The sequence below is a fragment of the Cryptomeria japonica genome, chromosome 5 (assembly GCF_030272615.1).
Source record: "Cryptomeria japonica chromosome 5, Sugi_1.0, whole genome shotgun sequence".
NCBI lineage: Eukaryota > Viridiplantae > Streptophyta > Pinopsida > Cupressales > Cupressaceae > Cryptomeria > Cryptomeria japonica.
Genome location: NC_081409.1, coordinates 883,575,784 through 883,647,872, shown reverse-complemented (window position 1 = coordinate 883,647,872; position 72,089 = coordinate 883,575,784). Strand labels below are relative to the sequence as shown.

The 72,089-nt window shown below is 36.0% G+C and overlaps 1 protein-coding gene across 1 annotated transcript; it reads left to right on the top strand.

Moving 5' to 3' along the window:
* Positions 1-18,308: 18,308 nt before the first annotated feature.
* Positions 18,309-71,068, top strand: LOC131059273 (polyubiquitin 11-like). Its single transcript, XM_059221189.1, has 3 exons — positions 18,309-18,874; positions 70,396-70,580; positions 70,616-71,068. Exons 1-3 carry the CDS (start codon positions 18,364-18,366, stop codon positions 71,066-71,068), a joined length of 1,149 nt encoding a protein of 382 aa, XP_059077172.1. The 5' UTR covers positions 18,309-18,363.
* Positions 71,069-72,089: the final 1,021 nt, after the last annotated feature.

Below are 72,089 nucleotides of genomic sequence, written 5' to 3'. Positions count from 1 at the left end.
TATTTCTTAAAACAAACAAATCAATATAAATATCTAGAATTGACTAACATTCTCTAGACATAATATGTTGCTTAATGTGTGTCATTTAAAACTGGCCGTTTAAACTTCTAACCTAACACGCTATCCAATTATGGTCGGATTTGATAGAATAGATCGAAACCTTGTTGGGGATTTGATAGAATTGACCGGGACCTTGTTCACTATCCAATATATGCCAAGGCCACCCACAGCCCCGTCGCCACAATGGAAGAGGCCAAACCACAATTTACAAAACATGATGAAGTTTTCCACTTCTTCTAAACTGAGCTTCATTTCATGTAATAAGACAATATCTGCCACGATATCTGCCGGCACGTTAGGGATAAACGGCTATTCGAACATTTTGTCGTACAAAGGAAGGCACGTTAATTACAACATTCTACAGACAAATAGGGCGGCATGAGCTCTGTGTTTGGCGTGCAAACCAGAGAAATTGATGTTATTTAAGCGTGCAGTCTCTTCAGTATTTGGTAGAACTTAGAGATGGGGAAGCAAGCAGTAAGTGTTAAGTTTTTTGTAAGGTTTTTCATAACCCTAATTATAATTGCAACGTTTACAGCAAAGGAGACAGTTGCCCAGGATGCGTGCCAATATTATCACTGTCAAACGGACTCGGACTGTCACAAAGCAGGACTAGGAGGAAGTGTTTGCTGTAATGCTGGCCTTAGTTGGTGCGGGGTTGGTTATGGCTTCTGCGGTGACACCACTGGTGCCTGTTATTAAACCAATGTTATAAGCTAGCACGATCAATCTTAGCTCTCTTTATCTTCTTCTTTTCTATGTTTGCAGGGTATAATTGTATTACAAGACTATTTGGCAGTTTTCTTGTATGACAGGATCCATGAGTACCAAAGTTATCTATAATCAATGCTTTTGAGTAAGCCCTGGTTTAGCATATATTCTAAATAAAGAGCATTTGATATTTATTTGTTTATTGGTTCGATTTTAATATTTATGGGTATTACTTTCAATGCTTGAATTTGATTCGTTACCGTGCTCATTAAGCAACGTTTCTCTGCACTTTTCTTATTCTTATGATAAAAATCTTTAATGTAAGTTAAGGTTTTCATAAATAAGTATGTAAAAGAATTCAGGTTGTTGTAGAGTAGATTTTATATTGAAGACTATTTCACAAGTTGAGATATATGTGGCACCTTTGAATGGGAGGGAATGGTTGCAAGCTAAGACATTTTATCTTAATCGCAGGGCATTTGTAGCACCCAAATTAGGTCAATAGGAAACAAACCGTTTATTTAATCATTTAGGCTTTATTCATTTAATATACCATGAAAGAATATCTTATAAGAACAATAATTTTGTTTGGTAAGAACTTAAGTTCATGCCTATTTGTGTGTCATTGGTGTCCTTAAATCTATATTATCATTGAGCTCAATGATCATAACTAAGCTTGAATGTGTTCAAATCTTAACTATATCTTTAGAGCCATGACTAGGAAATGAGATGTCAATTTCAATTGGGTTCAACTATTACACATCATCTTTAGAAGGATATGTTATAATGCGAAATAATTACAAGAGGGTACGTGCACACACCATTCAATAAATTTTTATAATAATGAATAGTCAAGATCAAAGCATTGATGTTCATGTGGTGGGTGAATGCAATATTTTTTCAACCATGATTCTTATTTATTCATTTCTGTCACTTAAGGTCTAGCACTTGACATTCTTTGATTTAGACTATATACTTAAATAGACCGGATTCATTGACTGACCCTGGACCAAAGGGTTCTCAAACTTTAATTTTTTTGACACTTTAAAAGCAAGGATGTATCTAGAAAAGATTATAGTTAGGTTTGGGGTTTTAGAGAGAGCCAATAACATTAAACTTGAATATAACTTGTATTAGATTTTACATGTCAGTTGCAAGGTATGAGTGGATCCATGGATACCAAATTTATAGTCAATGCTTTTGAGTGAACCCAAGTTTAATGTGTATTATAAGTAAAGATCTTTTGACATTATTTTATTCTTTCTTTATAGAGCTTTTATCTATCTTTATATAAGGTAAAAAAGAGATAAGATTATTGTAGAGTAAATTCTATATCAAAGATTATTTTTCAAGTTGATTTGCGTTGAGATATATGTGGCACCATCGAATAAGAGGGAATGGTGGTGAGGTTAGACATGTCAGCATAATCTCAAGGTGTTTGTAGCACCCAATTTAGGAAAAAAGAAAACAAACCATTTATTTCATCAATTAGGTTGTATTAATTTTATATAAAATATAAGAATTTTGTATTATAAGATCAATAATTTTTCTTTCTAAGTCAACCTAAGTTTTTCCTTACTTTTATATCACTAGGATCCTCAAATATGTCTTATCATTGAGCTAAATGATCATAACTACACTTCAATGTGTTCAAATCTTAACTCTATCACTAGATCCATGACAAGGAAATGAGATATCAATATCAATTTGGTACAATTATTATGCATCATCTTTAGAGGGAGATGATGCAATACTAAATAACCTACTAGAGGGTAGGTCCACACACCATTCAGGAAATTCATACAACAATAAATAGTCCCAATCCTAGCACTGATGATCATGTGGTGAGGTGAAAGTAATATTTTTCTAAACACATGGTTTTAATTTGGCTATTTATCATTTGGGTCACTCTAGGTATAACACTTGGCATTCTCTAATTTAGACTATATACTTAACTAATTTAGGTAGCAACACTACACTTAAAGAAAACTTGTATCAGATGTTACATATCATATGTAAAATCTTGTTTATATGAGAAAATTGTTATGCACTTAAGATGTCAATAGCCACAAAGAGAATAGAAAATATAAGTCTCCTTATGATAATAGATATATATTGAGTTTAAATTTAAATTAATAGATAAAAGGCTTTCAATTTTTTTTAATTCATGAACATGTGTCATATAGATCTTTAATCTAGCATATTAATAACCATGAATACATCAATTATGTTGATGACCAATATTTTACCTAAGACTTTAATGGATGTAAGACTTATTACTCCCAATTAATATAGGGCTCTTGGATCTTTATTTATCAAGTTAACTTCCTTGAGGGAATCTAAATGTGATAAATTAGTTAGGAATTGTCTTGTATGACTCTTGGTCCATATGTGAAGGTAGAAATTTTCAACTTGCATGATTCCATACTAAAAATGAAGATGTCAACCTAGGGATGAATCTAATAAATAAGAGGAATTAAATCATCTTGCAAAAATAATGTTCTAGCATTATCCTTGAAATTAAATTGTTAGCATACATGAGCCTATTATATAGATTATACATATTTAAATAGATTTTAAACTCTATGTTTGATGCAAGATCTAGTAAATACCCTTTCTACAAGGGACATACATTATAGAAAAGATAAGTTCATAAATATATTATTTTTTTAATATAACTCAATGGTTCATTAATAAATTTTGATTGATTTGATAAAATTTTTACAAGATAATTTAATTGGTGTAGTACAAGTTAATTTATAAATGAATGCACTAATTCTTCACCAAGAAGATATTAAGACCTTAGAGCTAAGATTGGCTTCATTGATATTTTATCAAAGTTCGTTAAGGGGTAGTGAAATAGTATCTTATATATACATTAGCATAAAATTTATTTTGACATAGGTGATTAGTGATTGCCACAATCCCTAGTAGGATTCAATCTCTGAAATGACTATTGTATGCTGAAAAGTGTGGAATCTGCAAAAGAGAATCAAACAACTTCAAAAACACACATGAAACATTATGTTAGAGTTAGAAATCAGAATAGAAACTAAGCCTAGTTAGCTTCAAAATAAAGAACCCCAAGCACGTCTCATGTTCCTCTATCTCCAAGGATATTCAAGATTCAAGGTAGCTCTCACTTGGAAGAGCACCTGATCTTTTAGATGTCAACCTAAAGAACGAGATTGAAGGATATTCCAAGATCAAAATGAATGCAACTAAGATCCTAGATAGATGATCAAATGATATGAAAAGATGAAATGCAAGATGGAAAGCAACATATGAGAGTAAGATTGATTCCAAATTGAAATCTTAGTTGTGATAATTAAACTAACATGGATATTTCTATGAAATTTATATACAATGGATATGAATTAAGCTAGCATGAAAATGGGATTAGGATAATACTATCCACATGATGAAAGCTAAACTAGCATGCAACTAAGATGATCTAAGTGCTTGAAGATGACAAATTGAGCTCCTTGATAACCTGCAAAATGACTATAAGTTTGATGCTAAAGATTATGGATCCCCAAAGAGTGAAGGAAGGGGCTCTATTTATAGGAAAAATAGAGAAATGGATGGTTGATATTGAGCAATCTCAACAAGGGCTAGGATGGAAAGTTATCAATCCATGACGTGAATTCAATCCAATCCCAAGTTGACAAATGTCATCTTGAGATGGCTTGAGAGGATGTTAAGAAATTATTAGATGCTAAGTAAGCATTAGGGATGACATCATTGGATAATGCTATTATCCAAGGGAGCATGCTATTGTCCAAGAGGTAAACTCTTGTGCAAAGTTGAAGGATGGTCAAAGGGACAACCATCATGGGCTAGGATAATATCTTGTAAGAGGCATTAAATGCCTTTTGAAGACTTTGGAGGGTTAACTTGTTGGAAGGTAGATAACCTCCAAGGATTTTGTAAGAGGCTTACAAGTTTGGAAGACTCAACAAGTTAACTTGTTGAAAAAGGTTAAGTCTTCAACACATTTTGAAGACTTTCCCCAAATTTGGAGAAGTGACTCCCTCAATTTTAGGGATGTGACATGATTAGAGTATTTTAGGCTAGTTAAGGAGGGATTAAAGGGGTTATAGAAGAATATTAGCATGCTAATGGAAAATGTAGGAGAATGCAATTGGAGGGAAATAGGCATTTTTAGATAAAATAAAAGATTTATTTTAGCCAAAAGGGGTGCAACTTGCATTTGTAGGATTTTACAAGTGGGGAGACTATCCACAAATAAATAATGATTTATTTAAATGAAAAGGGATTTTTTAATCAAATTTAAATTCAATTAAAAGGGAAAAAAGGAGGTTTTAATTAAATAAATAAGATTTATTCAATTAAATGGCTAAAGGGTACTTAATCAAACCTTAGTTTAATTAATAGGCTAGGCTAGAAGAAAAGGGTTTTAATCAAATCTTTAATTTGATTAATATGCTGATTGGAAGAATAGGGATATTAATTAAACCTTAGTCTAATTAATAGGTGAATAAATGATGATTAAATGAATAAATCAGTTGTGCAAGTTTTAGGTGTCTACAACTACAATACTATTATATACTATTTTCAATCAACTAGACTAATAATGGTTCAAAAATTATTATAACCATAAATTAGGATAGTTCATATAATCATAGAAGTCTATTATTTATGAAAATACTTACTATTTCTATCTTGAAGTAAAAAGAATTTGAATATTAATTAAAGTCACTATTTACAAAAACAAAAAGGATAGCCTAATTATACATATTGACATCACATGAAGGTATACTTGTATAGAATATGAAAAAGTTAGAGAGGAATTTCTATCAACATAGGAAGGAGATGATCTAATTAGATTGAAGTGGGATAGGTTGAACCATTACATAGCCACTAAAGTGAACAAACCCATGGTCTCATGAGGAGTGAAAGCCCTAAACTAGAGTGTCGACTACCAAAAAATAATAAAACCCAACAAACACCCATAGGATGGAGATGTTGAAAAGGTAATTCAACATCATATTTATGAATATCGACATCACTAGTGAAGTAAGTAGTAGACTACATGTAATGATAATAAATTACAAGGTCTATGACAGATAAAAAATCACACACATTATGAAATAACACCTCCATCCATATGATAAAATAATATTAAAATATAAAGGGTAATAGAATCATAAGTTATGAAATATAGAAACATATCAAATATTTATAACATATACACATGGATAGAAGGTGAGGTAAACGTAATACAAGTATACATAATAAAATGTGTGTTAGTGATGGTAAACAAGATAGGGTGAGTAGGGAGAAACAAAATTAAAAGACCTAATTAAAATGTAAGTGAACGATGAAATCAAACTTATATTAGATCATTAAATCATAAGAGGAATAAGGTTAAATCCCTAATGTCAAACACTAGAGGTGTAAGAGAATATAGGTTAGAAAAATATAAGGCAAAATAATCTCTTTTGAAACTTAATACAAGATAATCAATTAAAATGAGAACATTTCAACATGACTTAACCTAATTTAATTAAATTGGTGGGGAGGAAGAGCTAATTTGAATAATTAAATTGGTGGGGTAGAAGAGCTAATTAGAATAATTAAATTTTAAATACAAGATAAAATGAAAAGAGGATTAAGATGAAAATCTCTAGGATTAAAATGTGGGAAAATGTTATAGCGCTGATATAGATCTCATTCTACTTCAATTGGAAATAGATCCTTAATGCTTGAAAAATATATTAGGATCATAATTCTACCCACATGTTCAAGAATTCGATATGTGGCTTCAAGTCACCCATGCTCACACATATTTGTTTGTGACTCATAAATCTAATATGAGAAATTATGCAATTCTTAGGTTTTTTTTTTTAATATCATACCTTGCATTTAGTACTAAGGACTAACACTATTTGATTTTACCTTGTGACATCTTGAATTTGCAAGTGTCCTATTCTTAATGTAAACCCCATTGATTAGACCATTCACTCATGCAAATGTTTTACAAAATTATATTTCTTTTAGTACTTCAACATAAAAGATTGCTTGAATATTAAATCTGTATTATCATTGAGCTCAATTAGCATAACATTAAAGCCATGCTTATGAAATCTTAATTTTATCACTAGAGCCATGTTTAGGAAATGAGATATCGATTTTAATTGGGTTGAAGTATTACACAACATTAAAGATGTTATAATGATAAAAAACAATATTTTTTAACAATAAATAGTCGAGATCAAGGCATTCATGATCATGTGGTGGGGGAAAATTTATATTTTTGCAAACACATCATGGTTTATATTTGACCATTTATCGTTGGGGCCACTCAAGGTCAAACTCTTGACATTCTCTACTCTAGAATATATACTTACCCACAATTTCAAGAGCTCACTGACTAGGATTCATTCACTAACTTGAGTCCCATGGGACCACAAACTTGATATTTCTTGGTATTCCAGGTGCAAAGAAATATTTAGAAAATCTTTTATTTAGGTTTGGGGTTTGAGAGATACTAAACAACACAAAACATACGCATAAATTGTATCAATGTTATATATCATGTAACATGTAGTTTATCTATGAACATAGTTATGCACTTACCAAATCAATAGCCACAAGGATTGCAGAAAATGTGAATATCCTTATGGTAATTAATATATATCATGTGTTTATATATAAATTAATAGATGAATAAATTCAAAAATTATTCTTGATTCATGTGGTTTATTGTAGAATATTAACAATCAATGAACTTTATGGTAAATATTTTACCTAATACCTTCATAGATGTAAGAATCTTTGTATATCCCACTTAATTTATGGCTCTTGTGTCTATGATAATCATGTTAACTTCTTTGAAGGACATTATAAATGTGATAAGTTAGCTAGGAATCATCGAACACAACTTTTGGTCCAAACATGGATGTATAAAGGTTTAACTGACATGATATCATAATAAAAATGAATATGTTAACCTATGGATGACTCTAATAAATTAATGATAATAAATCACCTCAGTTTGAAAAATCTATTTTCTAGGATTACCCTTGCATTTAAATGGCTAGGACATATGACACTATTATATAGAATTTACAAAGATAAATAGATTTTAAACTCTATCTTTGAAGTGTCATCTAATGAATCCTCTTTGTACAAGGGACATGTGTTGTAGGAAACATATTGTGTTAAGTACAATTTAGTTTTTGGCATGGGGATTACTTTTTGTAGGAAAGAATCTTATTATTTGATCTCAATTATTGACTTGTTAACATATTATCTTTGTTGGAGATATGTTATCCATATAACATAACTTGATTATTCATTAATGTATTTGGATGCATTTGCTTACAATATGATTTCATTAGTCTTAGAATTCAATCTATATAAGAATGTATTAATTATTTGGCAAGAATATATTAGGACCTCAAAGATAAGATTCTATTTGTTGACATTAATCAAAATGACTTATGAAAAAGTAAAATAGTCTCTTATATATAATTCAACATATAGTTTTACTTTACATAGGTAATTACGGATTGCCATCATCCATAGTAGAATTCAATCTCTATAAATGACTATAATACTATTATAGACTATATTCAATCAATTAAGCTAATAACAGTTCAAGGTTTCCTCATAACCACACATTGGGATAGTTTATATAATCATAAAATTCAACTATTTAGAATATCTTATTCTCTCTCTATCTTGAATTAAAATTAATTTTTAATAGTTTCCTTTATCCTTTGATGTATCAACCTCTCTTATTACACTATCCTTAAGAGTTAATGATTGTCTAACTTGTTAGCTAGTCCCTTTATTTTTAGATATGTTAAGACACAAAATTTTATTGTACACATATAATATGAAAGTAATAACTACCCAACCCAATCATTTAGAAAGTAATTAATTACATATGATTGGTGTGAATTAGGTTTCTAGTTATTGAGCTTTTCAATCTAGACTAGTTATTTTTACTTAGGGCATTTAAATTTTGTGTATCATCTCATACGCTTGAGATATATGTATTCATTTTGATTTTTGCTATGCCTTACCTTTTTTCTAAAATATATTCCCTAATTATATGTGATTTTATCGTCATTTTATTCTTGAACTGATAATAAAAATAATTTATAATGACTTATCATATAATCCAAATAATGAATTAACCTACCTTACTTTCTATTAATAAACAATAAACAAACTAAATAAAAAGAATTATAATAATATTTATGGAATTAAACTAACAAATATAAAATTAACTCCATAATGCCTCATAAAAGTTAAAAGAATAATGAGTCCTAATCACTAATCTATGCATTAGACACAATCACTAATCTATGCATTAGACAAATTTTCATCCCAACTACACACAACTATATATTGATCATGAAGCAGAGCCTTATAGTCAATTTCACTCACATTAAGGATGATAAAAAATAATTGTTATAAATATGAGAACACTCATGATGTAGTACCATGTTGAAGTGAGCACCCGAGATCATTAACTTGTAAGACAAGATAACCTCTACATGACAAGAGAGAAGGAACAACAAAAGATAGTGTTCTAATAAATCATGAGTATAATTTTATGACTACATGATTGATACATTAGATGAAATATAATTATAGCATCGTAAACTGTAACTAGTACAATTCATGCCTAATACTTGTGCTCCTATTTTAGAATGTCCCATTTGTATTCCCCCTAGGTTCATTTTGGTCCCTTTTACTCCAACTTTGATGTCACCTATTAATACTAGTGGGTGGGCCCTATCTTGAGGGTTGTCCTCTCTTATTTCCTAATTAGATGATCCTATATGTGGAGGGTTAGGGCGTGGATCACCTTGGTCCTAGACCGAGGCAACCCAAAATTCCCTATTCCCACTTAAATAGGCCCCAATTTGAAATGGGGTAGGCCCTTTTCCTCCCCAATAGATTTTGGCTCCTATGGCTACACTTGACCATCAGAGGTCAACTTAAATGGTAATTTACCTAGGGAATCCTATATAAAAATATTTTATGAATTTATTATAAGATCAACTAAGACTCCATCACTGATATACACCATCATTCATGCACTCAAGAAATCATCATCAAAGAATTTTCAAAGGTTTAAGACAACATTTCATCCTTCAAGTATTATGGAGAAAAGTTACATCAATCTTCATATTAACATGTGTGTTTGATTAGGGTTTTCATGTTCACATGTTTGTCATTCCATTACATTGAATAGTTGTGATTACATTCAAAGAGATTTTCATCATCAATCCTTCCATCAACAACTGTAGATCTGAGGTATATCTCATAGCATGTACTTCAGTATTTACATTATTCAATTCAAGGTTAATTCCTAAACCAGGGGTTGAACTTAGGCAAATACCTATCCACAACACTTCCTTCTCTCTTTCTGTGTGTAGGCAACATGCTCAGGAGTTGTACACATAGATTTAGATAGGGTTGATGATGATGAACATGTTCAACTTTTGATGGAGTGAACGTCAGATGACTAGGGTGAATCTATACTACCTGGTCTCAAAAAATCAGGTTGAACTTTTGGGAATAGGTTCTAACTTTATTGATTTGTGTTAGAGTAATCGGGTCTTTACTTGATTAATTAAACAACATTTCTTTAATTATTTAAGTTCCCTTTATCTCTTTTTAAACTTAACGTAACATTAGTCGCATAATAATTAATTGTTTTATTAATTATTATGTGCAAGCCTAGAATTTCCCTTTTAGGGTTTCTTGACCTATTAGAGGTTAATTTTCTTTTCTTTGTATCATTATCACATTACACATTTCGTGAATATTGAGCTCTCATGTTTTGAGCATATTTTCTATGTATTTTTTTTCTGTTGTATTTCTTAATTCTCACATGGTAGCAAAGCTTCAGATCTGTAGCTATCTGTTCTTGTTTTGAGATTTTTTGCATTGGAAGTAGATCTAGGGTTTTTCAGAAGTTTTTTTATGCATCTAGGGATAGGCTTTTTTTCTGAGCACTTTGGGCCTAAACAGACCTCACCATCATGCTCAGAAGGCCTAAAAACCCTTATGGTCATATAAAACTTGACCTGATTTGACTCCTGAGCCTCTGGGGGTATTTTTTTCTTCAGTACCAGGTCATACGACCCTAGCATGCAGTTCGACAAAAAGAAATCAATTTTTGTTTTCCTTTTTACGGCATGCAAGCCGAATTTTTCATTTTTTTTTTTTTTTGAAAAAACACAAAATATTCAAAAGGCAAAGGTTTTTTTAAAAAAAACAAAATTAAAAAGTTTTTTTTAAGGGGTTTCACAGGTCCCCTTACTCACTGACAGTCTGGCCGCCAGCTCTATCAGCACGGGCCTCCTGCCGCCGGTAGTCTCCCCACCGGTGCTGGCCCCCACTGACGGCCTCCCCACCCGCCAACCCCCGTCATGCCACCCATCGGCTACCCACCACCCACTCCCTATTGTCGTGCCTCCCCACCACCGTGCCTCCGCCACTCTGCTGCTCCATCTCGTAGTGGCATCGGAGCACCACCTCCACCCGACCCAGCCACCGGTAAGCCCCTGTTGTCGCTCTCTCTTTCTTTTGAAGGGGGGGTTGGTTTGTTCTTCATAACTTGAGCATATAGAGTCATTTTTTCAAAAAATAATAGGCGTCAGAAAGTTGGTTCCAAGCCGGACCTTGTGGTGTTGGATTTTTTCCCAAAATTTTTGTTTAACTAGACTTGTTTCTAGTCAAAGTGGGGTCTCTTTCTACACTTCTGGGGTTGTAGAAGGGGCAAACAAACTCTGTTTTTCAAAAAAAAATAGGCATTGGAATTATAAACCACCATTTCCTCTGAAACATGGGAAATCTTCACAGTCTGGTGAGTCTTCCTCCAAGACTAAGAAGAAATCAGGCAACACTTGCAGTTTTTGTGGCAAGGAAGGACATCCAGTTTCCAGGTGTTCGAAATGCTTAGAGGCTTTAGAGGAAGCCATGTAGCAACATCACATCTCCTTACCTCATGCGTCTTCTCCTTCCATGGGGAAAGGTCATACTCTCACTGCTCGAGTTTCGACCTATAGGTCCACCTGGATATTAGATTCTGGTGCTTCTCACCATATGACTCAATCAACAGTTGGTTACTTTTCTTGCCTCTTGTGGTACTTCACAGATTGTAGTGGCTGACTCAGTTCAACTTTCAGTCTTGGGTTCAAGTTTTGTCTCTTTGGATGGGGGTACTCTATAGGATGTTCATGTTATCCCTGATATCTCGATGAACGTACTATCTATTGATCAGATTTTCCATTCTGGCTCTGGTAAGATAGTTGAGTTCTCACTACATGATGTGGTTATTCGAGACTTCCATGACTCTGATTTGATTGTGTCTACTGGGAGTGTTGATACTGCATCTCATCTTTATAGATTTGATGGATTTGAGCCCTCTGCGGGTGTAGGTTCATCTCTTATAGAACATGCAGATTCAGTGAGTAAGCTTTGACATGAGCGCTTGGGCCATGTTAATTACAGATATCTTCAGCAAATGAGTACACAGGCACTTGTTCTTTGGCTCCCATAGATTTCTTGCATTGATGGTGTCTGTCATGGTTGTGTCCTTAACAACAATCATAGGGATCCCTTTCCGAACGGAAGAGCCCCTCATGCTTTGACACCCTTGGAGTTGATTCATAGTGATCTCATGTCATTTCCTACTCCTTTTTTTATGGCCAAGTATGTACTCACTTTATTGATGACTTCTTCAGACGCACATGGGTGTACTTTATTAAGTACAAATCTGATGTCTTTGATTCATTTTGAATCTTCAAGACATTTGTAGATTAGAAGTCTAGTTGTTCTATTCGGCAGATACATATAGATAATGGGGGAGAGTATGTGAATTAGGATTTCAAATATTTTTGCACTGAGCATGGTTTGCAGCATCAGTTTACTGTTCCCTATACCCCTCAGTAAAATGGTGTCGCTAAGAGCAAGAACAAAATTTTACGGGAGATGGTGAATTGTATGATTGAGTCCAGGTCCATGGATTTGTCTTTTTGGGCTGAGGCAGTCAATTGTGCCAATTATATTTAGAATCAAATGGCTCTCATGGTGATTTGACTTATGACTCCTGAGGAGGCTTGGTCTCATGACAAGCTTGATGTTTCTTTTTTCTGAGTGTTTGGCAGTGAGGCATGGGCTATTATTCCTAATGCTCAAAGGAAAGAAATGGAGCAGAAGAGCTGAACCCTCATTTTTGTTGGCTATTGTGAGGATGTTAAGGCATACAGGTTGTTTGATTCTAATTCTAGAGAGGTCTTGTTTCGACGAGACGTTCAGTTTAATGAGCGCCTTCCCACAGTGGATACCTTGTCTCCAGTGTCTACTCCTCTGCCTACTCCTCCCACTGCATCTCTTCAGGACTATTTTAAGGATGATTTTGATGATGCTTCTAATGATCCACCATCCCCACCTCGACCTACTCCATCTCAGATGCCCAAGTGGGCTCACTTTACTATTGAGGTGGCAGGATCTATGGCTGGTGTTCCTTTAGCTACTCGTCGCACCCATTCTCATACTATGGGTTCTAGTCTTTTGAGTCATGCCATTTTAGATGATCCTTAGAAGTTTTCAGAGGCTACAAGACACCCTAAGTGGGATTGTGCTATGGAGGTGGGGTATTCTTCTTTGATGAGGAATAATACTTGAGATCTATGTCCTCTTCCTAAGGGCAAAAAGATGGTTAGGTGCCACTAGTTGTATCATACTAAGTATGTTGTTGATGGTTTGATTGATAGGTGCAAATCATGTCTAGTTGCAAAGGGTTTCTTGCAGGTTGAGGGTATTGATTACTCTGAGACATTTGGCCCTATTGCCAAGATGAACTCTATTCACTTTGTACTATCTCTTGCATCTTCTCGGGGATGACCCGTTTTTCAGATGGATGTGAAGATTGCTTTCTTTCATGGAGACCTACAGGTGGAAATATATATAGAGAATTCTCAGGGATTTGTGCAGGATAGTTCTTTGGTTTGCAGACTTAGTCGTTCATTGAATGGTCTCAAACAGGCCCCTCGAGCTTGGTATGAGAAGATGGATTCTTTCTTGCTCTCCACTGGTTTCACCCGCAGTCATATGGATCACACAGTTTACATTCAACTTCTTGAGGGTGAGATCCTGGTTCTTGTGCTATATATTGATGATCTCCTCATCATAGGTAGCTCATCATCTATGATTCAACATATTCAACGAGCTTTGATGGACCAGTTTGGGATGACAAATCTCAGTCTTCTGCATTATTTTCTTGGTCTTCAGTTGATTCAGTCTTCTGATGGGATCTACATTTACTAGTATAAGTATGCTCTTGACATGCTTCGGTACTTTGGCATGCTTGATTGCAAGCCTACTCCCACTCCTTTTCAGTCAGGGGTTGTTTTTATTACTACTTGTACCACTCCTTCAGTAGATTCTACACTTTACAAGAAGTTGGTTGGCAGTTTGTTGTACCTGACACACACTCATCTTGATCTTTCCTTGCGATTGGCCTTGTCTCTTGATTCTCCCATGATCATCATGAGAGTTATTCGCAAGTTGTCAAACCTATTTTGTGGTACATTTAGGGCTCTATTTCTCATGGCATTCACTACACATCGGGGGAAAGTCACATTGTTGGCTACACTAACTCAGATTGGACTGGTGATGTCATTGATCGGAAGTCTACTTCTGGCTTTGTTTTCTATCTTGGCTCTAGTCCTATCACATGATCTTGCAAGAAGCAGACTGCTCATGCATTATCATCTACAGAGGCTGAGTACCAAGCTGTTGTGCTCGCCAGTCAGGAGATCTTATGGCTTCGACAGTTGATGACTGAGTTTGGTTTTCCTCCTGATAGTCCCATTATTCTTTGGTGTGACAATCAGAGTGCTATTCATATTTCTCGGAACCCGGTAGAGCATCAGTAGATGAAGTACATTGAGCTTCACATGCATTTTATCCACCTATTGATTTAGGATGGTTCTCTCATTCCGGACTACATTCCCACTGCTGAGTAGGTTACTAACATCTTCATGAAAACTTTTGCATCACTGCATTCTCTTCAGTTACGCTCTATGCTTGGGGTGAAGGAAGTTGTCCTTGGGGGGTCTTTATGAGGCCTTCCTTCCTTCTTATTTCTTTCAACATGTTCTTTTATCTCTTTTTGGAGACAAATTTTTTCCCACTAGGTTTTCTCATTTTTCTGCGTTTCCGATCGAATGAACTGAAAGAATAGCATCTCCAAATGCCTAATTACAGTTTTTTTTAAGAAAAAATGTCTTCCCTGCAACACCAATCTCTACTCAATCACAACACTGAAAGATGAATCACTTGATTTCACATACACCACTCTTTGATAATGTAGACACGACCTTGATACCTAAAGTGCATGAATATATCAACTATATATACAAGTCATCAATGTTGATAACAAGGTTGGCTAAACGCTCAACTCACAAATACAAAATTATATCACAGGATACAAAGATCAATCACTGGACCAATATAATGATATACATGACATAGCATGGACCTAATTTGAATTTCCAAATGCTCAACACCACCGAAAATCACGCCAAGATCAACCGCAACACACTACACCACGAGAATACTGCATAACACACAAATAATTACCGGTTCATAGAAACCATCAAAAAATTGCACAACAATCAATGTCGATCACTAGAAAAAATAGGAAATGACCAGGAAATACCAAAAAACATGTTAGAATCATCATAAACAACTGCACCAACACCACTTATCAAATCTTCATCGATCAACATCTAGAAGCTCAATAACACAACCAATCAACAACTGTCACAAAGCAAGATAACTTGCAGAGCACCAAATTATAAACCATCTGAAATGAAGATACACAAGACCATTTCAAACAATCTCCCAAAATCTGAGCTCAAGATTTGATCACACCAAAATATACCGGAGGAAATACCAAACTCTACAAAGCACCAAAACTGCAAAACAAAACCACAAAACCAAATAATAAGATCTTCCCAAACACACCAGAGAAAATCACAGGAATATGTTGACATCAATGACAACAACATATCCTAGTAGTAGAAATGACCAATAATCTCCAACATGATGACATTGTAGCTCATATTCCTCAGTTTGTAACAACAGATTCCTTTTATTTTCAATAAAACAACAGTAGATTCCTTCTTGATACTTCTTGTGTTATTTGATGAATGAATGATTTGATGGTTTTATGTGGTTTATACCCTCTATTTTGTCTCATTCAATCAACATTTTGTTCAAGGAGATACATGATAGTTGCATGCTTTAGATTGTGTTAGTTGGTTTATAATAGCTTGTAGTCATTAAAACCTGTTGTTTTCCTTTAGGCAAGCAAATTTAAATTCAGGCCTTTGTAAGAAATATTTATGCATTACATGTTTAGTTAAGTTGTGAAATATTCAAAGCTACTTGTTGAAATATTTTTGCGAATTAAGAAAGTTGGAGATCTCAGATAGAACGTTTGGTGCATCACCTTCCAGGATAGGTTTCAATTCATGTTATCCTTCTATCCTTTTACCGAGGAAGTTAGTTTCGGGTGTTTCATCAAAGAGAACCAATTCACTCTGTAGATTCAACTTCAATTTGAGCAACCCATGGGATCAAATGTGTTTCCATGTTTCACAAGATTTCTAAGCTCCTTTCTTAGTAACACAATGCAATCTTCGTGACAACACATAAATATAATATTTTATTTTTGCATCATTCAACTTTTTACTAAAATAATTAATGGGTTTTCTTTCTTGAATCACCATTGCTCCTATGACATTGCCTCAAGCATCACAATCTACCTAAAATACCTTATTAATTTATTTATAAGTGGAAAAATAGGTTTCTCTATGACTTCTTTGATGTATCAAAACTCTTTGTTTCTCTTATAATCAACTTAAATTCCCTTCTAGTCCCTCTCAATTTTTTAGTTAGGGGTTCACAAATACTAGTAAAATTGTTGATGAATTGTGTATTAAAACTATCCAAACCATGAATATACCTCACCTAAGTAGCACTCCTTGGAGTAGGCCATTCAATGATAGTTCTTACCTTCTTTGGGCCCATTCTAAGACCATCTATTGAGACCTCAAATCTAAGGTACATTAACTAGTTCACAAAACTACACTTCTTTAGTTTGATCAACAACTTCTCTTAAGTTATTAAATACTCTATGAGTATGCACCAAATGCTCCTCTATTGTCATACTACAAATAAAAAAATCATCCAAGCAAAAATAACAATTTTTTGCAATTTTTTTAATACCTCATTCACAAGCTGCATGAATGTGCTCAATGTTAGGGTTTAGGTAGATCTCGAGCAAATACAAATTAACAATTATATGCAGATTTGAATACAGCAAAATGAAGAATAATACAAAACACAAAAAACATAGAGATTTAATGTGGTTCACCCAAGGTGTGCTACATCCACATAGCACGGTTATCCAATCTTTTCTCATTATGGACAGTAAAACAATACAACACCATTACAATGCCTTTTTATGAAGAATATATCAGTAAACCCATTCGATATTTTACTAAAAGCCCAAAAATAACCCCAACAATTGCCCACTTAAAACAATGTTCAACATTTTACTAATACCCTAAACATAAACCCATTCGTACTAAACTCCTCATGTTTTTATGAATGTTGAACCATTATGATTTTAAACAAGTTATGTCAGTTATGGACACGACAATGCTAACACAGATGACTTTTTACAATACTCTCGAAAATGAGCCATTTTAAACAACAACAAAAATACTCCTTTCACAACCGAAAAACAAAAAAAATGCCATCTGATAGAAAAAACAAAGATCAATCAAAATTAAAAATAAAAATAAAAGCAAACATATATATAAAAGCAAGAAAAAGACATAAAAAAGGAAAAAAAAACAAAGAACAAAAAAACCAAAACAAGCAGAAATATAAAACTAACAAATAAAAGCTTAAAGAGAAAACACAAAGAGAAGTAAAAAAAAGCATAACTATACGCGAAAATATACATATGCACATATGCAAGCAAAACAAGATATATATTTTCACACATGTGCAAGCAAAACAATGTAAGCACCTCTCTTTGTGCTTTCTCCTTAGACCTTTATTTGTTAGTTTTATATTTTTTATTATATTTATTTATATATTTTTTATTGTTTTGTTTTTGTTATCCTTTATTTATTTATTTTTTATTTTTCCTTATTCTTTGTTTTGTCCTCTATAATAGCCGGCCGCGGCTATTTTGTCCTCTATGATAGCCGGCCTCCAAATACGACTTTTTTGATGATTGAACCCGAGCAAATTTCCGTACCCATACCCATTGGTATGGTTATGTGTGCGTGTGGGATACGCAACGTTCTGTGTTTGGGTTTTACCATACGCATCTTTAAAAGGCGAGGTAAGTAGGACACTTTATCTGTGAGAAAAGCTCTTCTTCGAATTTTAGGACGTGGAGGTGGAGAGTTTATTTGTGTAAAGTCTTCATCGACAATATTAAGGCTAAGATTCATTTGTGTAAAGCCTTCGATTTGCAGGTTTTGTGTTGGAGAAAGCAAGAAATACAGGATGCAGATATTTGTGAATACATTGACGGGCAAGACCATCACTCTGAGGGTGGATAGCTCTGATACCGTTGATGATGTGAGGGCGAAGATCCAGGACATAGAGGGAATCCCTCCCGATCAGCAACGCATCTTGTTTGCCGGCAAAGAGCTCGAGCGACATACCATCACTGTGAAAGCGGAAAGCTCTGATACCATCGCTAATGTGAAGGCGGAGATCCAGGAGGAGGGGGGAATCCCTCCCGATCAGCACCGCCTCATCTCTGAGGAATCCACCTTTCACTTGGTTATCCAATCGTTGAGCGCAGGCGAGACCATGACTCTGGAGGTGAAAAGCTCTGATACCATCGACAGTGTGAAAGAGAAGATCCAGGAATGGAAGGGAATTCCTCCCGATCAGCAGTGCCTCTTCTTTGTCAGCAAACGGTTTGAGAACAGTCATACGCTTGCCAGTTACAACATCATCAGTGATTCCGTTGTGCACCTGGTTCCCCGGTTAAGGGGAGGGGGAAGAAGTAGAGAAGGAGAATTCAAAGTGTCATTCTCCTTTGAGAAGATTGAAAACGAGGAGATGAAGACCCAAGACAAGGAAAGCACTAACAAGGATGATCGCACTCTGGTTGATCACAAGAGAAAGAGGGAGTCCACCTTTAAATTCAACCTGCGCCTGCGTCTGCGTCTGCCCGGATGGTTTGACAAATGAACTTTCAATATATAATTTAAAGAAATAAGTTTGTATCTGAATCTGTTTGCCATATTTGCCTCAGCATTTCGAAATTATAAATTCAGTATGGATTTCCTCAACTAGTGTGTTCAGGTATCAATATGTTCAGGTATCAATATGGATTTATATTATTATGAAATAAATAAAAAATAATAATTCTAAACATTAAATATGAGGTCTTTCTCAAGATGTCTTTTAGATAGATGTATTTAAAATATTTATTAAGGTTTACTTTATAAAAAAGGTTTTTGATAGTCCATCATGTAACCTCTCTCACATTTTGATGGAATTGGTGTTTTTGAAGGATAACGAAGTTTCAAAGCTTCGATAGTGAAATGATTTATCCAATATCACAAATTAGACCACATAGATGTGTTGGTAGTGCTGGTTTGATAAAATGATGTAGACAATATAAAATATCACTCGTGACACCCTCACATTCAATAAAATTCAACTATTTTGTATTGTTGCATTCATAATCATCACGAGAAAATAATTTGGACAAGAGAATAAATTGAGTTCAATTTTTCTAGTAGGTGGACTTTAACATCCAATTGTAGGTTGATGTTCATGATTTAAAGGAAAAAATTTATCAAACTTCCTATCTCTCGGTCTTGTGGCTCTTGAGTAACCTCAACACTCCAATACAGTTTGAAAGGATTTTGTTTCTTAAGCAATGACATAAGGCCATCATTGTTAATATTAATGCATATGAAGATGCACTTATGAATAAGTCTACCTTGCTAACCTTTCTATTTTCTAAGGTTTATGATTAGAAGATTTACACCAATTTATTTTTTAACTCAAGGTTCTTTGCTAGAACTATGATTATAAGATTGATAACATAAAGGTGAAACTATATAATTTTTAAAAAAAATTTAGTAATGAGATTGTATATGGGATTAGTTATTAGATAAATTGGTATATGACAAGAAATTGAAACAATAATCTTTGATAAATATTAGGATTATTCTAGGGTCAATGATTAAAAAAGAGAAAAAAGGGGGAAAAAAAAGTGCCCTAAGAAAAAAAAGAAAGCTTATAATACAATCTAAATAGATTTATTTCCATGTTGAAGTGCTATTGTTGTGAAAATGTTATACCTATTAAGGCATTCAAAACAATTTTTTGAAAGGGATGGGATAAAACTCAAGAAGAGCCCTTGATTTAAGTAGAATTTGATATGTAGGCAAGCTAGAATTTGGTGGTCTTTGAACTTTGCAAATATTATTCCAAAAATTAGAGGAGTAATCAAGAAGACTAGTTTAATAAGATGAACACATAACAAACTAAAGAATAAACTCATCGACTATCAAAGATTGGATAAATAAATCCAATCTAGTTTGAAAGGATTTGGTTTCTTAAGCAATGAAATGAGACCACCATTGTTAATATTAATGCAAATGAAGACACACCTATGAAAATGTCTCCCTTACCAACAATTCTACTCTATGAGGCTTATCATTAGAAGATATAGACCAATTTATTTTTGAGATAAAGGTTCTTTGCTAGACTTTGGCTATAAGATTGATAACTTAAAGATGAAACTATTTACTTCTTTAAAAAATTCAATAATAAAATGGTTTATCAGATTAGTTTCTAGATGAATTGGTCTATGGCAAAAAATGGAAACAATATTCTTAGATAAATATTATGGTTATTGTAGGGTCAATCATAAAAAAAGAAAAAAAGAGAAAGAAAGATTGGAAGATAATGTAGATAGATTTCTTTTTGTGTTGAAGTGTTATTTTAGTGAAAATGCTATACCCATTGAAGCATTGGAAACCATTTTTGTGAAAGGCCTAGGAGAAGACTCAAAAAGAGGCCTTGATTTAATGAGAAATTGATATGCAATAAAGCTAGAATTTGGTGAAATATTTCAACTTTGCAAATATTATTTCAAAATTACAGGATGAATTAACATGACTAATTTGATGAGAGGAATAGATTACAAACCTAAAATTTAATATCTTTGTTCAACTAAATACTACTTTTGATTGAACGCAACCTAAAAACAAGAATACAAATTCTCTTTACACCTATTGCCCAAAATCCAAGAATAAACATCTTGTAAGAGAATTTCCCCTAGAAAAAATAAATATATGCCAACATTGTGATGAGGACCAAAAGATGAATCAACTTGATTTATTACAAACAATTAAGGAAAAAGAAAAAGTATACATTGAACATGATGAATCGATGTAAATAATTTGTCTAGAATTATAAGGATATGAGAGGAATACATCTAAGGATTTGTAAACATCAAATTTATATTAGACTGCCTGCTAAAAATACCTTAGAGAATCTACACCAATCTAACCTCGAATGGAGTTAAAAAAATTTAAACACTAATGTTACACTTAATGTTGTCCTACAACATGAATAAGCATTCATAAATTTAATTTCAACATGGTCTTAACATCATAACACGTCATCTATCTAGTTAGTCCATTACACAAGAGAATTAACATAACATAATCACATCCATCTCTCTAGGGTACATTACCAAGTAAGTTAATTGATGAAGTAAATTTTACCAAGAGAAATGCAGAAACCTTGGAGAAATCACCCAAATGTGAAGAAGGAGGCACACAAACTTTTAAAAGGGGAAAATCAAATAAAAACCCCTTGTGTTATTATGAATGAGGCAATCACTAAAATGAGAGAGAGAGAGGGGAGTTACAAAATAACTCCCAAATCTATGAATGTCACCATTCATAAAATGTCTATGCCATGTGTCCACATCCTCTTATGGAGGAAATCGAGAATTCCTTAGTAAAGTAAAATAAAAGAAATGACTTGTCCTCACACATGTACTGGAGGACAAATTACATGTAGGGATTCCAAAGGAATATCTTAAACTAAATACAAATAAACCTAAGACAAGTAAAGATTAAAAAATCTAACACCCCTCTTAAGCTTTACTTGGGGAGTTTACATCAAACCCTTAAATGGGTTGCAAGCCAATATTTTTACAATGAAATTGGATCTTCTCTTTACAAAGTGGCTTGGTCAAAATATTTGCAACTTGGTCTTCCCCCTTGCAATAAAGGACTGAAACTTGTTGGTCTTCAATTTGTTCTCTAATAAAGTTGTTTTGGCATTGGGTATTGCTTTCAATCCTTGAATTTGATTCATTATCATGATCATTAAGCATCGTTTCTCTGCACTTTTCTTATTCTTATGATAAAAATCTGTAATGTAAGTTAAGGTTTTCATAAATAAGCATGTAAACAAATCCAGGTTGTTGTAGATTAGATTTTATATTGAAGACTATTTCACAAGTTGAGATATATGTGGGCCTTTGAATGGGAGGGAATGGTTGCAAGCTAAGACATTTTATCATAATTGCAAGGCATTTGTAGCACCCAAATTAGGTCAATAGGAAACAAACCGTTTATTTAATCATTTAGGCTTTATTCATTTAATATACTGTGAAAGAATGCTATCTTATAAGAACAATAACTTTCTTTGGTAATAACCTAAGTTCATGCTTATTTGTGTGTCATTGGTGTCCTCAAATCTATATTATCATTGAGCTCAATGATCATAACTAAGCTTGAATCAAATATTAACTATATCATTAGAGCCATGACTACGAAATGAGATATCAATTTCAATTGGGTTCAACTATTACACATCATCTTTAGAAGGATATGTTATAATGCTAAATAATTACAAGAGAGTATGTGCACACACCATTCAATAAATTTCTATAATGATGAATAGTCAAGATCAAAGAACTAATGTTCATGTGGTGGGTGAATGCAATACTTTTTCAACCATGATATTTATTTATTCATTTCTATCACTTAAGGTCTAGCACTTGACATTCTTTGATTTAGAATATATACTTAAATAGATTGGATTCATTGACCAACCCTGGACTAAAGGGTTCTCAAACTTTAATTCTTTTGACACTTTAAATGCAAGGATGTAGTTAGAAAATATTATATTTAGGTTAGGGGTTTTAGTGAGAGCCAATAATATTAAAATTGCATATGACTTGTATAAGATTTTACATGTTATTTGCAGGGTATGAGTGGATCCATGGGTACCAAAGTTATAGTCAATGCTTTTGAGTGAACCCAAGTTTAATGTGTATTCTAAGTAAAGATCTTTTGACATTGTTTTTTTCTTTCTTTATAGAGCTTTTATCTATCTTTATATAAGGTAAAAAAGAGATAAGATTATTTTAGAGTAAATTCTATATCAAAGATTATTTTTCAAGTTGATTTGTGTTGAGATATATGTGGCACCATCAATTAAGAGGGTATGGTGGTGAGGCTAGATAGGTTAGAATAATCTCAAGGTCTTTGTAGCACCCAATTTAGGACAAAAGAAAAAAACCATTTATTTCATCAATTAGGTTGTATTAATTTTATATAAAATAAAAGAATTTTGTAATATAAGGGTAAGTTCACAAAGATGGTGGTAAAAAACGGGGGTATAAGTGGACAATTTTTTTCTGAAATCAGGTGAACCTGAACTTGGAGGCAAAATTTGAAAGTCATCCACTCAAGATATGAAGATAACCAAAGAATAAATATTGTAGTACTCTGAATCTAGTTTCCAAACTACAAAACATTTTCAAAATTGGATAAGATTAAGGGGGTCAAATCCTTTGCACACGAAAATCTGGCCCTGATGTTTTCTCAAAAACATAACATAGTGTTTGACGTGGGTATAAAAAAAGTCATAGTTAGATTTAGTATTTTAATAAATCCTTTGGAAGAAAGATAGTTAAGAGTGAGCACTAGAAGATGTGTATTTGTTTGTAATTTTTTGTTGAGTATTTTTTTTTTTATGATTTTTCCAATCGAGCACATCCTGAAAAATTAGGTACTTGTTCGTGTGCGAAGCATAAGTTGCACTAAATAAATTGAAAATACAGTTTTTTTTTCAAATTGTAAAGAATCAAGTTCACTACCATAATATATAAAGTTTTTTAAATTTGGATAAGTATATTAAAAGCTATTTAAAAAATGGTGCACCTATGTCTTTGAGAACTATGGAGATATTGGTAAAAGAAATTCAATAATAATGTTATTGTTGTTGAAATTGAAAAAAAATTATATGGTTAGAAAGCTTAGAAGATGGGTGAAAATATGGTGGCAATTTTAGAAATACCCACTTGATGAAGTGTAAAGCTGATGATGACAAATTCGATAAACCAAGTTTTATAAAATAAAACATGTCAAAAATGAGAGAAATGGAGGAAAATCAAACTTCGAAACTGTAGCTTTGTCATCCATTCCTATTTCCAAGCCTAAACAGTCAAAAGCGCATACGGGGTACTTATGGTGTAAGCAGCATGTATGCGCTCTTTTTACTATAAACAACACGTACGCACTATTGTATAATATGATATTATATATATAATATGTTTATATACATATAATATGTTTATATACATATAATATATGTAATATATAATATGTGTATCTACATATAATATATAATATTTATATATATATGTGTGTGTGTGTGTGTGTATAATATATTAAGCATATATATACACATGTAAGTTTATTGTCTCCCCATCTCAAATGCATACAAGGTGCCTATCTCTCTCCCTCTCCACCCTTCTCCCGTCCTGCATACCACATCCCTCTCTCTCCCCTTCTCCCTTCCTCCATACCCCATCCCTCCCTCTCTCCCCTTATCGCTTTCTCCATACCCCATCTCTCTCTCTCTCTCTCTCTCTCTCTCTCTCTCTCTCTCTCTCTCTCTCTCTCTCTCTCTCTCTCTCTCTCTCTCTCTCCCTTCCTCCATACCCCATCCCTCTTTCTCTTCTTCTCTACCTCCCTCCCTCCAAACCCCACTGCATCTATGTCTGCACTTCTATAGAAGTAAGTGAATTTATTTCTTGTCTGCAACTTCCTCTGTGATTTTTATCATGTATGATCTCCTAAGAAAATTGACTGATGGATTTGTGTGTGCATATTGAATAGGAGGAATAGGGTTTGAAATTGAACCATGGGTGTATTACTATGACAAACAAGGAAACATAAAACAATTTTCTTCTCGAATGTGTTTTTAATGAGCAGAGCATATGTGAAAAATAGTGTCAACAAAGAAAATTGATGAGTCAGAGTACCTGCAATATCATTTTATTAGCCCACCATATGAGCCCTTAGGTGTCATTAGAGGTCGTATTGTTTTGTAAGAGGTCATATGGTGTCCTGTGACAACTTAAGATACCATATGACCCCTTAAGAAACCATACGACCCATACCAACACCATATGGTGTCCTAAGGGGTCATAGGATGCCATATGACCTATCGGGACACTAATGACCCATAACAACAACATATGATGTTCTAAAGGGTCATATGGTGTTCTATGACCCCTTAGGACACTATTTGGTGTCTTTATAGGTCCTATGGTGTGCTAAGGGATAATATAGTGTCATATGACCCCTTAGGATACCCTATGACCCCTTAGATGTTGTTAGGGGTCATATTGTGTTCTGAGGGTCATATTGTGTCCTGGATTCGATATCTCTTCCTCTCCCTCCCCACCCCTCTCTCTCTCTCTCTCTCCATATCCAATCCCTCTCTCTCTCTCTCTCTCTCTCTCTATCTCTCTCTCTCTCCCCTTCTCCCTTCCTTCATACCCCATCCCTCTTTCTCTTCTTCTCTTCTTCTCTCCCTCCCTCCCTCCATATCCCTCTGCACTTCTGTAGAAGTAAGTGAATTTATTTCTTGTCTGCAACTTCCTCGTTGATTTTTATCATGTATGCTCTCCTAAGAAAATTGCTTGACGGATTTGTGTGTGTATATTGAATATGAGGAATAGGGTTTGAAATTGAACCATGGGTGTATTACTATGATAAACAAGGAAAGCTGCAGCAAAATTCTTCTCGAATGTGTTTTTAATGAGCAAATCAACATGTTGTAGGGGTCATATTGTGTTCTAAGGGTCATATTGTGTCCTGGATTCTCTCTCTCTCTCTCTCCTTCTCCCTTCCTCCATACCCCATGACACCCTATGACACCCTATGACCCCTTAGATGTTGTTAGGGGTCATATGATGTTCTAAGGGTCATATTGTGTCCTAGATTCGATATCTTTTCATCTCCCTCCCCCTCCTTCTTCTCTCTCTCTCTCTCTCTCTCTCTCTCTCTCTCTCTCTCTCTCTCTCTCTCTCTCTCTCTCTCTCCCCTTATCCCTTCCTCCATACCCCATCCCTCTTTCTCTTCTTCTCTCCCTCCCTCCCTCCATATCCCTCTGCACTTCTGTAGAAGTAAGTGAATTTATTTCTTGTCTGCAACTTCCTCTTTGATTTTTATCATGTATGCTCTCCTAAGAAAATTGATTGATGGATTTGTGTGTGTATATTGAATAGGATGAATAGGGTTTGAAATTGAACCACGAGTGTATTACCGTGACAAACAAGGAAACCTGCAACAATATTCTTCTCGAATGTGTTTTTAATGAGCAGAGCAGATGTGTAAAATACTGTCAACAAAGCAACATGTTGTAGGGGTCATATTGTGTTCTAAGGGTCATATTATGCCCTGGATTCAATATCTCTTCCTCTCCCTCCCCCCCCTCTCTCTCTCTCTCTCTTTCTCTCTCTCTCTCTCTCTCTCTCTCTCTCTCTCTCTCTCTCTCTCTCTCTCTCTCTCTCTCCATACCCCATCCCTCTCTCTCTCACTCTCTCCCCTTCTCCCTTCCTCCATACCCCATCCCTCTTTCTCTTCTTCTATAATTCCTATAGTCACAATCAATATTAGTCCTATAACCTTGTAAATTTAATAGCATCATATATTTTAGAACTTAGGCAGTACTCTTAGGGTTAGGTCAATCTCTTACACTTCGCTATGTCAAAACTAAACTATTGAAGTTCTATTGTATTATATTCTATTCATAACTTTAAATTTAATATATCATTTTATCAGCCCACCATATGACCCCTTAGGTGTCATTAGAGGTTGTATTGTTTCCTAACAGGTCATATGGTGTCATGTGACCCCTTAGAACACCATATGACCCCTTAAGATACCATACGATACATAAGAACACCATATGGTGTCCTAAGAGGTCATAGGATGCCATATGACCCTTACAACACTATTTGGTTTCCTTATAGGTCCTATGGTGTGCTATTTGGTATCATTATAGGTCCCTCCCTCCCTCCCTCCTCTTCTCTCCCTCTTTCCCTCCCTCTACCTCTCTGCCTCTCTCTACCTTTTCTCTCTCTCTCTCTCTCTCTCTCTCTCTCTCTCTCTCTCTCTCTCTCTCTCTCTCCTTCCCTCCTCTCTCCCACCACCCTTCTCTCCCTATCCCTTCCTCCATACCCCTTCTTCTCTCCCACCCTCCCCCTGTTCTCTCCCTCTCTCCCTCCCTCAACCTCTCTCCCTATCTCTACCTTCCCTCCCCTTCTCTCTCTCCCTCTCCCTCTCCTGCCTTCCCTCTCTCTCTCTTCCTCTCCCTCCTTTCCTCCTCTCTCCCTCCACCCTACTCTCCCTCTCCCTTCCTCCATATCCCTTCTTATCTCCTACCCTCCCCTCTCTTCTCTCCCTCTCTCTACCTTCCCTCCCCCCTCTCTCTCTCTCTCCCTCTCTCTCTCCCTCTCCCTCCTTCCCTCTCTCTCTTCCTTTCCCTCCCCCCTCTCTCTCTCCCTCTCCCTCCTTCCCTCTCTCCCTCTCTCTTCCTCCTACTCTCCCTCTCCCTCCCTCCCTCCTACTCTCCCTCTCCCTTCCTCCATACCCCTTCTTCTCTCCCACCCTCCCCCCTCTTCTCTCCCTCTCTCCCTCCCTCTTCCTATCTCCCTCTCTCTACCTTCCCTCCTCCCTGTCTCTCTCTCTCACTCATACGCGATTATGTAACACAGACGCCCCTGTCTGAGACCTGCAAAACAAAATTTGTTGAAAACACAGACGCGGTTCCCGCATCCGCAGACACTCCTGAAACTCAGAGACGTGATCCGAACACTCGCAGACGCAGAAATACCTAAAATGTCGTCCAAAAAAATGTCCGATCTGCAACTTCAAAAATGCAAAATATGCAACAAAAAGGTTAAATGCAAAGGGACAAGAGTCCCACCGGGCATGCCAAAATGTTTATGGTGAAAATGGATAACAATAGTAACAATATTGAAAGGCTAAATGAATTCAACCACAAAACCCTAGCCTAACAATCAACAAAGATCCACCATAACATATGAAGATTACCTAAGACAATGCAAATCACATGAAATCACAAAGATTATACCATCACATGTCCAATAGGGTTTTGATCTCCATTCTTCCTATCTCCATTGATCTTGCTTGATATAGTTGCTCTCAGATTTTATGTGCACAAGAGCTCAACAAAGAACGGAATGTGGTTGCAAGTAGGATCGTAGTGTAGTCAATTGCATAAAAGATCATTAGGGTTTGACAATGAAGGAGGCATCTCCTTAAATAGAAGACACTATATGAAATGGAGGGATAAGATTGAGAGGTGTAAAAGGAGGTCGGCTAGGATTAGAGGGTAGGTAAAAGAAATACCAAAATAATGAAAGGGGTAGGTAGTGTATGAATTAAGAGATGAATGACATGTGTCATGTGTAGAAAAGGTTAATGAATTAATTAAATAAATAAAGATTTATTTAATTAATAGAAGAAGTAGGATAATTAAATAAATAAGATATTTATTTAATTTAGGAAAAGGATAATTTAAATAAATAAATGTATTTATTTAAATGAGAAATAAGGCTAGAAGAGGATAAATGAATTAATTAAATAAATAAGGATTTATTTAATTAATAGAAGAATTAGGCTTAGATAATTAAATAAATAAAATATTTATTTAATTAGACATGACAATTTTAGGTGTCTACATTTTGCCCCTCTTTGAGACAATGCGGCTTGTCGCGTTGTTTCAAAGAAGATAAGATGGACTGATACAGAGTTGCCCCAGGATGGGAATAATATGCCCCCTCGAGAGATTGGATGAAAATGTCTGAAAAGATTGCAGACAATCTCTCGATAAGAAAGAAAGGCTAGAATGGATAGACCGGATAAAGTGACAGAGTCACGAGATGAAGAAGACTGACTCAGAAAATGAAGGCGAGGGCTAGGGTAGGCTATAAGATAGACCACGGGCAAAAGACATCCTCATTGTCATCTACACCTTCACAAGATCACAGTGCAGAGCGAGAAAAAGAGCAGCAGCAGTCAGTAGCGATGGCTTTCATACACAGATTCGACCGCATTCGCCGATTTCAGAGACCAGCAGAGGCAGGAGAGCCGGTAAGTACCACCGAACCTCCCCGTACTTTGACGCATTTAATTTTGTCATTAATGCATGCTAGTTAGCAATAAATGCACTTAGGAATAGGGCACAAAAAAGTGCAAAAATGTGCAACCGCGTCTATGTCGGTGCCAGGCGCATCTGTGTCCAACAGGCGCATCTGTGTCGGTGCCAGGCACGTCTGTGTCTGGAACCGCGTTTGTGTCGCATGCGGGCACGTCTATGTCCTGAAGGGGCGTTTGTGTGCCAAAGTCGCGTTTGTGAATAGTTTAGGCACGTTTATGTCATACAGGTGCGTCTGTTTTGTACAGGCGCGTCTATGCAGTCTTCAGGCGCGTTTGTGAGGTAGAAATGCGTTTGTGAGTTAAAAACGCGTATATGTCAAAAAAATGCAAGGTTTTGTCTTCTAGGTCAAATCGGCAGTTCTGTGATAAACATACGCTGTCGATTGGATAAGCTGCTGAGAGGATACACTCAAGCAGGTCCTCTAGGAAGACTAGGATAGATCAAGGCACTTTTTGATGAACAGGGAGCACCAAGATAGAGTAGTTTGTGATGAACAGGGAGTACCCAAAGTATGAGCAGCACTTTGTGATGAACAGGGAGTGCAAAATGTGAGTAACACTTTGTGATGAACAGGGAATGTCACACACATAGTACTTTGTGATGAACAGGGAGCACTACTAGGATAGATAGCAACACTTTGTGATGAACAGTGAGTGTCACTGAGATAGATAACCATATGCATTGAGATAGCGAGTAGCATTTTGTGATGAACAGTGAATGCCACCCTGACTGACATGATTGATTTGCTTGACTGCAGGAGTATTTGCCTATGTTGGAGTCATGGGAGAGATTCTCGTCCACACAGAGATTGCGACCGGAGTTGTCTTTTCAGGATAGAGTTGCCATCGAGGAGATGGGTTTGAGACACGTGTTATATGTGCCTGAGTTTCGGGCAAACATGGGTTTGCTGACTGCGCTGGCCGAGAGATGGCATTCAGAGACATGCACATTTCATTTGCCGATGGGTGAGATAACAGTGGCCCTCGAGGATGTTTACAGGATTCTGCACATACCGATCGATGGAGAGCTGATTCCATACGATCGCGACAGAGACAGAGAGGCTTTGAGATGGGTGTTCCAGGATCCCGGCCTAGAGATGAGAGCAGGACATGTGGCATGGGACACCATGACCACGACAGGGTTAGCCTTGCCAGCTATGATTGAAGGAGCTATCAGTGGGTTCCTATGTCCAGACAGGGCGACACGGGGGTTGGCAGTGGGCTGGGGAGGAGCACTGGAGATATTGGTGACTCAGCACACCAGATATGTGTGGGGTCCATGTGTGTTGGCCCACCTATATTATGAGCTTCACCAGTTCGTCTACCATGGATCAGTGGGACTGGGCTGTGGAGTGACACTACTGCAGGTTTGGGCATATGAGCATCTGCCTGTCACACGACCGATACATTTCAGAGGCAGGGGTCATAGACGGAGCTTTGTGCATTTATATGACATGATCACTTCGCAGCCTCGGATTGGCAGGCTAGAGCATTGGAGGCGAGTGATAGATGACATTGACGTAGTCATCTGGAGGCCATATCTGGGATGTGAGGAGTGGGAGGATGACGCAGTGGAGTTGCCTTACACCTTCAGGAGCAGATATCTGATTGGGCAGACGCCCTATATATTGGAGAGGCAGCTGGTAGACAGAGTATGCCGACAGTATGGCAGGATCCAGAGGATGCCATGAGGCTCGGGTATGTATGCCCGTACAGTGAGGGATCAGGCGCAGTTCGGGCCATTGTTGTCATACGATCAGACAGTTACATAGCTGGCGGAGATGGTGCCCCTACCTTGGGATATGTGGCTAGAGATTGAGGATGCAGGTATGGATGCAGAGTATTCCGCATATTGGGCAGAGCATCCGTTCCCGCGACTGACAGATCCGGGAGAGCTACTAGAGGGAGAGGTAGGAGGAGATGATGATGATGATGGTGGAGGCGATGGGGGCAGAGGCCGACGGAGGCGGAGGGGAGTAGTTGGGGAGAGGAGGGTGGCACCTCGGAGGGAGGGTGGATAGGAGGGACAAGCCCAGGTGGTGAGGGGTCGCGGTGGAGTGCCCCTATAGGTACCAGCAGCACAGGGTCCTAGGGCACAGGGACAGAGATAGGGACAGGTGCAGGGACAGGTGCTAGTACAGGCACAGGGACAGAGGCAGGTACAGGGACTTAGACATGTACCGAGACAGGTACAGGGACAGGTATAGGAGCAGGCACCCGCAGAGGGAGAGCCACAGGCAGAGGCAAAGGGTGTGGATCCAGAGGAGGATGAGCTGATTGAGCTCAGGGAGATCTGCCAGGGCCAGGCAGACGAGATCTAGGAGTTGGAGAGGGAGAGAGACCGACTTAGGACCCGGCTCAGGGATACTGAGCGGGAGAGGGATCAGGCGATTCAACGCTACACTGAGGCTGAGACAGCGTTGAAGGCAGGGAGACAGGGGGCGGAGGACACAGGAGCAGGCTACGCATATGTCCTGCGAGCCGGAGAGGAGATTGCCTACTGGAGGGACCTGTATTATAGTGTCGTGCCAGCAGATCAGTGGGCGAGGAGCTTCCATAGACCATCATGGACAGCGACGGCTATGGGAGGGAGCCGGAGGAGACAGGCATCGAGTGGTGGGGTCATGGGTCCTCCTCCACCACCAGACAGGGGGGACAGGCAGGGTGATCCTGGAGCGGGTCCTTCTATAGCTCAGATTCCATCGAGGCCAGGCGGCTCCGAGGGAGGGAGTTCATCATAGCCATAGAGGGCTCCCTTGTATCAGTATTTGTACCATGGTTTTGTATTGTAGGCACCTGTGGGTGATTTTGTAGCCATATGATTCTTTTGACATCATTGTATCATGACACATTTGATTATATACGAGAGATGATTCATTTTTTGCGGTAGCTATATGCATGTGTACCTATGTGATGAGATGTTCTTAGAATGTATGCTTATGATATGGATGCAAATATGTATATGACACAATGCAATATTTTTGTTCTTTTATGTTTTATATGCGTATGCATGATGCAAATGTGAATGTATGTAATGCAGATGAATATGATAATGCAAATGTAAATTGTGCTAATAGGTGTTGTGTGCAGGATGTGATGCAATTGTGATATCTATATGTATGTATGAAATGCTTATATGTGGAAATGCAGGTGTAACTATATGAAATTTTTTTTTGGTGTGTCATTATACTCAGTCATGTGATAGCAGGCTACGCAGACTCGAGAAGGATGATGGAAGTCAATCAAGAAAGGGGGATGGAAGACAGAAGATATGAAAGTGAAAGAGCTTCTTGTGCGTTATCATCATTGAGCTTATTATGGCAAAATAGGTTATGACAATTGAGGCATTTGTTCGATCCAGAAAGTCATTGTACCCGTTTGCATGGAGATAAGACAGTCACAAACAAGGAATGCCCCTGTTCATACTAGACTCACAGTGTCCTCATATCCTTGGACAAGCCATAGCATTACTAAAAGACAATCCACAGACAACAAACAAAATAGGTGACGATACCCCATCCTCGCCTTTCTAGTCAAAGACATCCTGGAGATAGAATCTCTAGTCAAAGACATCCCGAAAAAGCTAAAAGACATGTCACCAAAAGATAAAATCAAAAGAAAACCAAGACTCGACACCAACATCCACTCTAGTCCTCAAGTTTAGTGTCTCTTGTCATTTGTATAAGTCTTATTTGATTGTGGTCACAATGTTTACTTTCACAAAAAGGATAGATAGCACTGAACCATAATGTTGTCTGAGTCTGTTTGAAGATTTGATTTTGTTGAAGCCCATTGTTGTTGCTGTGTCTCATCTGAAACTGACTGAATCCATGAAATTGATACTTTATTGCGGAGAAGACGAAACTTTATTGCGGATTTGTGATGCAAATGTTGCTTTATTGCGGATTGTGCGCGAATAGACTGAAGGAAGTTGGAAGAAACTGTACTCCTCGAAACATGTGGTGTTCTCAGTTCCACACCCATCACTAGACGCAGGATTTGCCTTAGCCATAGACAGGATCTGATTTATTATGGATGGAAAGGGAGGTTTATTATGAACGGCTAACCAATCTTGGGTAGATCAATAACAAGCCATGATGGGAATGGGTAAGTTTATTGTGGATGAATTGGTCGTGAGTGTGTGCGAAGTGAAGTGATGAAAGTGAATCCTGAAGGAGGGAGGAGCAAAGTCTCTACGCATGGCGCTGGGAACCCAGTTTTCACCATGGTTCTTTCCCAGGGCGCCACCGAAGTGGTTTTCACCGTTGGATGAAATTATTTCTCTTTACTTTTTTCGATTTTTCAATTTTTTTGTGTCACAAGGCGCCTGTTTGCCAGGTTTTCACCAAGTAACGATTTTTTTGTTTTATAATTTTTTTTGTATTTTTGAATTAGGATATTCCGAAGAGCTATGTGTAGAACCTGGGAAGGTGCATGCTGTTGATAGGATCCTCCGAAGGTTCACCTTCTGTAGTTGAGAGCTGATATGCACCGGATCCATAGACTGCTGTAACGATGTAAGGACCAAGCCAATTTGGTTCGAACTTGCCTTTCTTCTCTCTGTCTCGCTGATTTTTAGGATTTTCTTTGAGAACCAAGTCACCTACCTCAAATGTGCGAGGCTTGACTTTGTGATTGTAACTGCGACTCATTCATTGTTGGTAAGCCTTGAGATGATTAAAATTAGTTTGTCTCTGTTCATCCAACAGTTCTAGTTCTTGTAAGCGAGAGACCCTGTAATCTTCATCGTTGATGATGTTTTCTAAAGAGACCCGTAAAGAAGGTAACTCGACCTCAATAGGCAAGATGGCTTCAGCGCCGTAGACAAGTGAGTAGGGTGTAGCTCCTGTAGGTGTGCAGACACTTGTGCGGTAGGCCCAAAGTGCAGGATTGAGTTGGATATGCCAGTTACGGCCATCGTCATCGACTGTCTTTTTGAGGATTTTAAGAATTGTTTAATTAGACGCCTCAGCTTGGCCATTACCTTGGGGGTAATATGGTGTGGAAAAACGATGGGAAATATGGAAGTGGTCACAGAGTTCACGAACATCCTAATTTTTGAAGGGACGCCCGTTATCAGTAATAATGGACTTAGGAATACCATATCGGCAAATGATATAGTTAAGGATGAAGGTAGCAATTTGTTTCCCAGTGACTTGTGTAAGAGGCACAGCCTCAATCCACTTTGTGAAATACTCTGTGGCTGTGATAATGAATTTATGACCATTGGAAGAAGGAGGGTGAATCTTGCCTATGAGATCGAGTCCCCACTGACAAAAGGGCCAAGGAGACGCAAGTGGTTGTAGTTCTTGTGCTGGTGCATGTATGAGGTCTCCATGAATTTGACATTTCTTACATTTCTTGACAAACTGATATGAGTCTTTTTCCATATTGGGCCAATAATATCCAGTCTTGATGAGTTTCTTGGCCAAGGTAGGACCACTAGCATGCGGACCACATATCCCTTCATGCACTTCACGTAACGCAATCTGAGCTTCATCACTTTCTAAACATCTAAGAAGAGTGCCATCTAGACCTTGTCGGTATAGGATATCAGCTAGAATGACATATCGAGAGGATTGACGAATGAAAGTGCAGCGTTGGTTGTTTGATAGATCAGGAGGCAAGATATTGTCGCGAAGATATGTGAATATGGAACCATATAACTGGGATTCGGGACCAACAACGCATATCATTTCAGTAGGAGTGATCTCATATGAAGGAACCAACAGGTTGTCTACCAGGAACTCATAGCAGGTTTCATTTTGAGGCAGGTCAATTAGTGAAGCAATTGTAGCCATGGCATCTGTAGCACGATTCTGCTCTCTTGGTATCTGCTCAAAATCTATCTTTGTAAAGTGTTGTTTCAAATCATCTACCAATTGCTTGTAAGGCATTAATTTTTCATCTTTTGTTTGGTAATCATCAGTTGCTTGATGGATGACAAGTTGAGAATCCCCAAAAACACGAAGTTCTTGGATCTTCCATTGAACTGCAATTCGTAATCCAGTTGTTAATGCCTCATATTCCGCTATATTGTTAGTGCAAGGAAATGATAAGCGGTATGATTTTGGTATAGAATCACCTTGAGGAGTTATAAAGAGAATACCAGCTCCTGCCCCATGCTGTGTGTATGAGCCGTCAAAGTATAGTTGCCATGGTCTTGCCTGTGATATTGTTAAAATGGATTCATCTGGAAATTTTGAATTTAGAGGGACATCATCAATCATGGGGGCATCTGCTAATTGATCCGCGATTACTTGTCCTTTTATTGCTTTTCTGTCCACATACTCGATGTCGAATTCACTCAGGATCATTACCCACTTGGCTAGTCGCCCAGTAAGTGTTGCTTTATTGAGGAGGTATTTTAATGGATCAATTCTTGCAATCAACTTAGTCTTATGAGTGAGCATATAATGTCGTAATTTCTATGAAGCAAAGACCACAGCGAGACATGCACTCTCGATCGGTGTGTAGTTTAGCTCATATCCCACCAATGTGCGACTGATATAGTATACTGCTTTTTCCTTGCCGTCAGCTATTTGTTGTGCTAGGAGTGCCCCCAGTGCTGTTGGAGTAGCTGATATGTATAGTAGCAAAGACTGATCTGGAACTGGTGGCATCAAAATTGGCGGATTCAAAAGATAATCTTTGAGCGTCTGAAAAGCTTGTTGGCAGTTATCATCCCATTTGAACTTGATATTTTTATGTAGCAGGTGCTGAAAAGGATTACACTTATCTGCCAGTTGCGCTATGAATCTTCGTATAGACTGGAGTCTCCCTTGTAAGGATCAAAGTTGACTGATATTTCTAGGTGGCGGCATGTCCAAGATAGCCTTGACTTTTGCTGGATCGGCTTCGATTCCTCTTTTGGACACAATGAATCCTAGGAGCTTCCTGGAGGTTACTCCAAAGACACATTTCTTGGGATTTAATCTTACTTTGTATTTTTCCAACCGATCAAAGACGACTGAAAGTATGTCCAAATGTGTATCTCTATCTATTGATTTACCCAAGAGATCATCAACATAATCTTCCATGGTTATGTGCATGAGATCATGAAAAATAGTGGTCATTGCTCTTTGATATGTAGCACCTGCATTTTTCAGCCCAAAGGGCATGACATTCCAACAGAAAGTTCCCCATGGACAAGTGAATGATGTTTTGTGTTGATCCTCGGGTGCAATCCTTATTTGATTATAACCAGAAAATCCATCCATTAAAGATAACATTGCGTGACCTGCTGTGAGATCAACGATCAAGCCGATATTTAGTAGTGGGAAGTCATCTTTTGGACAAGCTTTGTTGATGTCTCTGAAATCTGTACATATTCTGATGCTGCGATCTGGTTTACTGATAGGTACTAAATTGGAGATCCATTCAGGATAATCAATTGGGCGTATGAATCCAACATCCAATAATTTCTCCAGCTTTGCTTTGACTAGCAATGTCACCTGTGGATGCATTTTCCTTAATTTCTGTTTCACTGGCTTTGCCCCCGGTTTGACTGTCAAATGATGCATTACCAAATCCGGATCTAGTCCAGGCATATTAGCGTATGACCATGCAAAGTTGATCTGTCGTTCTTTGAAGAAGCTTATGAATTTTGATCTTTCGGACTCTGTTAATGATTGAGCCAGGAATATATTGTGTGGAACCTCTTCTGTACCAATGTTTGTTTTGATAGTATCCTCTACCAACATGGATGACTTTTCCTCATATGATGCTGGAAGAATGTCGAGCCTTCCATCTTTGACTGCCTCAGAGAGGTTTTCGTCCTCAGATACGTCCTTTCTTTTTACTTTTTTGGGATCAGATAGTGCCACAGTGTGGTTTTCGCCATAAGACCCTTGATTTGTTTTTATTTTCACATTTTTGCGACTGGAAGGTCTGACACCCTCACCAAAATATGCCATGTTATTGAGTTCTATGGTGTATCCTGCCTTATGGTCCCCAGGGGGAAGATCATCTCGTATGCCAAGATAGTCAATAATAGCTTCGTCATTTTGGAATGTGTCAAATTGTGGTGGTCCTTCATAATCCCAGTCAATGAGTTGGTGGTGAACAAGGGGAAGGCCTTTAATGTTTTCGGAGTTTGCGGGGCTAAGAGTGAAGATGTGGTTGTATTCGGGTATATCGAGGCAATTGTCAAGGTCATCGATGGCACTCTCCTCATCAATTTCGATCGCAAACGAATCCAAATTGTCGTCACTAGTAGCTCCTTCTGGGACAGGTGTCCTCATCCTATGTGATTTCGACCTAGAACCTTGAGACGAAGACTGTGCGGAATCCTTATGGGTTGTTTCTTGACCCACCCTGAACTTTTTATAAAATTCCTCTTCTTTTGTCGGTTCATTTGGCTCTCTGAATGTCTCGGTGAGCTCATAGTCACTGGAGGATTTGTCTGAACCCCATTCCCATTCGTTGGAATCTATGGAATAGTAATCTTCTTGTTGAACTTTGGCAACTTTGATTTGTGATGCCTCTTCTGTCCTTTTAGTGTGGATCTTGGAAGTCAGAAAACCAAGTCCCTTTGAGCGTTCCCTTTTTACAGTCAATTCAGGTTGTAAGGGTTCTATGACGCCTTCTTTGCATAACCCAAGAGGGCTTTTTCCGTCATACCCGAATTTTTGTAGAATCTTGAAGCCTTTGCCATATTTCTCACAGGGTATATTGATCTGATCTTGTGTGTCATCTTCAATGTCTTTATAGAGCATTTTATATAAATCTTCCTCTTCTAGTTCGCCCCATTTTTGAAAGGTAGTAGGATCCCATTTGAGTATCATGATGGATATTTGCTTGTTAGGATGTGGCCTTCCATATTCTTTTGGAGAGCTCATGACTTGTCGTAAATACATGGTCTGATTTAAAGTGTATTCTCCCATGCCTTTGTCTTGAAATTTTCCTTTAAGTTCACCTTGTTTTGATGTCGAAGGTTTCAATGACTCGGGGTCAATGTATGCCGAAGAAGGAATAGCTTCACGATTACTGGGAATGATGGTCTCCGTATGTGATCTCAAGTTATTGCAATATATGAACGGATTAGGATCACCGTTAACTGTTACCTCGACTCCATTATGAGGAAACTTAATGCATTGATGGTATGTCGACGGGACTGCCCTCATTTCATGAATCCAAGGACGTCCTAGCAATATATTGTATGTGAGATCTAGATCTAGGACTTGACAAACCACATCCTTTGTGACTGGCCCAATTCTTAGAGGTGAGGTGACTGTGCCCTTGGATGAGTGCTCTTCATCATCATATGCCTTTATGGTGATTTGATTTGTTGAATTCATATCTTTATCAGAATATCCCAATTGTTTAATGGTGCTCAATGTACAAATGTTTAGACCTGCTCCTCCATCTATCAGGACTTGTTTGATTCTATGTTTGTGTATGAAGGCCTCAATGTGTAAAGGTGCATTATGTGGCTGACATACGGAGGCGTCATCGGCTTCTGTGAATGTAAGGGAATGTGGAATGGAAAGGTATCCCACCATGGCTTGAAACTAGTCCACGTTCAGATCAGTAGGAACAGCAGTATCTCTCAAGATTTTGTCAAGAATAGCTTTATGAGTGGGGGATATACGTAGGAGCTCAAGGATGGAGATGAGCGCGGGTGTCTTCCCTAACTGTTCTACAAGGTCATACTCAGGCTTGGTTGATGAAGAGGCGGCATTTTTAGTGGAAGCACTTGGCAAAGTAATCTTACCTCGACGGGTTGTAACATGACATTCAGAGGTATGTGCGGAAGAAGATCCAACACCTCTTAGGACAATCTTGGGTCTCTGAGGAGGATTCTCAAGATTTTTGTTCTTAATAGTAATAGTAGAGATATGATTGTCCATCGAGCTGTGATTGATAGTTGAGTCATAGTTGTAAGGTGCTCTAGTATAGTTGGCTTGATCATCTGTGACTTTGGCTTTTCCTTTGTCATGCTTTGGGAATGGTTCCTTAAACATCTCATGTTCTTGATTGGATGAGTGTCCCTCAATCTCAATATCACCTCTATCAATGAGATCTTGCACAATGTTCTTCAGTCGATGGCAATTACCTGTCTTATGACCCTTGCTCTTATGAAACTCACAATACTCATCATCATTCCACCAATTTGGTTTGACCTTTGGTTCATATGGAGGAAAATCTGGAACTGTGATCACTTTGTTTGCCACTAGCTTTTTGAAGACTGATTCAAGTGGTTCTCCCAATGGAGTGTACTTCCTTCGTGATCTAGAAGTTGTTTGAGTATTCACTTGATTGTTTGTAGAACTTGATCCAGAAAAAATGAACTTGGGTCTCACTGTATTGGCATCAACAACACCATCATTGACTGTGTTCTTGTTTTTATTCCAAAATCTTGGCTTGTCTTTTCCTTTAAAGTCATCTTTGTTTTCCTTGAATATCTTAATGACTCCTTGTTCAATTAGAACCTTTTCTGTTGCTAAGCCTTTTTCAATAACATCCTTGAAGGTGGCCAAACAAGCTTTCCTTAGATCATAGCCAATGTCCTTGTTAACGTTTTGAGTGAACATTTCTACCATTTGTTTTTGTGGAATTTCACAAGAGCATCTGCTAGCTAGATTTCTCCATCTTTGCAAAAATGATGCAAAAGATTCTCCTTCTTTTTGCTTAGTGTTGCACAAAGTAGTGATTGATATGTCTGTCTCTATATTGTAGGAGAAATGTTGGATAAATGCCTCTGCTAAGTCACCCAATGATTTAATACCAGGTGGGAGTTGGGAGAACCATTCCATAGCTTGATCGCCTAAGCTTTGTGGGAACAATCTCATCAAATATGTTTCTTCTGCCGCTACCTCAATGCAAGCTGTGAAAAATTGTCTTATGTGTGCCTTGGGGTCCCCTTTTCCTCTATACTTATCAAATTTAGGTGTCACAAAGTGTGCAGGAAATGGAGGCATTGGAATGCTCTTGTCAAATGGATAAGGACATATGTCTCTCATTGTGTATGTTGGTTTTGGTGTATTTATGTCCTCCATTTTCTTTTGTAAATCTCTGATTTGTTGCTCCAAATTGCTCTTAGGTGGAGATCGACTTCTTGAAGCATATCCTATGTTTGAAGCACCAATTGGAGGAGGAGCATATTGCATATATGGATGATATTGATCATACAAATGTTCATATGGAGGAGGTCTATATTGATGCGGCATATATGGAGCACTTGGTATAGCTTCATGTTGAGGAACCCCATATCTATTTTGTGCATGTATACCATATTCTACAGGCATGTCATGTTCTAATGTGTTGCCCCCAAATTTGACACGGTGTTTCCTTGTGTCCAAATTTTGAGCATGCCTTTGAATGTCCAATTGTTTTGGTTGATCCATAGCTTGAGCATATCTATCTGCATAAGACTTCCATAATGGTCTTCGAAGGTAAGTATCATATGTTTGACCATGTGTATATGGGACTTCTGGTTTTTGAAGCAAAGCTGATGGTGATTCAGGTACCATATGTGGTCCTCTATTTCCTCCACTATTAGGTCTCCTTTGATCCATGTTGGAGTGATTTTGTTGCAAAGGTCGGTTTTCCATAAGTCGAGACATGTCAAAGTCATGAGTTATTTTAGCTCCACTTTGTGCCATCATGTGTAAGAAGTATTGTCTATCCCTCTTCATTATCTCTTCAACCAATCTATTGAAATGAGGATTCATTATGGATTCTTCTATATCTGCTAATTGTATTGAAAAGTTGTCCACATTGTCATTGTGTGTAGCATTTTTGTTTGTAGTGTCTGCGTTTTCCACATTTGGAATGTGTCTAAAAACATCCATGTCAGGTAATGTAGTGTGCTCAGGATTGAAAAATAAATCATTGTCATACTCATAAGAACTCATGTTTGCGGACTCTTGGGCTTCTTTAGCTTTTCTCCTAGATTTTTGAAGGCGGGTTTCAACCATGAACTAGGTGTTTGACCAAGATGTGTAAGACTAGATGAAAATGAAAAAAAGTATGGAAGACCAAGAGTTGTATGGAATGTAAATGAATCTGAGGTGTACTTGCAATGTCCAAAGTGTAAGACCAAGTATGTATGTAGTAGAGTAGGTGTGACTTCCAAAGAGATGATTGTTTCTCTTGATGAGGTAAGCTGACCTTGACTCTAAGTAAGACCAAATGAGACCCAAAGGTAAGAAACCTTGATGAGGGACCACTTAGCAAAGTGTAGTTGTATGTAGTATGTTGACAAAGTAAGATGAGGACAAGCAAGTGACCTTTTGACTCAAGTTTGGACAAGTATGAATGTAAAATGAGATGTGAAGCAATGATGGATTGTATGAGACCCAAAGACAGGTTGAATGCTAGATGAAACCTGAAGAAACAACCTAGGAAGCTCAAGTATTCCGAAACTGATTTCCTTTTGTTTGCTGGACTATAAAAATTTTCAATTCTGTACACAGACGCTTCTGTATACTTCACTGACGCGATTCCCAGACACAGACATGTCTCTGTTTGACACAGACGCTTCTAGAAACACAGACGCTATTCTGCCCTTCACAGACGCGCTTAGATGACCCAGACGCGGTTAAAACAGACACAGATGCGTTTCTGTAAACTTCGTGCAATTTTTCCAATCTGTGAAGTTGTTTTGTTGTGACCAAATCCGACTGTTTGACTGTTTTTCGTGACAAGAGGACACAATGCTGATGAGGATTCAATGTTTGCAAGTGTTTTAGACTCCAAAAGTGTGTTGTTTGATGTAAAATGTTTTGCATACACTTGAAGACACAAAAGACACAATGTTTTGTTGTTTGGTCTTGAATGTTTGAATGTTTAACATAAGACAAGCACAATTCTTATGGCTAGCCAAGACAATAGTTGTTGATCCCACATAGGGTTTTACCCCCGAGGCTACGCTATTCAGAGCGGATACTTAGATGCTTGACCTCACTGGCTCCACTCTCGGCACTCACTTCTCAGGTCAGCCAAGCATCAGTCCCCATGAAAACTCCCCATGGCGAACTTTGTATCTCTACTAAGAACCATATGTGTGTGGGCCGCTACCAGAGGTCCGACCTCCTGCCCCAACAACTAGAAGGATTTGGGCTTCTAAAACAAAAAGGTGCTAGTAAGGGCATTCGCTCGTGTGGCCATACATGCGGCACTTTCAGCTCTATAAATACAGAAGGCTCCCAGCTGGTAGGGGTTACGCCCTACAAATGATCAAATAAATTTGATCAAACGGGTTTATGGGGAGACATAGTGTCGGTATGAACTAATCAGCACACGTTATTCATAGTTTTCACCATGAATACATTTGATTATAGTGGTTCGGATGAGGTGGGTTTTCCTCGCTACCACTTGGGTCGTTCTCTTCTCACTAGTAGTCCTAATGACCACACGGGAAGACAGGCCCTCTAAAGATTAAACAAAAAGAGCCTATTGCTCAAGACACAAAAGACAATGATTCAATTTTAGTGCACAAATGGAAGTGTTTGTTAATCTATGAAAACAAGGCACACAACAAAATTTCAAAACCCTAGCCAAGGACCTGCAACAAAATTTGTTAGTAGTTTGGGTTGTCTCAAATGATCACCCCTTCCTGCAAGCACACAAGTTAGGTAAATTTTAGAAACCCAAAAGACTTTGTGAAAGAGGGGCCTTCAACAAAAACGTTTTTGCTTCCAAAACAAGCTGCACAAACTTGGTTAGCTAGATCTGCAAGGGTTAGTCAAAAAATAAACCAGATCTGAAACCCTAGGTGCGAAATCCGAAAACCGAATCAAAGAAAGTTTGAAATTCCGAAATAGTAAAAACACAGATGCTATTATACCAGACACAGATGCGTCTTTATGACATAGACGTAGTTCTGTGATGCACAGATGCGGCCAAAACACACAGACGCCCTTCTCGGACACAGACGCGATCAGAAGTAACGCATACGCGATTATGTAACACAGACGCCCCTGTCTGAGACCTGCAAAACAAAATTTGTTGAAAACACAGACGTGGTTCCCGCATCCGCAGACGCTCCTGAAACTCAGAGACGCGATCCGAACACTCGCAGACGCAGAAATACCTAAAATGTCGTCGAAAAAAATGTCCGATCTGCAACTTCAAAAATGCAAAATATGCAACAAAAAGGTTAAATGCAAAGGGACAAGAGTCCCACCGGGCATGCCAAAATGTTTATGGTGAAAATGGATAACAATAGTAACAATATTGAAAGGCTAAATGAATTCAACCACAAAACCCTAGCCTAACAATCAACAAAGATCCACCATAACATATGAAGATTACCTAAGACAATGCAAATCACATGAAATCACAAAGATTATACCATCACATGTCCAATAGGGTTTTGATCTCCATTCTTCCTATCTCCATTGATCTTGCTTGATATAGTTGCTCTCAGATTTTATGTGCACAAGAGCTCAACAAAGAACGGAATGTGGTTGCAAGTAGGATCGTAGTGTAGTCAATTGCATAAAAGATCATCAGGGTTTGACAATGAAGGAGGCATCTCCTTAAATAGAAGACACTATATGAAATGGAGGGATAAGATTGAGAGGTGTAAAAGGAGGTCGGCTAGGATTAGAGGGTAGGTAAAAGAAATACCAAAATAATGAAAGGGGTAGGTAGTGTATGAATTAAGAGATGAATGACATGTGTCATGTGTAGAAAAGGTTAATGAATTAATTAAATAAATAAAGATTTATTTAATTAATAGAAGAAGTAGGATAATTAAATAAATAAGATATTTATTTAATTTAGGAAAAGGATAATTTAAATAAATAAATGTATTTATTTAAATGAGAAATAAGGCTAGAAGAGGATAAATGAATTAATTAAATAAATAAGGATTTATTTAATTAATAGAAGAATTAGGCTTAGATAATTAAATAAATAAAATATTTATTTAATTAGACATGACAATTTTAGGTGTCTATAATTAGTTTTGTCAATAGTATTGTGATTGTTTAATAGTTTGATTCCAAAAAATAGTGATAAGATGCATATTTATGGTTATTTGTTTGTTTATGAACTTTTGTTTACATATATATGTAATATGATTCTATTTAGGACAACCGATATCAACCATGGGAAAGAACAGGTGAGGAACGATGGAACAATGAGAGGCTTAAAAGGAAAGACAAAGGCATCGTATGAAGAAATTGCATGACATAAGAACAATTGGAGAAGAAGGTATGTCATCCTCGACATCTCAATTCAATTTACCAAACGAACATAATGCACCTAATGCAATTGAAGAAGAGACATTTGATTTACCGTATGAACCTAATGCAATTGAAGAAGATACCGCATAGAATAATCAATTAAATTATGAACATACACCTTCTCTATTTGATGAATTGAATGTACATGATGCACCGATGTTAACACCTCCTAGAATCATTTGTAGGAAACCAAAGTATCTAATTGACATTGATGAGAATATATTGAAGCCAATGCCCATTAAAATGAATGAACGAACTTGTAGGAGAATGGTTAAAAGAATATGGAAAAACTATTTTGAAAACTTAAATCAAACTACAAGATGTCAATTAATTGTTCAAATGATTAAAATTTGAATTTTATAGAGACTATAAAAATTCTAGGCCTAAGATCATCTGTAAGTAACAATGAAAGAACTATTGTGAGAAATCCATTTGATGCATATCAAGCTATTGGTTAAAAATCACGTACTAAAGATTCTAATGCTACTCGATGTGTCATTACATCAACCATAATGAGCAAGAAAATAATAAAAGATCGTTTGATAAGAAAAACAAGTAAGTCATTAAACGTTAGTAGAACAACATTAAGTAAAGCATTAAAGAAGTAGGAAAAAATAGAGGAACCTAACAATAATTCTCTTTGGGTATTCTCGGGTAGAGTACCACACAAAGACAAGGTTGTTTTTTATGAACTAAGAACATTAATTGAAAATTCTTGGCATGACAACACAAGAGTTTCTCCCAACCAAAGAGATGTTGTTAGAAGGAGAATTGGGTCTACAAATCATGAGCCACATGCCAAACACAATTTGGATATGACTCAAACTAAATTTTATGAAAGATTCCTTCAAAAGTTTCCTCAAATAAGAATTTCACAAATATTTTTTGAAATGGTAAAACCTTTTTTATATTAAGATTAATCATGTACACACCACGTGTTGTTGTAGGATGCATATTGAATTTTCCATGCACTATGATATATTTCATCATATTTGTTCTACTTTTCACACTAACGATATTTTGCAGTAATGTAATATACAAGCACCTCCTAAGTCGGTAAGAGAATTTATTTCAAGTGTGCTCTGTAATAGACATGATGGTTGCATTTATTATAAGATGCCTTGTTTGGAAGGTTCTTGTGCTAAATGTGGTGGTTTGCAACGTTTACCAAGATGCGTACATTTGGAGAGCACACATGAAATTGGTACAAAACTAGTTTCTTTCAGAAAATACAAGACAACCACATATGGAGTTAAAGGATGGAAAAGATTTGAAGAGATGTGAGCTAGTGAAAAATGATATATGTGTAGCTGAATTTATGAAAATGTTTCAAGAGAAACTAGTTTATGAGTACATAATGCATACACATAGAGCTCGATGGTTAGATGAGCAATTCAAGTTATGTAGGGACATATTTCCTCTTGGCACCATTGTCTCTATCATTGATTTTGCTGAAAATTACACACTACAACCTCAAAATGAAGTGCAATCTATGTATTATAACTCTACACAAGTTTCTCTTTTTGTACACATAGCATTCATGCATGCAGATGATAGCACAGAGGAGGATAGAAAGGTTGTAAGAGAGTATCACGTCTACATAAGTGATGATCATAGTCATTCATCAAAGTTTGTACAAGGATGGTTTAAAGTTTTCTATGATAATTTAAGGGAAAGGAACATACAATACAACCGGCACTTAAAATGGTTAGATAATTGCACCGCACAATTCAAGAATGAAAGGATGTTTTATTGATTGACAAGGATGCATATGACAAGTGGTGTACAACATTTTTGGAATTTCACTAATGCTGGACATGGTAAGGGAGAGCATAATGGTGCAGGAGCATGTGTGAAAAGCACCCTAGCTAGAGAAGAATTGGAGTAAAAATGTGGTCCTGAGTTGATAGATGTAGAAACAATTGTGTGATGGTGTAAGTCTATGATGGGTCTAGGTAATCTAGGTACGTCAATGGTTCATAGATATTTTTGGTTGATCACTGAATCTAACATTGAAAACTATCTAGATTGTTCTACAGTTGTAGGATCGAGTGACATGCACTCATTTATGAGTTCATATTCAAGTTCACTGGTAATTTATACAAGACAGGTTGTATGTTTTGCTCTTCATGCATGTATTGTTTGTGGGGAAAATGTGAATCACAAGAGTGGGTTGACAAATGGTCTTGTAAACTATTGGTTCCCATTGATTCATATCAAATTCCCAAAGCACTACAATTGAGCTAAATGGAGACATCAGTGGATTTTGACCATGTATCTGACCTAGTGGATTCAAGTGATTTTTTGAGTTAATTTTTGTGCAAGTATTCTTTTTGGTTCATTTTGTTGTACATCATACTTTATTTTTGGTATTAATTAACACTTTATAAAATGGAGGTCATGTGTATGCAGTTGTACATCATACCTCATAACAATATTTTATGGAAAGTTTGTGAATCTGACCACAAGGCAATACTTGACACAATACAGGTCAGAGTCTATCCTGAAGGCTCACTTGATTGATTCTATCTTGAAATGGCGATGAGCTAAATCGCACATATTAAAATGGAAATGAGCTAAATCGCACATATTAAAATGGTGATGAGTTGAATCGCACATATTAAAATGGCGATGAGCTGAATCGCACATATTGTAATGCCAAATTTTATATAAAAGCCCAAGAGATGATTTGTATATTAAAATGATGATGAGCTTAATCACACATATTGTAATGCAAAATTTTGTATAAAAGCCCATGAGATGATTTGTAAGACATTTTTTTGTATAATCAAATAGCCAAGAGCTGATTTGACCATATTTAGAGGCAAATTTTTGAATAATTTATGACAATGTTTCGTGACTATTTTGTGTGTCAATGTTTTGTGACTATGTTTTGAGTATATGCGATGTATCCCTGGTCAATCATGAACATTCTTAATTCTTGTATAATCATGGAGAATTATTTGAGTCATTATCGGGTCATAGGGGTCATACATTGAGACTAGATACAATTTGAGCAAAAATTGTCATTGTTGTCAAAAAGATTGTCAAAAAAGTTGTCAAGCAACTTCTACATTGCATCGGTAGGGTATGAATCTTGACGTTCCAGATTTGGGATGCATAAGAGGGGCATTCCTAATGTAAAAATGCCCACCCAGATGTGCTTGTGATGTCAGTTTGTGCACACGATGAAACGAATCAATTCTAGCCAATCTTGCAACTTTGCATTGCATGGAACTGACAGTTTTTGCAGCCGGCAAAAAAATGCTTCCAATTGAAAATGGCTCTGAGTCGTCAAAAACCAAGATAGGCCATTGTAGAGGAGCCTCACATGACCCCACAGATTCAAATGGATTGACCATATGTGTCCTGGAATTCAAGAAACAGACCGTCAAATTTTCACATTTTTTTGGACTCAAGGCACTTGAGAGATCGCTCCGGTACAGTAAGACTCTCGATGTTCTGATGCTTTGGGATGCATGAGTGGGGCATTCCTAGCATAAACCTACCCCCTAGATGGGCTCGTGATGTTGGTTTGTGCACACGACGAACCAAATCAATTGTAGCCAATCTTGCAACTTTGCATTGCATGCAACTAACAGTTTTTGTAGTAGGCGAAAAAATGCTACCAATTGAAATGGCTCTGAGTCATCAAAAACTGAGATAGGCCATTGTAGAGGAACCTCACATGACCCAACAGGTTCAAACGGATCGACCATAGGTGTCCTAGATTTGAAGAAATAGTCTATCAAATTTTGATAATTTTTTGGACTCATGGCACTCGAGAGATCGCCCTGGTGTGGTATGACTCTCGATGTTTCAACACTTTGGGATGAATGAGAGGGGCATTCTTAACATAAACCTATCCACCTGGACATTCTTGTGACATTGTTTTGTGCACATGACAAACCAAATCAATTCAAGCCAATATTGCAACTTTGCATTGCATGCAACTGACGACTTTTGCAACAGGCGAAAATATGCTACCAATTGAAAATGGCTTCGAGTCGTCAAAAACTAAGATAGGACATTGTAGAGGAGCCTCATGCAACCCCATGAGTTTAAAGGGATCGACCATATGTGTCCTGGATTAGAAGAAATAGTCTGTCAAATTTTGACAATTTTTTGGACTCATGGCATTTGAGAGATTGATGCGGTATGATATGACTCTCGACGTTACGACACTTTGGGATGCATGATAGGGGCATGACTAGCATAAAATTTCCCACTCAGATGTGCTCATGATTTTGTTTTGTGCACACGATGAACTGAATCAATTCTAGCCAATCTTGCAACTTTGCATTGCATGCAACTAACGGTTTTTGAAGCAGGCGAAAAAATACTACCAATTGAAAATGGCTCTGATTCATCAAAAACAGAGATAGGCTGTTGTAGAGGAGCCTCATGTGACCCCATGGGTTCAAATGGATTGACCATATGTGTCCTGGATTTCAAGAAACAGTCCGTCAAATTTTGACAATTTTTTGGACTCAGGGCACTTGAGAGATCGCACTGGTATGGTTTGACTCTCGACGTTTCGGTGCTTTGGGATGAATGACAGGGGCATGCCTAGCGTAAACCTACCCACCTAGACATGCTCACGACATCGGTTTGTGCACATGACGAACAAAATTTTACCATTGCGAGCATGAGGGTGCTCTCACACCAAACATATATTGTTGTTTATATTCATATTGTTGATTACATATGCAAATATTCATTTACATTTATAAAAGGGCAACCACCAAATACAGCGAATACACAATAATGAACTGAATACAAGGAGTTTTGTAGGGTTAATTAAACATTTTAGAAATTTTATCAAATCATATTCCATGATTGCAATGTTTTATATCATATATTTTTGTTGTTTATATTCATATTGTCGATTACATAGGCAAATGATCAATTAAATTTATAAAAGGACAACCACAAAATACAATGAATACAAAATAATGAACTCAGTACACATTTATTGGAGCGAATATCAATATTTATATATATATAAAAAAGGCATGTCTTCCAAGTCAATAAAAGTATTACAAAAAAGTGACATATGTCATGTTCAAATCAATATACAATAAAAATGTAGAATATATCTATATGTATTGGTCATTCTATGACAAAAAATAACACTATATGATCCTAAACTTGTGGTGGATCATCAAAATCAAGCCTCTTCGATGTTGTACGTGACTCTGTAGATGGTTGCAAAACCAAAATTCAAAAGACAAGTTAGAATTATTTTGTAGAAAATAGCTCACAATTAACAACATAACTATGCATTTAACTATAATTCCTTTGCAATTGAAATGTAGACTACCTCATCGGCTAATCTAGAAGCTAATGTCTTCACTCTCCTCTCCTTGTCACTCTTAGGAGTTTTTTTTAAGACATACTTAAATGGATCCATGTTATGGTCGTACTGTGAAGGGGTCTATTGTAGATTAAATGTACAATTAATACAATGTACTAACATAAATATATCAAAAACACTTAAAAGCTATAATATAGAGAACAATGACGTACCTATTCTTGAGATGCTTCTCCAATGGACCAAGGATGGCTCACCATGGATGTAGAAACTATTGCTATTACCTATACAAAAAATGTTCAAAGATTAAATACAATTAATATAATGATAAGTATTGAAGGTTAAAAACAAGTAATTTTACATATCAAACAAAAGTGATCCAGATCCTAAGATTCTTCTCCAGTGCATGGAGGAGGGTTCGCCATTGATGAAATAGGTATGGATATTTCCTGTATAAAAAAAATATAAGATTATAATATATCACAAGTTCACATGTACACGTGCATATAATCATGAAATCAAGAAAATAAAGTAGAGATACATACCTCCGCCCTCTCTTGATCCACGGGCGAATCAGGTGCATTCAACAAATCCACAAAGCTCAATGGCCGCTGTACATGTAAAATAGACAAAAAAATTAAATGGTTAGAAGGAAACAGATTTTTAAATTAAGTTTTTCAATATTAAGAATCAATTGTGAATATCATATTAGAATATACAAATACAAAATGACAAGAATTTAGTTTTTGAAACAAAAGGAGGTGCATTTGGTTTTTCTTGTTGTGGATTAGAAGAATCTAGTTTTTGAAACAAAAAATGAAAAAACCTAATCAAAATTAATGAAATTAAATTCAAAATGTAAAACAAATTGAACAAACGGGAAAGAAAGACAAAAATAAACAAAAACTAACCTTGGTCCAAAGCCAGGAGGAGAAATCTAGCACCCCGTTCGCGGTTTAGGAAATAAAATGATTAAAAAGAGAAGTAAAAACGCGCTATTCATGGGTAAATGAGACCCAATTCTTTTTTTAAACTTTTTTTTAACATGCAACACGTATGCGGTTATCTTTGGATTAATAGCGTGTACGTGCTCATTTTCCTATAAGTAGCACATATGCGCTCATTTTCCTAGGCGTAGTGCATACGCGCTCATTTTCCTAAAAGAAATGCGTACGCGCTACCTTCTCTCGGATCGGGAACAACAAACCTAAGTGCATATGCGGTTATTTCAAATTTTAGAACCGTGTACATGCTGGTTGTTTTTCCATATTTTTTTTGGATGGTGTCTACTTTTCTGACCACCATCTTTGTGCACATACCCATAAGATGAATAATTTTCCTTGCTAAGTCAACCTAAGTTTTTCCTTACTTTTATATCACTAGGATCCTCAAATATATATATTATCATTGAGCTAAATGATCATAACTATACTTCAATGTGTTCGAATCTTAACTCTATCACTAGATCCATGACTAGGAAATGAGATATCAATCTCCATTTGGTACAATTATTATGCATCATCTTTAGAGGGAGATGTTGTAATACTAAATAACCTACTAGAGGGTAGGTGCACACACCATTCAGGAAATTCATACAACAATAAATAGTCCCGATCTTAGCACTCATGATCATGTGGTGGGGTGAAAGTAATATTTTTTGAAACACATTGTTTTAATTTGGCTATTTATCATTTGGTTCAGTCTAGGTATAACACTTTTCATTCTCTAATTTAGACTATAAACTTAACTAATTTAGGTAGCAACACTACACTTAAAGATAACTTGTACCAGATGATACATCTCATATGTAAAATCTTGTTTATATGAGAAAATTGTTATGCACTTCAGATGTCAATAGCCACAAAGAGAATAGAAAATATAAGTCTCCTTATGATAATAAATATATATTGAGTTTAAATTTAAATTAATAGATAAAAGGCTTTCAATTTTTTTTTATTCATGAACATGTGTCATATAGAACTTTAATCTAGCATATTAATAACCATGAATATATCAGTTATGTTGATGACCAATATTTTACCTAAAACTTCCATGGATGTAAGACTTATTGTTACCAATTAATATAGGGCTCTTGGGTCTCGATTTATCAAGTTAACTTCCTTGACGGAATCTAAATGTGATAAGTTAGATAGGAATTGTCTTATATGACTCTTGGTCCATATGTGAAGGAAGAAATTTTCAACTTGCATGATTCCATACTAAAAATGAAGATGCCAACCTAGGGATTAATCTAATAAATTAAAGGAATTAAATCATATTGAAAATAAATGTTCTAGGATTATCCTTGAAATTAAATGGTTAGAATACACAATCCTATTATATAGATTATACACATTTAAATAGATTTTAAACTCTATGTTTGATGCAAGATCTAGCAAATACCCTTTCTACAAGGGACATGTATTATGGGAAAGATAAGTTCATAAATATAATTTAGGTTTATGCAAGAGGCTTACTTTTGTGGGAAAGAAACATGTTAGTTGATCCTAACAATAAATCTTTGAATACATTATCTATGCTTGAGATACTATCTTTTTAATATAGCTCAATGATTCATTAACAAATTTTGATTGATTTGCTAAAATATTTACAAGATAATTTTATTAGTGAAGTACGAGTTAATATATAAATGAATGCACTAATTCTTCACCAAGAAGATATTAAGACCTTAGAGCTAAGATTGGCTTCATTGATATTTTATCAAAAATCCTTAAGGGGTAGTAAAATAGTATCTTATATATACATTAGCGTAAAATTATCTTTGACATAGGTGATTAGTACAATTCAATCTTTGAATTGATTATTGTATGCTGAAAAAAGTGGAAACTGCATAAGAGAATCAAATAACAACAAACACAGACATGAAACATTATGTTAGAGTTAGAAATCAAAATAGAAACTAAGCTAAGTTAGCTTCAAAATTAAGAACCCCAAGCATGTCTCATGTTCCTCTATCTCCAAGGATCTTCAAGATTCAAGGTGGCTCTCACTTGGAAGAGCACTTGATCTTTTAGATGTCAACCTAAAGAACAAGATTGAAGGATATCCCAAGATCAAAATTAATGCAACTAAGATCCTAGCTAGATGATCAAATGATATGAAAAGATGAAATGCAAGATATGAGACTAAGATTGATTCCAAATTGAAATCTTATGTGTGGTTATTAAACTAACATGGAGATTGCTATGAAATTGATATACAATGGCTATGAATTAAGCTAGAATGAAAATGGGATTAGAATGATACTATCAACATGATAAAAGCTAAAATAGCATGCAACTAAGATGATCTAATTTCTTGAAGATGACAAATTGAGCTCCTTGATAAACTGCAAAATGACTATAAGTTTGATGCACAATATGATGGATCCCCAAAGAGTGAAGGAAGGGGCTCTATTTATAGGAAAACTAGAGAAATGGATGGTTGAAATTGAGAAATCTCAACAAGGGCTAGGATGGAAAGTTATCAATCCATGAGGGGGATTCAATCTAATCCCAAGTTGACAAATGCCACCTTGATATGGCTTGAGAGGATGTTAAGAAATCATTAGATGTTAAGTAAGCATTAGGGATAACCTCAAGAGATGACATCATTGGATAATGCTATTATCCAAGGGAACATGCTATTGTCCAAGAGGTAAACTCTTGTGCAAAGTTGAAGGATGGTCAAAGGGATAACCATCATAGGCTAGGATAATGTCTTGTAAGAGGCATTAAATGCCTTTTGAAGACTTTGGAGGGTTAACTTGTTGGAAGGTAGATAACCTCCAAGGCTTTTGTAAGGGCCTTACAAGTTTGGAAGACTCAACAAGTTAACTTGTTGAAAAAGGTTAATTCTTCAACACATTTTGAAGACTTTCCCCAAATTTGGAGAAGTGACTCCCTCAATTTAAGGGATGTGACATGATTGGAGTAATTTAGGCTAGTTAAGGAGGGATTAGAGGGGTTATAGAAGAATATTAGCATGCTAATGGAAAATGTAGGAGAATGCAAGTGGAGGGAAATAGGCATTTTTAGATAAAATAAAAGATTTATTTTAGCCAAAAGAGGTGCAACTTGCATTTGTAGGATTTTACAAGTGGGGGGACTATTCACAAATAAATAATGATTTATTTAAATGCAAAGGGATTTTTTAATCAAATTTAAATTCAATTAAAAGGGAAAAAAGGGAGGTTTTAATTAAATAAATAAGTTTTATTCAATTAAATGGCTAAAGGGTACTTAATCAAACCTTAGTATAATTAATAGGCTAGGCTAGAAGAAAAGGATTATAATCAAATCTAAAATTTGATTAATAGGCTGATTGGAAGAATAGGGATATTAATTAAACCTTAGTCTAATTAATAGGTGAATAAATGATGATTAAATGAATAAAATTAATTTAATTAGTTGTGCAATTTCTAGGTGTCTACAACTACAATACTATTATATACTATTTTCAATCAACTAGACTAATAATGGTTCAAGAATTATTATAACCATACATTAGGATAGTTCATATAATCATAGAAGTCTATTCTTTATGAAAATGCTTACTATTTTTATCTTGAAGTAAAAAGAATTTGAATATTAATTAAAGTCACTATTTACACCAACAAAAAGGATAGCCTAATTATATATATTGACATCACATGAAGGTATACTTGTATAAAATATGAAAAGTTAGAGAGGAATTACTATCAACATAGGAAGGAGATGATCTAATTAGATTGAAGTGGGAGAGGTCTGAACCATTACATAGCCACTAAAGTGAAGAAACCCATGGTCTCATGAGGAGTGAAAGCCCTAAACTAGAGTGTCGACTACCAAAAAATAACAAAACCCAACAACCACCCATAGGATGGAGATGTTGAAAAGGTAATTCGACATCATATTTATGAATATTGGCATCAATAGTGAAGTAAGTAGTAGACTAAATGTAATGATAAGAAATTACAAGGTCTATGACAGATAAAAAATCACACACATTATGAAATAAAACCTCCATCCATATAATAAAATAATATAAAAATATCAAGGGTAATAGAATCATAAGTTATGAAACATAGAAACATATCAATATTTATAACATATACACATAGATAGAAGGTGAGGTAAATGGAATACAAGTATACATAATAAAATGTGTGTTAGTGATCGTAAACAAGATTGGATGAGTAGGGAGAAACAAAATTCAAAGACCTGATTAATATGTAAGTGATTGATGAAATCAAACTTATATTAGATCTATAAATCATAAGAGGAATAAGGTTAAATCCCTAATGTCAAACACTAGAGGTGTAAGAGAATATAGGTTAGAAAAATATAAGGCAAAATAATCTCTTTTGAAACTTAATACAAGATAATCAAATAAAATGAGAACATTTCAACATGACTCAACTAAATTAATTAAATTGGTGCGGAGGAAGAGCTAATTTGAATAATTAAATTTTAAATACAAGATGAAATGAAAAGAGGATTAAGATGAAAATCTCTAGGATTAAAATGTGGGAAAATGTTATAGCGCTGAATTAGATCTCATTCTACTTCAATTGGAAATAGATCTTTACATTTGCTTGAAAAATATATTAGGATCATAATTCTACCCAGATGTTCAAGAATTCGATACATGGCTTCAAGTCACCCATGCTCACACATATTTGTTTGTGACTCACAAATCTAATATGAGAAATTATGCAATTCTTAGTTGTTTTCTTTTAATATCATACCTTGCATTTAGTACTAAGGACTAACACTATTTGATTTTACCTTGTGACATCTTGAATTTGCATGTGTCCTATTCTTAATGTAAACCCCATTGATTAGACCATTCACTCATGCAAATGTTTTACAAAATTATGTTTCTTTTAGTACTTCAACATAAAAGATTGCTTGAATATTTTTGATGGATAAGTTTTTTAATAATTTACAAATAATAAATAAGTGCATATTGAATGCCTAGAAATTTTATGAGTATATAGGAGTAGATCACTTGAAATTTTTTCTACGTCATCTTATGGAAAAAATTAAATGGTTAGAAGGAAACAGATTTTGAAATTAAGTTTTTGAATATTAAGAATCAATTGTGAATATCATATTAGAATATACAAATACAAAATGAGATAAAGTGAAATATACATGAAAATGTGAAAAGATTGTAGTTGAATTGATTAATCAATATTGATGAGGATGATGGTATGTGATAAAGACCTTCAACCGAAGTTCAAACCCTCTGAGATTCAATTCAAGTTTGTCCTTCGAATTAATCAAAATATTTTAATCTACTAAATAAAAAGACACATAAAAAATAAGACCAACTTAATACAAAATCATTTTACTATTAATAAAAAATTATATTCACTCACTCTGACACAGATCAATAACTAAAATACATACTAGTCAGCATGGATAAACAAATTTAGAATAAAAGATTATTAACATTGATTACGATCCATTAAAAGAAATGGACTCATATGTTTTACATTTCTTTCACCAAAAGTAAACATTGGGGATAAACGGGCGTTCGAATAATTCATCCTTAAAAAGCCGACACGGTAATCACAACAAAAAGGGCGAGGAGAGTTGTGTGTTTGGCGTGCAAATCAAAGAAATTGATGTTATTTAAACGCGCGGTCTATTCAATATCTGGTAATCACAACAAAAAGGGCGAGGAGAGTTGTGTGTTTGGCATGCAAATCAAAGAAATTGATGTTATTTAAATGCATGGTCTATTCAATATCTGGTAATCACAACAAGAAGGGTGAGGAGAGCTATGTGTTTGGCGTGTAAATCAAAGAAATTGATGTTATTAAATCTGTATTATCATTGAGCTCAATTAGCATAACATTAAATCCATGTAAATCAAAGAAATTGATATTAAATCTGTATTATCATTGATATTTCTTGGTATTCTAGGTGCAAAGAAATATTTAGAAAATATTTTATTTAGGTTTGGGGTTTGAGAGATACTAAACAACACAAAACATATGCATAAATTGTATCAATGTTAGATATCATGTAACATGTAGTTTATCTATGAACATAATTATGCACTTACCAAGTCAATAGCCACAAGGATTGTAGCAAATGTGAATATTCTTATGGTAATTAATATATATCATGTGTTTATATATAAATTAATAGATGAGTAAATTCAAAAATTATTCTTGATTCATGTGCTTTATTCTAGCATATTAACAATCAATGAACTTTATGGTAAATATTTTACCTAATATCTCCATAGATGTCAGAATCTTTGTATATCCCACTTAATTTATGGATGTTAACTTCTTTGAAGGACATTATAAATGTGATAAGTTAGCTAGGAATCATCTAACATGACTTTTGGTCCAAACATGGATGTATAAAGGTTTAACTGGCATGATATCATAACAAAAATGAATATGTTAACCTATGGATGACTCTAATAAATTAATGATAATAAATCACCTCAGTTTGAAAAATCTATTTTCTAGGATTGCCCTTGCATTTAAATGGCTAGGATATATGACACTATTATATATAATTTACAAAGATAAATAGATTTTAAACTCTATCTTTGAAGTGTCATCTACTGAATCCTCTTTGTACAAGGGACATGTGTTGTAGGAAATATATTGTGTTAAGTACAATTTAGTTTTTGGCATGGGGATTACTTTTTGTAGGAAAGAATCTTATTATTTGATCTCAATTATTGACTTGTTAACATATTATCTTTGCTTGAGATATGTTATCCATATAACATAACTTGATTATTCATTAATATATTTGGATGAATTTGCTTACAATATGATTTCATTAGTCTTACAATTCAATCTATATAAGAATGTATTAATTATTTGGCAAGAATATATTAGGACCTCAAAGATAAGATTCTATTTGTTGACATTAATCAAAATGACTTATGAAATAGTAAAATAGTCTCTTATATATAATTCAACATATAGTTTTACTTTACATCAGGAATTAGGAATTGCCATCATCCATAGTAGAATTCAATCTCTATAAAAGACTATAATACTATTACAGACTATATTCAATCAATTAAGCTAATAGCAGTTCAAGGTTTCCTCACAACCACACATTGGGATAGTTTATATAATCATAAAATTAAATTATTTAGAATATCTTATTCTCTCTCTATCTCGAATTAAAATTAATTTTTAATAGTTTCCTTTATCATTTGATGTATCAACCTCTCTTATTGCACTATCCTAAAGAGTTAATGATTGTCTAAATTGTTAGCTAGTCCCCTTTATTTTTAGATATGTTAAGACACAAAATTTTATTCTCTCTCTATCTTGAATTAAAATTAATTTTTTGGAGTTTCCTTTATCCTTTGATGTATCAACCTCTCTTATTACACTATCCTAAAGAGCTAATGATTGTCTAAATTGTTAGCTAGTCCCCTTTATTTTTAGATATGTTAAGACACAAAATTTTATTCTCTCTCTATCCTGAATTAAAATTATTTTTTAATTGTTTCCTTTATGGGTGGTTGCAAGAAGTTGAGTCCCCCTTTTGGGCAAAAAGTCGAAGTGTTTTCTCTGTTTTTCAAATTTTCTGTCGATTGATGTCAAAATTTGATGCACTTAGAGATTGAATCTCAAAAAACTTCAGTATTAGAAAATGTAGTGCTCGGAGTCTACTTTTCAAATATTTTATTTATTTTAATACCCACATGGTAGAAATCACTTTTTAGTAGGCATGTTTAAAAACCAGTTTTTTAAAATCCTGTTTCAGGACCATACCACACATGTGTACGACCACCCTTTTTTGATGCAAATAAATGAATTTTTGCAAATCCTTCTGGGAAATGATACCTAAGACACTAAATATTGATGAGAATATTTTTTCTTATTTTTTTATTGAATATATTTATTTTTATTAATCTTTAACTGACAATAAAGTATATTTTCAAAACATCGGGTGTACGGCCACCATAATTTGATGAAAATTTCATATTTTTCAATTTTATTTTTTTTAATATTCAAAAGAATTGTATGTAGATTGATGTCATATAATTTATTTTTCTAAAATCCTAAAAAGAAAAAAGTTATTAAAGGTTTAGTGAACCTTGGTATTTTAGGTTTAGGTTTCACTTTTGATTAATAAATAATACAAAAATAGTAAAAATAATCTTATCACAATGAAATTTACATTTATGAAATCAAGACGCTGAAAACTCTAATGGATTTTCGTTTCGTCAAAAAATTCAATCAGAAAGGCCCTCAAAAAATTAGGCCAAGGTAGAAATCTGATATCATTTTACCTTAGTCATATTTTGGGAGGTCCAAGCATAGGCTTAGTGGGACCAAGCCTATCCCGAAGAAGAAAACAATGCTAAGGGTTATTTCCTGCCCCTAATTTTAATAAACGGGCACCCGTTTTTTAAATTCAAAAAACAGGCACCCGTTTTGCTTTGTACCGTTGAAAGCGAAATGGGCACCCGATTCTAAAACGAGCACCCAATTTGAAAAAAAATGGGTGCCCATTTAGCTTCGAGCACCTGAACCAAAACAGACACATGTTTCCGAAAAACGTGCGCCTGTTTTTGAATGGCTCGGGCAACCGAAGTGAAACGGGTGCCCGATTTGTAAAAATGGGCACCCGTTTCTAGCGGGCTCTTTTCCCAACCTGGGGACTTCCGCGGGATTGGGACCCAACTTTGTGCATTTACCCTTATCCTTTGATGTATCAACCTCTCTTATTACACTATCCTAAAGAGTTAATGATTGTCTAAATTGTTAGCTAGTCCCTTTATTTTTAGATATGTTAAGCCACAAAATTTTATTATACACATATAATATGAAAGTAATAACTACCCAACCCAATCATTTAGAAAGGTAATTAATTATATATGATTGGTGTGAATTAGGTTTCTAGTTATTGAGCTTTTCAATCTAGACTAGTTATTTTTACTTAGGGTATTTAAATTTTGTGTATCATCTCATACGCTTGAGATATATGTATTCATTTTGATTTTTCCTATGCCTTACCTTTTTTCTAAAATATATTCCCTAATTATATGTGAGTTTATCGTCATTTTATTCTTGAACTGATAAGAAAAATAATTTATAATGACTTATTATATAATCCAAATAATGAATTAACCTACCTTACTTTCTATTAATAAAAAATAAACAAACTAAATAAAAAGAATTATAATAATATTTATGGAACAAAACTAACAAATATAAAATTAACTCCATAATGCTTCATAAAAGTTAAAAGAATAATGAGTACTAATCACTAATCTATGCATTACACACATTTTCATCCCAGCTACACACAACTATATATTGATCATGAAGCAGAGCCTTATAGTCAATTTCACTCATGTTAAGGATGATAGAAAATTATTGTTATAAATATGAGAACACTCATGATGTAGTACCATGTTGAAGTGAGAAACCGAGATCATTAATTTGTAAGACAAGATAACCTCTACATGACAAGAGAGAAGGAACAACAAAAGATAGTGTTCTAATAAATCAAGAGTATAATTTTATGACTACATGATTGATACATTAGATGAAATATAATTATAGCATCATAAATTGTAACTAGTACAATTCATGCCTCATACTTGTGCTCCTATTTTAGAATGTCCCATTTGTGTTCCCCCTAGGATCATTTTGGTCCCTTTTACTCCAACTTTGATGTCACCTATTAATACCAGTGGGTGGGCCCTATCTTGAGGGTTGTCCTCTTCTATTTTCTAATTAGATGATCCTATATGTGGAGGGTTAGGGCGTGGATTACCTTGGTCCTAGACCAGGGCAACCCAAAATGCCCTATTCCCACTTAAATAGGACCCAATTTGAAATGGGGTAGGCCCTTTTCCTCCCCAATAGATTTTGGCTCCTGTGGCTACACTTGACCATCAGAGGTCAACTTAATTGGTAATTTACCTAGGGAATCCTATATAAAGATATCTTATCAATTTATTATAAGATCAACTAAGACTCTATCACTCATATACACCATCATCCATGCATTCCAGCAATCATCATCAAATAATTTTCAAAGGTTCAAGACAACATTTCCTCCTTCAAGTATTATGGAGAAAAGTTACATCAATCTTCATATTAACATGTGTGTTTGATTAGGGTTTTCATGTTCACGTGTTTGTCATTCCATTACATTGAACAGTTGTGATTACATTCAAAGAGGTTTTCATCATCAATCCTTCCATCAACAACTGTAGATCTGAGGTATATCTCGTATCATTTACTTCAGTATTTACATTCTTCAATTCAAGGTTAATTCATAAACCAAGGGTTGAACTTAGGCAAATCCCTATCCACAACACTTCCTTCTCTCTTTCTATGTGTAGGCAATAGGCTCAGGAGTTGTACACAGAGATTTAGATAGGGTTGATGATGATGAACATGTTCAACTTTCGATGGAGTGAATGTCAGATGACTAGGGTGAATCTATACTACCTGGTCTCAAAAAATCAGGTTGAACTTTTGGGAATAGGTTCTAACTTTATTGATTTGTGTTAGAGTAATCAGGTCTTTACTTGATTAATTAAACAACATTTCTTTGATTATTTAAGTTCCCTTTATCTCTTTTTACACTTAAGCTAACATTAGGTGCATAATAATTAATTCTTTTATTAATTATTATGTGCAAGCCTAGGTTTTCCCTTTTAGGGTTTCTTGACCTATTAGAGGTTAATTTTCTTTTCTTTGTATGATTATCACATTACACATTTCGTTAATATTGAGCTCTCATGTTTTGAGCATATTTTTTGTGTATTTTATTTCTTGTTGTATTTTTCAATTCTCACATTGTATCAGAGCTTCAGATCTACAACTATCTGTTCTTGTTTTAAGATTTTTTGCATTGGAAGCAAATCTAGGGTTTTTCAGAAGTATTTTTATGCACCTAGGGATAGTTCTTTTTTATTAGCACTTTGGGCCTAAACGGACCTCACCATCATGCTTAGAATGCCCAAAAACCCTTATGGTCATATAAAACTTGACCTGATTTGACTCCTGAGCCTCTGGGGTATTTTTTTCTTCAGTACTAGGTTGTACGACCCTAGCACGTAGTTCAACAAAAAAAAATCAATTTTTTTTGCCTTTTTACTACATGCAAGCCGAATTTTTGATTTTTTTTTTTTTTTGAAAAAACACAAAATATTCAAAAGGCAAAGGTTTTTAGAAAAAAAAAAATCAAAAAGTTTTTTTTAAGGGGTTTCGCAGGTCCCCTTACCCACTGACAGTCCAACTGTCGGCCCCCTGCCGTCGGTAGTCTCCCCACCGGCACTGGCCCCCACTGGCAGCCTCCCCACCCACCGGCCCCCCCGTGCCACCCGTCGGCTACCCACCTCCCACTCCCCATTGTCGTGCCTCCCCACCGCCGTGCCTCCACCACTCTACCGCTCCACCCCAGAGTGGCGTCGGAGCACCACCTCCACCCGGCCCAGCCACCAGTGAGCCCCTGTTGTCACTCTCTCTTGCCTTTGAAGGGGGTGTTGGTTTTTTCTTCATAACTTGAGCATACAAAGTCATTTTTTGGAAAAATAATTGGTGTCGAAAAGCTGGTTCCAAGCCAGACCTCGTGGTGTTGGATTTTTTTTCCAAATTTTTTGTTTGACTAGACTTGTTTCTAGTCAAAGTGTGGTCTCTTTTCCGCACTTCTGGGGCCGTAGAATGGGCAAACAAACTCTATTTTTTTGAAAACAAATAGGCATTGGAATTCTCTCAGCATGCTCTATTAAGATATGTGATCTTGTTTCTCAAATGTTTCATTCGGTACATGAGATTTAAGTTTGAAGTTTTTTTGCTTATGCACTACTTCCTTCTCATCAGTTTGTACTAGGGTTTGGGTTTATCTATTGTGGGGGGCTGTTTTTTTCTCACTTTCTGTCATTTATATCAGAAATATAGAACACAAAAACTCTCAAAACAATCAAACCCTTTTGCATCTTCTATATATTCTGAAAGATCACATAATAAAAAAAACCACAAGTAGGTGTAGGTGCAAAGTTTTCATGGCAGATCCTTTAGTTGAGTTGGAACCCCTGCATGATGAGGCTTCTCCGAGCATGAGGGTTGTTGTTTTGTTTGGATGAGGTTCAACTTCTATTGCAGCATCCTTATGAGCTTCTTAAGCAAAGAAGCAAGATGGATGAGGTCATGGGTTTTCTCTCTTTGCATGTCTCCAAAAGTCTTCTATTTCACCTTGATTAGTTGTTCACTCCTCGTGCTATGTGGTTGAAGTTTGAGTTTCTCTTTGGGAGGGTTAATGAGATTCAGGCATTACAGGTTGAGGAAGAGTTTGTTTCCTTGTCACCTAATTCCTTTCCCACCATTAAGGATTTTTTGAACAAGTTCAAGACTACTAAATCTCTTCTCTAGGGGTGTGGCAAGATCATTCACTTCATTCTTTCGAAGCTTTAGGGTCATTTTCAGTTTTTTGCCTCTTCTTTCTACTCCACCATGGATGGCTTGGGTGCTCATTTCACCATGCCTACCTTTTATGTATTTTGTGAGAATTTGTCTCATGAGCAGTCTCATCTTTCTCAGCTGGACAAGCTCTCAGGGTCCAAGAAAAAAGCATTGGTTGCTCAGTCCTCTAAGGAGAAGCAAAAGTAGAAACCGAAGCCAAAGAAGAATTCTTCAGGTAGTGAGCATTCCTCCAAGCCACCTCCTAAGTCTGATTCTAAACCACCATTTCCTCTGAAACATGGGAAATCTTCACAGTCTGGTGAGTCTTCCTCCAAGACTAAGAAGAAATCAGGCGACACTTGCAGTTTTTGTGGCAAGGAAGGACATCCAGTTTCCAGGTGTTCAAAATGCTTAGAGGCTTTAGAGGAAGCCATGCAGCAACATCACATCTCCTTACCTCACACGTCTTCTCCTTCCACGGGGAAAGGTCATGCTCTCACTGCTCGAGATTCGACCTATAGGTCCACTTGGATATTAGATTCTAGTGCTTCTCACCATATGACTCAATCAACAGTTTGTTACTTCTCTTGCCTCTTGTGGTACTTCACAGATTATAGTGGGTGACTCAGTTCACCTTTCAGTCTTGGGTTCAAGTTCTATCTCTTTGGATTGGGTTACTCTGCAGGATGTTCATGTTGTCCCTGATATCTTGACGAACATACCGTCCATTTATCAGATTTTCCATTCTGGCTCTGTTAAGACAGTTGAGTTCTCACCACATGATGTGGTTATTTGGGACCTCCATGACTTTGATTTGATTGTGGCTACTGGGAGTATTGATACTGCATCTCATCTTTATAGATTTGATGGATTTGAGCCCTCTGCGGGTGTAGGTTCATCTCTTATAGAACATGCAGATTCAGTGAGTAAGCTTTGGCATGAGCGCTTGGGCCATGTCAATTATAGATATCTTCAATAGATGAGTACATAGGCACTTGTTCTTGGGCTCCCATAGATTTCCTGCACTGATGGTGTCTATCATGGTTGTGTCCTTGACAAGAATCCTAGGGATCCCTTTCCGAAGGGAAGAGTCCCTCGTTCTTTGGCACCCTTGGAGTTGATTCACAGTGATCTCATGTCATTTCCTACTCCTTTTTCTGGGGCCAAGTATGTACTCACTTTTATTGTTGACTTCTTCAGACGCACATGGGTGTACTTTATTAAGTACAAGTCTGATGTCTTTGATTCATTTCGAATCTTCAAGACATTTGTAGAGAAGCAGTCTAGTTGTTCTATTCAGCGGATACATACAGATAATGGGGGGGAGTATGTGATTCAAGCTTTCAAATATTTTTGCACTGAGCATGGTTTGCAGCATCAGTTTACTGTTCCCTACACCCCTTAGCAGAATGGTGTCGCTAAGCGCAAGAACAAAACTTTACGGGAGATGGTGAATTGTATGATTGAGTCTAGGTCCATGGATTCATCTTTTTGGGTTGAGGCAATCAATTCTGCCAATTATAATCATAATCAAATGCCTCACAAAGCGATTTGATATATGACTTTTCAGGAGGCTTGGTCTCATGACAAGCCTGATGTTTCTTTTTTCTAAGTGTTCAGCAGTGAGGCATGGGCTATTATTCTTGATGATCAGAGGAAAGAAATGGAGAGGAAGAGTTGAACCCTCATTTTTGTTGGCTACTGTGAGGATGTTAAGGCATACAGGTTGTTTGATCCTGATTCCAGAGAGGTCTTGTTTTGACAAGATGTTCAGTTTAATGAGCACCTTCCCACGGTGGATACCCTGTCTCCAGTGTCTACTCCTCAGCCTACTCCTCCCACTGCATCTCTTCAGGATTATTTTAAGGATGATTTTGATGATGCTTCTGATAATCGACCATCCCCAGCTCGACCTGCTCCACCTCAAATGCCAAGGTGGGCTCACTTTACTATTGAGGTGGCAGGATCTATGGATGGTGTTCCTTTAGATACTCATCTTACCCGTTCTCATACTATGGGTTCTAGTCTTTTGAGTGATGCCATTTTAGATGCTCCTCAGAAGTTTTCAGAGGCCACAAGACACCTTGAGTGGGATTGTGCTATGGAGGAGGAGTATTCTTCTTTGATAAGGAATAATACTTGAGATCTATGTCCTCTTCCTAAGGCCAAAAAGATGGTTGGGTGCGACTGGTTGTATCGCACTAAGTATGTTGTTGATGGTTTGATTGATAAGTACAAAGCACGTCTAGTTGTGAAGGGTTTCTCGCAGGTTGAGGGTATTGATTACTCTGAGACATTTGCCCCTGTTGCCAAGATGAACTCTATTCGCTTTGTACTATCTCTTGCAGCTTCTCGAGAATGGCCCATTTTTCAGATGGATGTGAAGAGTGCTTTATTGCATGGAGACCTACAGGTGGAAATCTATATGGATTAGCCTCAGGGATTTGTGCAGGATAGTTCTTTAGTTTGCAGACTTAGTCGTTCATTGTATGGTCTCAAACAGACCCCTCGGGCTTGGTATGAGAAGATGGATTCTTTCTTGCTCTCCACTGGTTTTACCCACAGTCATTCCAATCACACAGTTTACATTCAGCTTCTTGAGGGTGAGACCCTGGTTCTTGTGCTATATGTTGATGATCTCCTCATCACAGGTAGCTCATCCTCTATGATTCAGCATATTCAGCGAGCTTTGATGGACCAGTTTGAGATGATACATCTCGGTCTTTTGCACTATTTTCTTGGTCTTTAGGTGATTCAGTTTTCTGATAGGATCTACATTTACTAGTAGAAGTATGCTCTTGACATGCTTCGGCACTTTGGCATGCTTGATTGCAGGCCTACTCCCACTCCTTTTCAATCAGGGGTTGTTTTGATTACTACTTGTCCCACTCCTTCAGTAGATTCTACACTTTACAAGCAGTTGGTTGGCAGTTTGTTGTACCTGACACACACTCGTCTTGATATTTCGTTTACGGTTGGCCTTGTCTCTCGATTCTCCCATGATCATCATGAGAGTCATTGGCAACTGCCAAACCTATTTTGCAATACATTCAGGGCTCTATTTCTCATGGCATTCACTACACATCAGGGGGACCTCACATCGTTGACTACATTGACTTAGATTGGACTGGTGATGTTACTGATCGAAAGTCTACTTCTAGCTTTGTTTTTTGTCTTGTCTCTGGTCCTATCACATAGTCTTGCAAGAAGTAGACTGCTCATGCATTATCATCTACAGAGGCTGAGTACCGAGGTGTTGTGCTCGCCAGTCAAGAGATCTTATGACTTCAACAGTTGATGACTGAGTTTGGTTTTCCTCCTGATAGTCCCACTGTTCTTTGGTGTGACAATCAGAGTGCTATTCATATTTCTTGCAACTCGGTAGAGAATCAGCAGACGAAGCACATTGAGCTTCACATGCATTTTATCCGCCAGTTGATTCAGGATGGTTCTCTCATTCTGGACTACATTCCCACTGTCGAGTAGGTTACTAACATCTTCATGAAACCTTTTGCATCACCGTGTTCTCCTCAGTTGCGCTCTATGCTTGGGGTAAAGGAATTTGTCCTTGGGGGGTCTTTATGAGGCCTTCCTTCCTTCTTATTTCTTTCAACATGTTCTTTTATCTCTTTTTCAAGCGGAATTTTTTCCCACTCGGTTTTCTCATTTTTCTGCGTTTTAGATCGAATGAACTGAAAGAATAGCATCTCCAAATGCCTAATGACAGTTTTGTTTAAGAACAAATGTCTACCCTGCAACACCAATCTCTACTCAATCACAACACTGAAAGATGAATCACTTGATCGAACATACACCACTCTTTGAAAATGCAGACACGACCTTGATACCTAAAGTACATGAGTATATCACCTATATATACAAGTCATCAACATTGATAACAAGGTTGGCTAAACCCTCAACTCACAAATACAAAATTATATCACATGATACAAAGATTAATCACTGGACCAATATAATTATATACATGACATAGCATGGACCTAATTTAAATTCCTAAATGCTCAACACCATTGAAAATCATGCCAAGATCAACTGCAACACGCTACACCACCAGAATACTGCATAACACACAAATAATTACCGGTTCATAGAAACCATAAAAAAAAATTGCACAACGATCAATGTCGATCACTAAAACAAATAGGACATGACTAGGAAATACCAAAAAATATGTTAGAATCATCATAAACAACTGCACCAACACCACTTATCAAATCTTCATCGATCAACATCTAGAAGCTCAAGGACACAACCAATCAACAACTGTCACAAAGCAAGATAACTTGCAGAGCACCAAATCATAAACCATCTAAAATGAAGATACACAAGACCATTTCAAACAATCTCCCAAAATCTGAGCTCCAGATCTGATCACACCAAAATATACCAAAGGAAATACCAAACTCTGCAAAGCACCAAAACTGTAAAACAAAACTACAAAACCAGATAATAAGATCTTCCCAAACACACCAGAGAAAATCATAGGAATATTTTGATATCAATGACAACAACGTATCCTAGCAGTAGAAATGACCAATAATCTCCAATAGGATGACATTGTAACTCATATTTCTTAGTTTGTAACAACAAATTCCTTTTATTTTCAATAAAATAGCAGTAGATTCCTTCTTGATACTTCTTGTGCTATTTGATGAATGAATGATTTTATGCTTTTATGTGGTTTATACCCTCTATTTTGTCTCATTCAATCAACATTTTGTTCAAGGAGATACATGATAGTTGCATGTTTTAGATTGTGTTAGTTGGTTTATAATAGCTTGTAGTCATTAAAACCTATTGTTTTCCTTTAGGCAAGCAAATTTAAATTCAGCCCTTTGTAAGAAATATTGATGCATTACATGTTTAGTTAAGTTGTGAAATATTTGAAGCTACTGGTTGAAATATTTTTGCGAATTAAGAAAGTTGGAGATCTCAGATAGAACATTTGGTGCATCACCTTCCAGGATAGGTTTCAATTCATGTTATCCTTCTATCCTTTTACCAAGGAAGTTAGTTTCAGGTGTTTCATCTAAGAGAACCAGCTCACTCTGTAGATTCAACTTCACTTTGAGCAACCCATGGGATCAAAGGTGTTTCCATGTTTCACAAGATTGCTAAACTCCTTTCTTAGTAACACAATGCAATCTTCGTGACAACACATAAATATAATATTTTATTTTTGCATCATTCAACTTTTTACTAAAATAAGTAATGGGTTTTCTTTCTTGAATCACCATTGCTCCTATGGCATTGCCTCGAGCATCACAATCTACCTAAAATACCTTATTAATTTATTTATAAGTGGAAAAATGAGTTTCTCTATGACTTCTTCGATGTATCAAAACTCTTTGTTTCTCTTATAATCAACTTAAATTCCTTTCTAGTCCCTCTCATTTTTTTAGTTAGGTGTTCACAAATACTGGTAAAATTGTTGATGAATTGTGTATTAAAACTATCCAAACCATGAATATACCTCACCTAAGTAGCACTCCTTGGAGTATTCCATTCAATGATAGGTCTTACCTTCTTTGGGTCCATTCTAAGACCATTTGTTGAGACCTCAAATCTAAGGTACATTAACTAGTTCACAAAACTACACTTCTTTAGTTTGATCAACAAATTCTCTTAAGTTATTAAATACTCTATGAGTATGCACTAAATGCTCCTCTATTGTCTTACTACAAATAAAAAAATCATCCAAGTAAAAATAACAAATTTTTGTAAATTTTTTAATACCTCATTCACAAGTTTCATGAATGTACTCAATGTTAGGGTTTAGGTATATCTTGAGCAAATACAAATTAACAATTATATGCAAATTTGAATACACAAAAATGAAGAATAATACACAACACAAACAACATAGAGATTTAATGTGGTTCACCCAAGGTGTGCTACATCCACATAACACAGTTATCCAGCCTTTTCTTATTATGGACAGTAAAACAATACAACACCATTACAATGCCTTTTTATGAAGAATATATTAGTAAACCCATTCGATAGTTTACTAAAAGCCCAAAAATAGCCCCAACAATTTCCCACTTAAAACAATGTTCAACATTTTACTAATACCCTAAACATAAACCCATTCGTACTAAACTCCTCATGTTTTTATGAATGTTGAACCACTATGATTTTAAACAAGTTATGTCAGTTATGGACACAACAATGCTAACACAGATGACTTTTTATAATACTCTCAAAAATGTGCCATTTTAAACAAAAAAAAATACTCCTTTCACAACCCAAAAACAAAAAAATACCATCTGATAGAAAAAACAAAGATCAACCAAAATAAAAAATAAAAATAGAAGCAAACATATATATAAAAGCAAGAAAAAGACATAAAAAAGGAAAAAAAAACAAAGGACAAAAAAACCAAAACAAGCAAAAATATAAAACTAACAAATAAAAGCTTAAAGAGAAAACAGAAAGAGAAGTAAAAAAAGCATAACTATACATAAAAATGCGAAAATATACATATGCACATAAGCAAGCAAAACAAGATATATATTTTCATACATGTGCAAGCAAAACAAGGTAAGCACCTCTCTTTGTGCTTCCTCCTTAGACCTTTATTTGTTAGTTTTATATTTTTTATTATATTTATTTATATATTTTTAATTGTTTTGTTTTTGTTATCCTTTATTTGTTTATTTATTTTATTTTTATTTTTCCTTATTCTTTGTTTTGTCCTCTATAATAGCCGGCCGCGGCTATTTTGTCCTCTATAATAGCCGGCCTCCAAATACGAGTTTTGTGATGATTGGACCCGAGCCAATTTCTGTACCCATACCCATGGGTATGGTTATGTGTGCGTGTGGGATACACAACGTTCTGTGATTGGGTTATAGCATACGCATCTTTAAAAGGCGAGGTAGGTAGGACGCTTAATCTGTGAGAAAAGCTCTTCTTCGAATTTTAGGACGTATATTTGCCAAGACCCTAGCAGGCAAGACCATTGTTCTGGAGGTGGAGAGTTCATTTGTGTAAAGCCTTCATCGACAATAGTAATGCTAAGATTCATTTGTGTAAAGCCTTCGATTTGCAGGTTTTGTGTTGGAGAAAGCAAGAAATACAGTATGCAGATATTTGTGAAGACGTTGACGAGCAAGACCATCACTATGAGGGTGGATAGCAATGATACCATCGATGATGTGAGGGCGAAGATCCAGGACATAGAGGGAATCCCTCCCGATCAGCACCGCCTCTTGTTTTTCGGCAAACAGCTCCAGGGGCCTACCATCACCGTTGAAGCGGAAAGTTCTGATACCCATCTGATCAGCACCGCCTCATCTCTGAGGAATCCACCTTTCACTTGGTTATCCAATCGTTGAGCGCAGACGAGACCATGACTCTGGAGGTGAAAAGCTCTGATACTATCGACAGTGTGAAAGCGAAGATCCAGGAATGGGAGGGAACTCCTCCCGATCAGCAGCGCCTCATCTTTGTCAGCAAACGGTTTGAGAACAGTCATACGCTTGCCAGTTACAACATCATCAATGATTCCGTTGTGCACCTGGTTCCCCGGTTAAGGGGAGGGGGAAGAGGCAGAGAAGGAGAATTCGAAGCGTCATTCTCCTTTGAGAAGATTGAAAACGAGGAGACGAAAACCCAAGACAAGAAGAGCACTAACAAGGACGACTGCACTCTGGTTGATCACAAGAGAAAGAGGAAGTCCACCTTTAAATTCAACCTGCGCCTGCGTCTGCGTCTGCCCGGATGGTTTGACAAATGAACTTTCAATATCTAATTTAAAGAAATAAATTTGTATGTGAATCTGTTTGCCATATTTGCCTCAGCCTTTCGAAATTATAAATTCAGTATAGATTTCCTCAACTAGTGTGTTCAGTTATCAATATGTGTGTGAAATTTGAAAATCATATATATTTTTTTGCTTTTATTTAAATTATAAAATCTTATATATATCACGATTTATCCAAGTTTCAAAGTTTCGATAGTGAAATGATTTATCCAATATCACAAATTAGACCACTTAGATGTGTTGGTAGTGCTGGTTTGATAACATGATGTACACAATATAAAATATCACTCATGACACCCTCACATTCAATAAAATTCAACTATTTTGTACTGTTGCATTCATAATCTTCACGAGAAAATAATTTGGAGAAGAGAATAAATTGAGTTCAATTTTTGTAGTAGGTGGACTTTAACATCCAACTGTAGGTTGACGTTCATGATTTAAAGAAACAAATTTATCAAACTTCCTATCTGTGGGTCTTGTGGCTCTCTTGAGTAACCTCAACACTCCAATATAGTTTAAAAGGATTTTGTTTCTTAAGCAATGACATAAGGCCATCATTGTTAACATTAATGCATATGAAGATGCACTTGTGAATAAGTCTACCTTGCTAACCTTTCTATTTTCTAAGGTTTATGATTAGAAGATTTACACCAATTTATTTTTTAACTCAAGGTTCTTTGCTAGACCTATGATTATAAGATTGATAACATAAAGTTGAAACTATATAATTTTTTTTAAAAATTAGTAATGAGATTGTATATGGGATTAGTTATTAGATAAATTGGTAAATGACAAGAAATTGAAACAATAATCTTTGATAAATATTAGGATTATTCTAAGGTCAATGATTAAAACAGAGAGAAAAGGGGAAAAAAAAGTGCCCTAAGAAAAAAAAGAAAGCTTATAATACAATCTAAATAGATTTATTTCCATGTTGAAGTGCTATTGTTGTGAAAATGTTATACCTATTAAGGCATTCAAAACAATTTTT

Excerpts from the sequence above, each read along its gene's own strand:
- LOC131059273 (XM_059221189.1), top strand. The coding sequence starts at position 18,364 with ATGCAGATATTTGTGAATACATTGACGGGCAAGACCATCACTCTGAGG. Across the intron at positions 18,875-70,395 it reads GTTAAGGGGAGGGGGAAGAA|AAAGCAAGAAATACAGTATG; the intron begins GTAGAGAAGGAG and ends TTTGTGTTGGAG. Across the intron at positions 70,581-70,615 it reads TCCAGGGGCCTACCATCACC|CACCGCCTCATCTCTGAGGA; the intron begins GTTGAAGCGGAA and ends CCATCTGATCAG.